The sequence below is a fragment of the Xenia sp. Carnegie-2017 genome, unplaced genomic scaffold, assembly GCF_021976095.1.
Source record: "Xenia sp. Carnegie-2017 unplaced genomic scaffold, XeniaSp_v1 HiC_scaffold_6, whole genome shotgun sequence".
NCBI classification, from domain to species: Eukaryota; Metazoa; Cnidaria; class Anthozoa; order Malacalcyonacea; family Xeniidae; genus Xenia; species Xenia sp. Carnegie-2017.
In genome coordinates, this window is record NW_025813526.1 from 19,135,152 (window position 1) to 19,207,240 (window position 72,089).

At 33.7% G+C, this 72,089-nt stretch overlaps 3 protein-coding genes, 7 long non-coding RNA genes and 2 pseudogenes across 10 annotated transcripts in view; 9 read left to right on the forward strand and 3 right to left on the reverse strand.

Annotated features, from left to right (window-relative positions):
• Nucleotides 1-11,796: 11,796 nt before the first annotated feature.
• Nucleotides 11,797-12,867, forward strand: LOC124458194. Its single transcript, XR_006953066.1, has 4 exons — nucleotides 11,797-11,838; nucleotides 12,308-12,425; nucleotides 12,658-12,741; nucleotides 12,812-12,867. It is a non-coding gene; the product is annotated as an uncharacterized LOC124458194 (long non-coding RNA).
• Nucleotides 12,868-13,697: 830 nt separating this feature from the next.
• On the forward strand, nucleotides 13,698-14,628 carry LOC124458088. The gene is made up of 5 exons (XR_006952999.1): nucleotides 13,698-13,743; nucleotides 13,835-13,906; nucleotides 13,985-14,063; nucleotides 14,145-14,252; nucleotides 14,330-14,628. It is a non-coding gene; the product is annotated as an uncharacterized LOC124458088 (long non-coding RNA).
• A 449-nt stretch (nucleotides 14,629-15,077) lies between these two features.
• On the forward strand, nucleotides 15,078-15,768 carry LOC124456734. Its single transcript, XR_006952423.1, has 4 exons — nucleotides 15,078-15,139; nucleotides 15,353-15,413; nucleotides 15,481-15,615; nucleotides 15,685-15,768. It is a non-coding gene; the product is annotated as an uncharacterized LOC124456734 (long non-coding RNA).
• On the forward strand, nucleotides 15,761-16,834 carry LOC124456753. The gene is made up of 2 exons (XR_006952446.1): nucleotides 15,761-15,944; nucleotides 16,540-16,834. It is a non-coding gene; the product is annotated as an uncharacterized LOC124456753 (long non-coding RNA).
• Nucleotides 16,835-22,698: 5,864 nt separating this feature from the next.
• Nucleotides 22,699-23,441, forward strand: LOC124456704 (annotated as a pseudogene).
• Nucleotides 23,442-24,001: 560 nt separating this feature from the next.
• On the forward strand, nucleotides 24,002-56,772 carry LOC124456688 (protein ADP-ribosylarginine hydrolase-like). The gene is made up of 2 exons (XM_047007058.1): nucleotides 24,002-24,757; nucleotides 56,213-56,772. Exons 1-2 carry the CDS (start codon nucleotides 24,232-24,234, stop codon nucleotides 56,770-56,772), a joined length of 1,086 nt encoding a protein of 361 aa, XP_046863014.1. The 5' UTR covers nucleotides 24,002-24,231.
• Nucleotides 26,674-27,111, reverse strand: LOC124456726. The gene is made up of 2 exons (XR_006952415.1): nucleotides 27,035-27,111; nucleotides 26,674-26,908 (listed from the first exon to the last, which is right to left on the reverse strand). It is a non-coding gene; the product is annotated as an uncharacterized LOC124456726 (long non-coding RNA).
• On the reverse strand, nucleotides 30,753-34,487 carry LOC124456737. The gene is made up of 2 exons (XR_006952426.1): nucleotides 34,169-34,487; nucleotides 30,753-30,956 (listed from the first exon to the last, which is right to left on the reverse strand). It is a non-coding gene; the product is annotated as an uncharacterized LOC124456737 (long non-coding RNA).
• Nucleotides 34,568-36,022, forward strand: LOC124456718. The gene is made up of 6 exons (XR_006952401.1): nucleotides 34,568-34,746; nucleotides 35,091-35,227; nucleotides 35,358-35,467; nucleotides 35,635-35,705; nucleotides 35,770-35,834; nucleotides 35,957-36,022. It is a non-coding gene; the product is annotated as an uncharacterized LOC124456718 (long non-coding RNA).
• On the forward strand, nucleotides 36,435-49,259 carry LOC124456683 (annotated as a pseudogene).
• LOC124456697 lies at nucleotides 41,575-43,146 on the reverse strand. The gene is made up of 4 exons (XM_047007071.1): nucleotides 43,010-43,146; nucleotides 42,502-42,841; nucleotides 42,023-42,190; nucleotides 41,575-41,914 (listed from the first exon to the last, which is right to left on the reverse strand). Exons 1-4 carry the CDS (start codon nucleotides 43,058-43,060, stop codon nucleotides 41,670-41,672), a joined length of 804 nt encoding a protein of 267 aa, XP_046863027.1. The 5' UTR covers nucleotides 43,061-43,146; the 3' UTR covers nucleotides 41,575-41,669.
• A 15,244-nt stretch (nucleotides 56,773-72,016) lies between the features above and the next one.
• LOC124457244 (glutathione hydrolase 1 proenzyme-like) overlaps nucleotides 72,017-72,089 on the forward strand; it is a gene marked incomplete at its 3' end in the record, with an annotated part of 1,520 nt that continues 1,447 nt past the window's right edge. Inside the window, exon 1 of the mRNA XM_047007525.1 lies at nucleotides 72,017-72,089. This exon is cut by the window's right edge and continues 8 nt beyond it. Within this exon, the coding sequence (XP_046863481.1) occupies nucleotides 72,076-72,089 (14 nt within the window).

Below are 72,089 nucleotides of genomic sequence, written 5' to 3' on the forward strand. Positions count from 1 at the left end.
GCAAATTGTTACGATCATAAATGGTGTTAAAAACTAATTTATATTTTTGAGGTTTTACACAAAAGAGGAAGATGAGAGGTTGTTGTCGTACACAAAACAACATCAAAGAAAAGTGTACGGCAACGACTTTTGGAAAAAAATGGCAGACGAAAATGTAATGCATTTACGATTATTTCGTAAAATGGGATCAGCACTTTGATATAATTTGTCGGATCTAAATTTTTCTAGATTATTGAAGAAAGATCATGGAAGAGTCTACGAAACAGATTCAACAATTATTTAAGTAAGTCAATTAATAAACACATGTTTCCTTTCAGTTGAGTAAATGTCAAAAAAGATATAACAATTACATGTGAAGAAGATAAATATTTGTTTTCTATGGACTATTGAAGCTTATGTTTGATTTTGATATCAAGAAACACACATTTAGGCTTTCTTTTTTGTCTATTTCTTGATTACAGAAAACACGACTGAAGATAAGCAGTCGACTCAACTTTTGAAAGAGCCATCATGTAAGTTTTTTATGATTTTAAGAGGTCAATTACATGGAGCAATTTCAAACCGAGCTTAGTTTTAGCCCTGTTTGTCGTGCTGAAATTTCAGCCAGGTCCTGTTACAATATCATATGAAAATAGCTTGAAAATGATAGATGAAACCACAGCTTAAAATATTCACGTATGCGTAATTTCCTACCTATTGTTTATGATGACGACAACAAATTAACGACAACTGTTCAAGTCAATTATTAACAAACTTTAACACAAATACAATCTAACTAGTTCATCCAATGATTTCTCTCAATCTCCAACCATCAACCAAAATGTATCCAAATTTTGGATACCTTATCAAGGCTTACAAGGAACAAAAATTATTTATAAATTTCTTAAAAAAAATTTGTAAATATCTCATCAAACCAGTTTAATTTATTATTATTTTTGAAACAAAAAAGTCGCTTTTTTTACTTCCAACAAAGACAAAACCTCACCACTGTCACGTTTCAATGTCGTATGACAAGTTACTTCCCCGGTTGTAACAAATCTTACATTGCTAAAACTGAGAGATGCCATAAAACACGACTTTATGAGCATACCACACAACATGAAACAAGCGCTATTGTACAGAAGTTCTTAGAAAACCAAAAAGGACTGAACATTACATATCACAACAACAGCACACTTGATCATAAAAAATTTTTTGAAAAACCTAATTCAAACATTACCTAACTCGTACTTAACAACTATAAAATATTTTCTTCGTTACTTACTTTAACAGAAACCGACTCTTACTAATGAAAGCAATCTTTATTAAATAACACAAAGCAAAACTTAATAATGGAATTAAAGCCAGCAAAGAGCTGTCACTATTTGCTTTCACTGCCTCAATCAACTAATCATTCCCATCCAACACACATTCCCGCCCTTCCGCTTAAATGACTTAACCTACATATAAGTAGAGCTTCTGTTGGCTTGTAAATATAGTCTGAATTTGTAACAATATCGAAATATTACTTTTCACATAAAATCCCTTTTTTCTTTCTCAAATATTGAGTTAAGCATGGGCCTTTTATTTGGAGTATGGTTCATATTATATTACCCAATCTTAAAACGTAATTAACTTTCATCACTGACCATTATATCTAATGATTACATTGTATTACTTTCAGTTTCAACTGCATTCAGCAGTACAAGAAATGATGTATTGGAAGAGGTAATTATTTATAAAATGATTTATCAATATAGAATGATTTATCAATATGATTTCTGCAATGCTGTACGTCTTGATAAATTTGTATATGCAATATCCACGACATCACACACATTATTAGTGTTTTCTGTCTGCTGCTTTTTGCAACTTGACTTTCGCATTTTGTCATAAAATTTTCGTAAAATAACTAAAAAACTCTGCTGCTTGAGTTCAAATTAGCAACGAGACTGAGAATTTAACAGTTTTACATGTATTGCGGCTATTGCTTGTGATAAATCACCATTGAGCGTCTGGACACAGCGAATGATGTTAGGAATTCATTGTAATCGAGGAGCAAATAGGATTTGGTTTCGTCTGTAAACAAGTTCTATGGTTTTGGTTTCCCATGTGTAGAATTGTTCTCTAAACACAAAAAAATCAAATGAATTGACTCAATGACTGGAGTTATTTTTTACTGGTGCATGTTTATTATTGCCTGTTATGTTTGTATAAATTATTTCCCAGTACAGCACTGATTTGTTACAAGTACCGCACTATATTCGTTATATATAACCGTACGTCTTGTTTCCCAAGTGCAGGAGTCACCATTGCACTGTGGTGATAGCCGGGAGGGCATGTTGTATATACACTTTGTATATACATATAGAGAAGTGTATAAAAAATTTTGTCTTTGCTGTGCCAAGGTTGCTTAAATTCGCGTGTATGTTTAGTCTGTGCGCGTCCGACTACTTCAGTTTCTGTCCAGTGAAATGTGCGGTTGTTTCCGTGGGTATGTTCTGCCGGTAGTGAGTTCGGACCTCGTCGTTTTATGGCGTTTTTGTGTGCTGGGAGTCTTTTTTTGATTTTCTTCAATGTTTGTCCTATGTATTGTTTTGAGCTGTCTTTACATAGTGTCATGTAGATCACGTCGGTTGTATTATGGATTGTTACAAGTATTAAATTTCAACAGCAATCATCCAACACAACACAAAATAAGCTGCGTTCGAACACTTTTTAACAGGATAAACAGTCATTGTAACACCGAAGAAGCCAAGAAATCCGAACGCACCTACTTACACTCCACATTTATTAAAAATATTTACGCTAGAAACTTTATAAACAAAACTATAAGCAAACTACAAGACAAAACACAAACCGACAAAAGCAACAAGAACACGGACGAAACAGTAAAAATCGTCACATTACCATACATAAACGGAACATCAAAATGACTGCCAGACTTCTTCGACCAAATATTATTAACTACGCCCTCAAACCTACACAAAAACTCAAATCATGTTTTACCAAACATAAAGACAAAACAACAATTCATTATACAACTGACGCGATCTACATGATACCATGTAAAGACGGTTCAAAGCAATACATAGGACAAACATCTAAGAAAATTGAAACAAGACTCACAGAACAGAATAACGTCATAAAACGACGGGATCCAAACTAACTACCGGCAGAGCATACCTATGGAAACAACCACACATTTCACTGGACAGTAACTGAAGTACTCGGACGCGCACGAACTAAACATGCTCGCGAATTTAAAGAAGCTTGGTACACTAAAGACAACGACACAATAAACAGACATATCGACATACGCATCCTATACTCACAACTAAAGAATGGATTACCAATTTTAAAACTTATATATATATATATATCTATATAGGAAGTTTTCATTTATTTGAATCTCCGTTATTACAGTGCTCGATGCTTAGAGCAGAGCATAAATATTGATAGAAGAAGAAAATACACAAAAACTACAATTTCATCCCAACAAGCCTGTTTCGTGATTTCTCACTCTTCAGATGATAATATTAAATAAATACAAAAGCACATGCTAACTATATATACATGAGGAAGTTAGGATAAAAATTAAGGTAGAATTACATAAAAAGCTAGGTGTACAATTACAAATTAGATAAAAGTGCCTTGTGTCCATGGCGACAAGAGGAGACAAGTTCGTTACGTTTGTTGAGTATATATATGTGTAAATATCCAAGGATTGCCTGTTAGACGGCATGACTGTTAGTGGAGCATTAATTTAATGGGGGACTCATGTATTCAGATGTGTTTGATTGATTTCTTTTAAAACTAAATTTCTTTAAAACAATCGGTTTCATGCAACAGAATATATGGGTAAACACCCAATACCCAAATTAGCGTTAAATAATGCGTCTATAAACAACTAGTCCATGATGTAATGCTAATTTTTCATTTAGATGTAAATTCTTATATAAAAAGCAAACTATGTTTCAATGATTTTGTTAAAGCGAGGATAGATATCAATTTTTTAAAATCATTTCTAAAAAAAGATTTGCATATACAGTGCATTGTCACATAAGTTAAGCAAGTTAGCCCCCCGTCATAGACATTATTCCTTCTTTCGGGGAATTCTTGTCGCCAAACTGGTAGTATGGTAAAAATTCCATTTTAATCATTTTCTTCATTTTTACGTAACAGGAAACAAAAATGGAAGTAGTTGATATGACCGAAACATATTGTGAATACGGTAAGTATAGCAGAAATGTTTACTTTATAGTTTTATATAGGGAAGTGTTGTTAGAGAGTAACACTAGGGCGTTTCTAGTATGTGCTAATTAAAGTCTTACTGTTTTTTCTGTTTCATTTGAACATCTGTTGTAATAAATTAAAATATAATAACATATTCCCTCATAAACTGTCTAAATCAAGTGTGCTTTAAATATTCGTTTATCTTTATTCTCAAGTCAACGTGTCTGAGTTATTTGTATATTTTTTCAGTGTTTTAGCTAACCAAGAAATTTTATCCTGCAATATAAATTGTTTTGTGTTCACTCAGTGCAGTAAGAAAAATCTACTAAACAAACAAAGAAATAAAAATGTTCTAAAATTTACATACCAGTACGGCAGTTCTAAAATTTGCCAGACTGAGCAGGCCACAGCTTTTTCTTGCTCACGCTTAGCGACTTTAAGGATTGAAAGTAATCAAGTTTTGTGAAAAATAAAAATCTAGAGTGCTCTAAAAGCATCTAATCATTCTATGTTAATGCTGACTTTTAATCCATCAGGATTCATTGTTTTATGCATTATGTGACTAAAATATTTTATTTAGGGCCCATTCACACTAACACTTTAAATCGATTCGAAATCAATTCGAGTCCGTATGAGGGCTAAAGTAAACACTTGTAAGTGATGCGGAAACAAATTCGACCCGAACTATTTTGGGCCACTTGAGAAGGTGGTCTCTAATCGGATTATTTTAGTCTGCATGATAATGTGAACATGCAACACGAAAAGAATCGGATCAATCTTGATCAATTACGTGTTTTTAGCTTTGTGACCAAACTTTTCATGCGATCACACATATCACGCGTTTCTTTCTGCTGTGTTTGCTTGCAGCAATATTTTACAATTCAAAAAGTAACGCGATGCGACGCTTTGCATTCTTTTGAAATTATTGCAGCATTTTTTGTATTACACTAAATCTTTTCGCTGATTTTTTACGTTCTTTTGGTATTCCCGTAAAAGTATGCGCATTGCAGTAATCTCCGCCATTTGTATTCGTGTTAAATATTGTTATTATCAAAGATTCAAAGATGGTTTTGGAAAGGCGCCAAATTTAATGTCGATCATGTGAAGCAAATGCAAATAGTAATTTTACAAAAAATATAGATGCTAAAGTATGTACCAACAATACCCTATAATTTCACTAAAATACCTGCTAATCCATATCTATCCTTTTAAGTTTCTTATGATACTATGTTATCAAGCGAAAAATAATGCGGATAAAACTTTAACTGTGAACACTTGTGTTTTTTCATTTTAAAAAGAATCGAATTCGAATCAACTAATTCGATTAGCAAACGAATTAAGTGCGAATTGCCATTAGTCCTAGGATGTGGGTTAGTAAAAATATGTTTTTTGTATATATCATTGAACTAAAGTACATGGAACGCAACCTCAAGCAAATAATTAAAGACATATCTTACGCCAGAAACGCGAGATTTTCCCCCAGACACGCGTGTTTAGTGTTTCGAGATACTCTCGCGGAGTATTACATGATTGACTATACACACGTGTTTGGAGTAAAATCCACGGCATGAAAAAATTATAATGGTTTTGTATTACAGGTAGTGCTCCCTGTATTTTAATTCAATGAGATATATTAATGTTGTTACCAGGTTTTTGTGATATTTTTTACATGTTTAATTTTTTTATTGTGTAACCAACATATATATTTTTGCGACAAATATTTGTATAAGGCAAATTACGGTAATCATACGTAAATCACAACAATTTTGATTAATGTGGCAAATTAACAAAGATCATTCATTAAGAATAATAATTTAACTAAGAATTAGTGTAATGTCCTAGATAAATGCTAGTCAAATAAAAGGACTTCATACAGCAAAACCATGGAATGTGTCACACAAACGTATGATTAATAGAGACATTGTTATGTATAGTAATATAAAAAATGTCGTGTGATGTTCTGATTTAACAAGTTACTCTTTGTTACCTAATCTTAAAAAATAATCAGTGACTATTTTGTTTAATGCGTATAACCCATTACTATCTATCATAATTCAGGAGGAAGCATTAAAATGGGAGGAGATGAAGAGGAGGTAATTTTTCTATTACTGATTTATCAAAGCAGCCTGCTTTCTATAGTAGAGAAATATAAGACGATTTAAATTTTTCAATCGCTCGATTTAACTTTTGCTATAATGTAGTTCTTGTTATGATTAAATCTATATACGTATATATATCACAAGTCTTTTCTATGTTGGTATACGAATCAGTCATTTTCTTCCATAAACTGATATAAAAGTTTCATGTATAATATCGTCATAAACTTTGTATATGGTTGCAAAGAGAAAACATTCCACTACATGATAAAAGCAAAAAATGTAGAACTTTTACACAAAAATCTGTTTATAAAGTAATAAGTGGAAAATATGTGCAATAAGTGTCATGAAATTATTATTGTGCGCGTAGTTTACTATATCCTTACAGTATCAATAAAAAATCGATCGTGCAATAGATAATGTTTTAATTTTTTGTTTGCTCATAATCGTGTCTACCTATTTTCTCAATATTGAAGTGAAACGTGAATAGTTTTATGTAGATTTGCACATGTTGTTGCATTAATTAAATTCCTTCTTTACGTAACAGGACATGGACCTTGACATGGACGATGACATGGACATTGCAAAATGTGATTGCGGTAAGTATTGTAAATATGTTCACTTTATAGTTGTAATAAGCAGAGTTGTATTGTAGAGTATTTTATTTATATTCAACGTTATAGTAATGTCATGTTTTCAACGTATATATCGTTTCTAGTAAAATGTTATAGTTTTACCGTCTTTTTTTCCATATAAGTTAATCACTCGTTGTAATGAATTCGAATACATTGATATATTCCGTCTTAAAATCTCTTATCAATTGTAATTTTTGAATATACATTTATGTTAACTCTCATGACTACGTCTCCGAGTTATTTGTACTCCTTTTAGTGTTGTAGCCACTGTTCTGATAATAGATTTTATATAGCTTCTATATGTACCAAAAGTAAAGCCTAATTATGTATGCGGAGTTCGTTTCTGTTTACCCATTTGAGATACAATTACTATAGAAATATATGGCTGATAACGTTTACAAACAAATATTTTAAAATATTCAAGACATTTCGCGACCTTGTTCTTATGTCAAAAATACGTCACAGATGAGACAAGTTGTGTAAATCAATTTGACATCAAAATAATCCCGATATGTGAGAAATACTTGCGTTCGTATTCATTTGAAAGTTGCTCGTCCAGGAAGACATGAATTTGACCCATCGTTGCCAAGATATGACAATTCACAGCTAGATTGCTAAGTTCAGAGGCAATTAAGATCTAGAATAATATTCAATGCTTAAAAATTGCAGTAAGAACATCTATTGTGTTGTAAGAAACATGTTTACCAAGCTTTTTTCCTTATCTAGTTTAGTTTTCAATTCTGTTTTTATATTATAAAGATAATATTATCACCACACTTTGCTTTAAAATTTGGATATGGCATTTATCAATGTGTAAATATGATAGTTATTGTAATAACATGTGCATAAATCGCATTTTTTTTAAAGATTTTCGCAACAGAAATTGCATTCAGTCGTAATAAACTGCTATCTGAAGTTGAAAACACTTTTCTATTTCATTTCATATATATACAACAAAACTGTTTGTATGAAAAAAATAATTCTGTTGAAAGATATATTACAAATATGAAGCAAGATGAAATTGTAATTGCACACAGTCTTTACACAGTTTCTAAATTTTAATGTGATAGCAATACCATACATGCAAGCCTAACTACGTTGTCAGAAGCTGCAAAAGAAAACAACCTGTCATTCTTGTTGATAAGGTTTTGGTTCAAAAAATTACGAAAGTGAAACCACTTTTGTGTCTTTAATTAAAAGACAGATTACTTTGGTTTAAACAAACGGCTATTCATATAAATTTATGCAATAAAACAGAAAGGTGTTTTTGAATTCTGATTGCAGTTCACCACATGGAAATACTATTCCTGACGCTACAGCTTTGTATAGACTGCAACTGATACATGTTAGATATTTCGTCATTAACAGCCATATAGCTATATTCGCTGATTAATACCTTATCTAAATACTATAGCAAGGTGTGTTGATGTTATTATCTTCATAAAATGAAAACAGAAATTTAAAACTTATAACAAAGTCGGGGAATGCTTAGTAATTTAATTGTTACTACACTAATAGTATGCTGCTCATAAAATCACGGCAAAAGTAACATAACACAATCTCTAGATTATAAAGAATGTTAAATAAATGAACATACCGCAATTATTGAGCATTGAAACTTATCCCAGATCATAACTGCCTTTGAAATTGGTTACCTAGCTGTGAAGTATCTTGCCTTGGCAACGGTGGGGTAAATTCTATTCTTGTACGAGCAATTTTCATTTGAACATAAATGCGGTATTTTACAGATATTCAGATAAATTTGTTGTCAAATTGATTTACATAACTTTTTTCACCAATGACGTATGTTTAAGATGACAGAAAAGGTCGCCAAATGCCCTAAATATTTAAAAATCCTTGTTTATAAACGTTATCCGCCATGCATTTGTATACATATATATTTTAAGCACAGAATTGTGACGTATGGAATGCACTGTTGGTACTGTGAATTATCCAAGATGATACAGATACAGAGATTATATTACAAAAATGAGATTATTCTCTATTGAACTATATAATACATGAAAGGCAGCCTGTAATATGAAAGCCTAATAATTTATTGACTCGAAGCCAAATATGACCAACAGAAAAGCGTGTCTGGAGGTCAAAGAACGTATATCACTCGCGCAAAAACAGACCGTAGAAGAGACTTACTAGTAATTAAGTTTATGCCGAATTATTTTTATGATTAAATTGATTTTGTTTAGAGAAAGAATTATAGTAGAAAAGTATTTTGGCATTAAACGTAACGGGGCTTGATCTTTATTCAGTCTATATGAAGCTTTCTATTGAATACGTTTTTTGAAATGGAAAATATTAACCATGAATACGGTAAAAAAGAGCAACATCATTCATTTGTTTGTATCTGAAACATTGCAGCAAGTACCAGTTTATTTCAAAAAAATTCAGTTAGATGTATTCAATAATTTACATGAGTTTCTCCTTGGAACACTTTAGGCTTTGTACGTAAACCTTTTAACAGAATCTATTAGATTTTGCACAAAATTGATGTTCGAAATAGGGTTGAAGGTATGTGTAATTTCAACAACGGTAATTTATCTGGAAATCATGAAAGGTTAAAAAAAATTTAGATGAAAACTTAAAAAATTAAACGCTTTGAAAGAATGTCCTTTGCTGCTTCATCAATTTATATAACATGTGAAGGGTATTATTTTATTTATCATGTAAAACAAAGTTTTGTGTAAGTTTGTAGCCACTGAAAATTGTGTTTTTCTGAAAGTAAATTTGTACGTACACGGAAACAACTAATAATAATTTAATAGTAAATCATTTTTAAAATTTGTTTTTGCCAAATAGAAACAAAAAAGTATTTGTGTTTTGGTTTCGAAGCTTTGCAGTTTATAGCTACAAGCTATTTTTTTGTACACTTCCATTGGACGTATGTTAACATTGCGTGGAAAGACTGAGCTCTACTGGCATCAAAATATCTGCTGGCGTAGCCTTCAATCTATTTAGTTTAACGGTTTGAATTTATCCTATCAAGTTTTATATAAAAGAGAAACAAACAGCAATCAAATTGAACATATATTTGAGTGATATAGATGAGGAATCGCGAATTTATTCACCGATAATTGTTTTCGCAAAATGGTCACTTCGTTTATTCATACGTTTTATTGCTAGAGATATTGTGCTCTTTTCATATATGCTTCTCGAATGGTTTACTATATCTGAACAAAGCATCCTACGGGCTGCTGAAATGTAGCGCTAAGAAAAAATTGAAGTAATTACATTTCTATTGTTGATTCAGCTATATCATGCAGTAAACATTAATATTAGTAATAAACTGTGTGTTTTTTAGTGTCCATTGCATAACTTTTTTTTTGAATTTGTTGGTAATGGATAATAAAATTTAGGGTTTAAATGGATAGTTAAAGTGTTATGTCATGTGATGGGTATTGTCTCTGTATGAGGGCTCAATGCGGATGTTTTTAATAATCATTCATTCAATAGAAATTAGATGAATATATATATTTGACATTTTATATGATGACTGCATTTTGGAACATAATGGAAGTAAAAGTAAAAAAATCTCATATTCATGCACATTATACTACTTAAAAAACCACTTTACTGCCTATTAAATAGTTCATGCATTATCATAATATGATACACAAAATGAAGTTGATCCAGCTAGATGTTAACATAACAGATAATTTTTAGCAATGAAATGATGAATTTGAACAAGTGACTATTTCACACAAATTCCCGTCATGTCAACGAATTCACACAAATTTATGCTAAAAATTATTGCTGTATGTTTCTTTTTCTAACAAAAAAATGATTGGATAAATTTTGAAACAGTCAGTTTGCAAACACTACAAAAAATTCATTTTCATAACATAATTTAATATATATATCTTTTACCCTCTTATTTCGCTACTTATAGATGTATATACGTATGTTTAATACGTTTATATTTCTGAAGTAATTTTTATATCTCGTGGGTAACCATTAAGGAATTTTGCATATATACTATACTATATCAAGTCTATTTTCAGATTAGTAGTTGTCGCTAGGGCAGTCCATTTGAAAAGCTGTTGTAATGAATTAAAATTATATTAACATATTCCCTCTTTAACTGTTCATATCAAGTGCGATTTGAATATACATTTATCTTTACACTCACGTCAATGTTTCTGAGTTATTCAGAGGCCGCGCAAGCTCTGCCTCTGCTATTTGTATGTTTTTCTAGTGTTTTAGCTATTTAAGCAGTTTTATCCTGCAACATAAATTGTTTTGTATTCACTAGTAAAAAAGAACAATTTACCATACACTAACAAACAATGAAAACATAAAATTTACATATCAGTACGGCAGTACTAAAACTTGCACTCTGACAAGGGCACAGAAAGTAACTACATTTTGTGAAAAATGAAAAACTATAGTGTTCTTAAAGCATTTAAACATTCTGTGTTTTATGGATGTGTTTGCTTGGGGCTTGGGTGAAAGCGCAAAAAATATTTATTGATATACAAGCAATTTAAAAATAGAAATGTGCATGTTTTTTGTTTATTGTGGCAAATTGCCAAAGATCTTTCATTAAAAAATAATAGTTTGACTAAGAATTAGTGTATTGTCCTTGTTAAATGTTATTCAAATTAAAGGGTATTAATTCATACAGCGACGGAATGGAATATGTCACACGAGCGTATGATGTAGAGAAACCATGTTTTGTATAGTAAAATATAACATTTCGTATGATGTAGAGATAAAACATTTCCGGCTGATGTTCTGATTTAACAAGTTACTGTTTGCTGCCTAATCTTAAAACCCTAATCACTGACGATTTTGTTCAATGCGTATAACTTATTACTTTCATTTTTAATTCAGGAGAAAGCAGTAATGTCAATAAACAAGATAGTGAGGAAGAGGTAATTATTTTAATTATGATTTATCAAAGCAGTTTTCTTTCCTTAATACAGAAATATCAGACGATGTAATGGGGGAGGTAGTTTGTCTTAAAGTATCTTTACTGTAGTCGAAATGAGCCACTACTATAAACATCACTTGTTAAGTGAGTTTGTATGGTAAAATGTTGTAAGTTACTATTGCAAAAGTAACTAGTTTCAAAAGCATTTTACGTACCTATACAAGTTCCGTTAACGGTAACTCGTAATATGTTTCTTAAACGTGTAACATTTACAGTAACTATTTACAGGTAATCATATTATTTCCAATATACGGTCAACAGTAACTCATTTTTGAGTTGAATATTTCGACAGTTAAATTAAAGCTTTGTTAAGGCGTATTGTCTGGGCGAAAGCGAGGTTTCACATATTATCATACATACCTTTGCTTTTATCAAGTTAACGATATAATAATTGAACGTTTCTGTTTTAGCAAACGATTGACTTGCAAAGTTGTTCGGAAATGACGGAAATGATCCAACGAAAGATCGTCAATACGGAGGCATTTCCTCATTTCCGATCTATTCTTCAACATTTTCTTCGTTTTCCAAGTATGTTGTCTATTTCATGTGGATCTTTTCGTAGTGGTGTAGCGTATGTTAAGTTTTGTTAACTTCAAGTGCCCCATTTTTTCTCCGCTCCACCACTGACCTTTTGTTGAATATTTTAACAAGAAGACAGTTGATACTTTGTTATATCTATCTGCCTTTGATGGTTTAGTAAGTGAAAGGAGCCTTTTTGAATTTCAAAGTTTACCTTTAACACTGTAAACTATTTATTTAGACGAAAATAGGGAAGCAAGAAAAATATGGGCTCTTGTGGATGGAGTAATCCAAAAGATGACAGTTATAAGTGCAGATGGCGAAGGTTTCAGAAATTGAAATGAAGATTTTCATTTTAATGGTAATCTTCGGTGCTAATGTGCCGTGTATTTTAGATGTGGAAGAATTGCGAAAAAGACTCGCTAAGCTTGACATAACAATTGACTAGCAGCACAAGAAAAGGTCTTTTTTTTTACTTTTTATTTTTTATTTTACACTATCTTGGTATGATTCCCATTATAAATCTTGTTTTTGGTTAAAGGACGGAGTAAAGAAAAGATGAATATGAATTAGATAAAATAATGAATTAGAACGTGAGACTGCAGAGAAGAATGAGGCATTTAAAAGAATTCAGGAGCTCGACAGCAAAGTCAGCAGTGCTGCCATTCTTGTAAAGCAATTGTCAATGTTTTATGATATCATATTTTTGTTTCATGTGGAGATTTTTTTATTTCCTAGCTTGAAGCTTACAAAAAAGTCTTGGAAAAACTTAAAGAGATTGTCGAAAAATCTGGTGGGAAAATTCCTGAAGATTGCAACGTTGAGCATTTTGTCAAGAATAGTACTGGTGCCCCACTAAAAATTCCTAATCTTGAAGAACATGCTGGTCCACCTCCCCCTTCTCCGTTAGCTGGATTACTTCTGGTGTCACCATCACCTACACCTTTTGGGGATGCAATACCAGGTGACATTTTTATTTGCGTACAATAATTTTGATTATTGTGATGTTCTGCACTGAACATCCATCATTTACTCTCTCTTGTTTTTCAAGGTCTATCACTTCCCCTTTGGACACTTATAAGCCCCTGGCATACCAGGTGCATTAAAAAAAGGAAAGGCAAATGTACCAAAGCCTTCGCAACATTTGAAAGCATTTAATTGGTCGAAACTGACTCATGTAATTGAAGTGTTATGTTATGTATTGACATTGTGAGCGATGTCATTCATTAAAATTTAATATTGTCATGCATGTCTCTTTATGTACAGAAATTTTCTTGTCTTGACCAAAATAAAAGGAACAGTTTGGACGGAAATCGACGACTCGAAGGTACCGATTTTTTGTTTCGTTTCGAATGTTTTTTAAAGCAATACTTTCTTGAAGGTGTTTCATTCAATTTATTTACTTTTTGCTTGATCAGATTCATGAAATAATGAATTTTAACGACTTTGATCGCATGTTCTCATCATATTAAAAATCTAAGAATGACCAGGTACATTTTGTGTTCGTTTTACACTTTTTTCAATGGTTTATATTCTTTGTTGAGAGCAATTTTGATTGTTCATTTCAGAAAGACGGTGGTGCAGAAGCTTGTGTGGCTCCGGAACAAAGGCAAAGAATTGTCATTCATAGATAGTAGGAAAGCCCAGGTTCGGTGATGCTATCAAATATGTTGAGTTGAGAAGTGGTTGTTGTATTAAAATTTGCATCGAGATCTTGTTTTTGTTTAGAACTGTCAAATTTTGTTATCAAAACTAAATAGTTCTAACAAACAGTTAGCGCGAGCTGTTCTCACCATGGATTGGTATGGCGAATTATCTGTAGAAATGCTCGAACAGGTAAAATTTCACTTCGAATTCTTACATGGGAATTGAACATTTTTACTAACGAATCTATCTTCATCCTTTTTGTTTAGCTCTTAAAGCTCATACCCCCTACAAAAGAAAAAAATCTGCTCGATGATCATAGTTAGAAGAAAGAACAGTTTGCCAAAGCAGACAGATTTTTATACGAAATGTCCAAGTATGTCGTATATGTGACGTGACTGCTTTAATTTCGTGTACCAAACGTACAAATCTTTTTTTTGCTTTTAGAATCAACCGTTACAAACAACGATTGGCAACTTATTTTTACGTCAAACGTTTCCCAGAACGAATGGGCGATATAAAAGCAAAATTTAAACGTAAAAGATCATAGATTTTCTGGGAGGAATTCCAATCTCTATACTTACATAAATAATAGCAAACGCAATTAGGATTTGTTTTAGACGCAGCACACTTTCAAAAAAATTATCTCCAATTATAAGGTAAGAGTAATATAATTAAAAAAAATACATCCGACATGTCACGCGGACATTCTCAAAGTACCTTTTGAAATCTTATCCGAACGTAGCAAGCCCGTGCACTCACACCCTAAATAGTAATTGGGACTCCATTGTTTTAAATGATGTCATTTTATTGTTTGAAGTAAATGTCTGTTGTACATGACTACCATACACCTTTATTTCAACAGCTGTGATAGAAGCATCTAAGCAAGTGTTCCGCAGTAGAAAATTTGGTGATTTACTTGAAGTTACCTTGGCCTTTGGAAATTATATGAATCGCGGCGCAAGAGGAAACGCTACAGGGTTTAAAATTGCCTGTATCAATAACGTCCTTTTCACAAAATGGAGTTCGAACAGCAAAATTAATCTTTAGATTACTTGGTCATGCTTTTGGAGAAAAAGGTTTGTGTGGAAGTATTTATAGATTCACTTTTAAAAATTAGCTTTTATGGTCTCCCTTGGGTTCTTGCAGTTTCCGGCCATACTGCAACTAGGGGAAGAAATGGGAGATGCTAGGACAGCTGCTAAAATCAGTTTAGGATAGAATGGGATCACAATTTATGGATTTTTATCATTGATATGAAAGATCTCTTGCTCCATCGAAATTTTTTCCAGTCTTGTAGAGTTAGAGAAAGACGGAAAGAATTTTAAAACAGAACTCAAAACAGTTGAAAAGGTTTATGATTTGTCGTTAAAAAAAGGGAAAGGTCTTTAACTTACAACTGCTTCATTATTTCTTACAGGAGTTTGATTATCAGTGTAAAAAGAAGGGTAAATTATCTGGTGATGATTTCCTTCAAGAAACTGTGACATTTTCCACAGCTGCACAAGCGTCGTTCAACGAACTTGATGATTCCTGGAAGGACATGAAAACAAGAGTGAGAATTTTGATTCATTTATATCTTCGGCCATGAAAAAGGACTCATTAAATATGTTTCTACTTTTAGTAAGAGAAATCTGTCCCGGCGTTTGGTGAACAACCGAAGACCATTACCTCGGAAAACTTCTTTGGCATTTTTTTACACATTCTTAGTATCTTTTGCCGTAAGTGTCTTTTTGTTGCTTTAGTTCTTTTCAACGCATGCGCAGTAGATATAAATTAAGAGTAAAATGACAGAACTGAAACTTCATTTCAGGAGGCGAACAATGAGAATGAAAAACAAAAAAGAAGAAACTAGAGAAGAAAAAGAAACTAGATGAAGCTCAGGTTAAAATCAATGTAATTGTCCTTTTATACATTGAAGAAGTAGCTACCATAACGATGTCAAGATAAACATGGGCTTCATTCCTGCGATAAAAGGGGGGAACCATATTCTTGTATTCTGTTATGCCACGCTGAGTTGTATTGAAAAGAACCTAGACAAGCATAGCAGAATAGATGAATATGGTCCACCGTTCTTAAGGAAGAATTGACGCCTATGAGAGTGGATGATTTTTTCATGTGTTTTCAAGCTATAGTCCCTTGCCATAGGTCTGACATACTGTATTTTGTGGCTTACAACCGACTAGTTGGTTTGATTCAATAATTACAACTGTTAATGAATAACTTTGAAAACATCACATCTTTATTACATGTTAGTAGACGTTGTGTTGGTACATGCAGATTTGTGCAGTCCTAAAAGACTGTTAATGTTGGTATTGACTTCCGTTTCAATATCTTATCGTTAAACATCACTGGTCATTTTGACTCTGAAAGACTGCACTAACTACACTAACTATATCTACAAATACATAAGGATACTCACGAGCTTAAACAATATGTTTCAATATTTTCATAAAAACATCGATTTTCTATTTTCCAGCAAAAGGAACGAGATCGCCAAAAGAAGGTGGCAAATAAAGTAGCGAGTTTCAAAAACGTAAACCGTACAAACGATTGCGAATCAAACAGGAGGGAGTTCAATGACTTTATATCGGCATTAAAATCTGGTGACGTATTTAGTGACGACGCAAGAAATACGGGGGGCATCGTAAGGTTAAAGCAAGTAGAGAAGTTTGCCGTAACATTTAGAATTACCACGTATAGTATCACTACACATTACAGAGTAATCTTTAATTAGTAATGCTGTGGAGAATAATACATCATTCACATTTTTACAGATTTTTATAGTAAAAAGGTTGTGTTTGAAATATTCCAATAGATTAATGTTTCAGTTAATCAGATTCGTGAGAGATTTCAGTCTTATTATTGAAATCCCCGTGTCAGCAGATTTCACATTTTAGATGTGTATATTGTTTAAGCTCTCGTGAAAAACAATGTCTGTCAATTACACCTTTAATACAACCAATCACAGACGAACAGCCAGCTTGCACAATGAGTTATTTTTATTTTATCGACTTTCTTCATCGAAGATGGCCATTAACTTAGATTTAAGAAATTGAACACATCTAGTTGGGGGTTGAAGTTAATCCATGTTTATACCGATGGTTATGGGATAAAAACTGACATGGTTTAAAGTAACTCTAATTAAGCAAGCATTAAAATTTAACAAAGGGTTAGGCAACTTATATGTCAATTAGTTCCAGTGGTTCCAGTACTTTGGAAAGAAGTCACAAAAAGCTTTGTAAAATAACGTCTCTTAAAAATGAATTATATATTCTCAAGATACAAGAAGAGTTCTCGATGCCGAAGACTACTGTTACAATTATTATAGAAAACACAAAATCACTCATTCAAGACACATTAAAAACGGTGGAAACAAAAGTAAAAGGCGATTAGGTAATGAAAATATTTCGTGTCAAAATGTGCCTGGGATGCAAGAGATTTTTAAAGAGAACCATGCAATAGCCAATCCATTTAAAAACTTGGAAATTAAAGCTCAACAACGACGTTTCTACCATAACAATTTTGGATTAAAGGTATTACATGTAATTAACGAGAACGCATAAACATATGGTAAAACAATGAAAAAGCTATTACTAGACGTCTTTGCTTTTTTTAAACAGGAAACACCCAGAGTTATTCTCCGTCAAAGAAAGTCTTCGAAAGAAGAAATGGTGTATTAAAGCAAATTCCAGTTAATGATCAGGCATATTATATACCACTTTTGGATAGTCTGCAACAGCTTCTAAATGACGACTTCATTTTAGCAGACGACTTCATTTGAAATGTGGTCTGTGGTCCATTTCGGATAATGATGCCTGGCAAAATTGCTTCTGAGCCAATCAAAGCGCGCAATTTTGCCGAAAGTGACGCTTGCCATGTAAGAAAAAATAATTTCTATAAACTGTTAAATACTAAAATTCGCAGATTCGGGTGATCTATTCTGGCATTTTAATTGGTCACTACTCAGGACTTACTTCGAGCTTTGGTGGTCGGACTACTAAAAAGGCTTTGACTTTCGTTTCCATGTGATTGGTTAAACTTACTTGACTTTAAGCGGGTGAAAGGGGGAAAGTCTCATGAAACACGTGTTACACGACAAATTCATTTTAAATGGGACACTTATTTAGACTGCGCATAAGAATGTAATGCTACGAAGAACGATAATACGGAGAATGTGAGGATTCTTTAATCATTTCTAATCAAGCAATATTCTAATACTTGCTCAGAAAGCTAAGGTTTATATCATTGCTTTTTGATGGCAACGATAATAAACGGATCATGTCAGCAGAGATATGACAGCTAAAAGTTACATACTTGCCTGTTATCGTTATAATTCACGGCTTTGAGGTACGAATTTTATTATTTTAGTTACAAATTTCCAGATGAAGCATTGCTTTTTCCACATTTCTTGTGATTACTTTATGTTGTTCTTTGCACGTAAATGCCGATCATTCTTTTTTTTAGTGCTCCCTCCATGGGCACAAGATAGTTTTTAGAATTTTGCATTATTTCAATGTTTCATAAAACTACGGAATTTATATGTGCCATAGCTCTAGCCTCCAACGTGCATAGGTTTTGCTGCGCATTAATGTTTTAGGTTGTTGAAGTGAGAGAAATTTGTTCATATTAATCAAACATAATCTGAAATATAAAGTTTAATTAAATTACAATTATTAGAAAGTCGCTACTCGGAGTATCATGCGCAAGCAATCTTCAGATGAAGTTTGAAATTGCTTGTTTAATTGCTTTGGCATGAGACTTCGAGTAAGAACATTTTAAGAATTGTCATTTATTTAGTCATATACGCTCAACTCTGATATTGAGCGCTTTTATTTGCTTCAAATAATTTAATTTACGTACATGAAAATTATTCTGAAATATAAATATATTGCTTCTTATGCAGAGCTGGTATTTATGTTTATAGATCTGATATTACATGAAACTGTGTATACCGTCCTGTTTCATTGGTGCTGGTAAGTTATCATAGTTTTATCCATGTTTTAAGGCAACTAACTTCCATTGAATTAGTTTTGAATTATTCTGAACATCCTGTATTTTTATGTGTTTTGCTCATCAGCAAGGTGAATATATTTAAAGTGACTTTAGGGAACTTTTACTTCTCTTTGCATTACATGAGAGTGTAGATTCAGGATTGACTGGGAAAGATTTGGTTAAAATGAACCAATTTTAAATTGCTTTGAGAAGAAGTAGTGTATGTGTATTATAGCTGTTTCTTCAGTTATTGGAAGAAATATTGCTGCTATTTCCTCAGATTGTGGAGAAATGTGTAATAACTTCCCTGGTTCATTTATAAACAAATTTAATTAATCCAACAGTTGATATTCATATTTTGTTGCGTAATGACAGGTGCAATAAACAGAATAACTTTAGGTACTCATTAGTTTCTTAAAATGCAAAGTTTATTGTCTTTATCAAAACCTGAAGGAGTTTGCATAATTTCCTTTTTTAATGTAGAAGAGGAAAAACCATTTACCAAAACTCAATTTAGACATTCTCTTTGAAGTATAGACAGTTTCTTGTGTGCCTGATGTTTCTCTTGCATCCATTTTAAAATGTGCTTATGCAACGTCTATTGAGTCTCTTAGAAGTTCTGAAGGGGTTTCAACCACAGTTAATATTCAAGCTATTCTTTGCACTTTAGGTATACTACCAATCAATTTATGTGAATATATGAGATCAAATTCAGTGCTGAGGAATGTTAAAACATACCTATAGACCAAAACTATTGTAGAAGAAGGATAAAGTGGCTTAGCTTTTTTCAAATTCATTCAGATATTACTCCTGACAAAGAACGAGTTATTGAGAAATTTGCTAAAGATAATATCTGTTTAAAATTTGCTTTATGTTTTATTGATACGATTGAAATGTTAATGCTAATAAATACAATGAGAAAATGAGATGAAATTAACAATCTAGAGGGTTTATCAAATCATTTTTGACATCAGTGGACATTTACAATTTGCATGATTTAGCTGTAGTTGTTCCCCGAGGAGACTTAAATGTTTGGGATTTGCTATTTTCTGTAGCTGAAGTATACGTTTTTATTTATATTGTATTAAATTGCATTTACTGCTCTATGAGGATTAATTACTTCGAAGTGATAATTCGTGCAAATTCGAAATTTCACAATGTACAATTGACGACACACCTAGTAAATCACCAATCATAACACAACACGTTTACAACACGCCTAGTCACTGAAGTCGAAATTATTCCACGGTGAAATGTCTATTGGAGTTCTTTGAAAAAATGTTCAGGTAAATTTGTTCTTTCAAGTTCTTTTGCATTGAGTAAGCAATGAATTGGGACACTGCATGTGATGTTCATTAATGCAAAGTGCAGTGTGGCCTTCCCATAAAGTTTCCGTCTTAGTAACTTTTGTTTCCTCTATGCTTGATTTTAGACATGGACATTCTTCTCTTAAACGACAATTAGTCATCAAATGAGATTGAGAAACAACGAACAAATATTGGTGTATTCACCATGATCGTAGACTCCACAATTAAAGAAAGTGGTTATTGTTCACAGCGGTTGAAGAGAATTGTGGCTGTTGTCGACCAGTTCCACGACGCTCATCTAAACATAAGAATAAAATACAATTCTGCATTCTAATGCCCTAAAGACCATCTCTAGAAAGAATGCAAACGCTAAACACTCTTCTGGAGCAATGCATCTATCAGCCTAACGCTTGTTTCCATGGAAACGTCAATATTATGACTTTTTCTAAAACATTTTCCTGGGAGTTTTCCTGCTAACATCACGACTGGTCAATCAATCGCGTCAACATAAAAGCGGTGATGTTTGTCAGGTAGCCTGAAAATTGGATACGATGGTTTCACCATCAACGTTCTGAATATTTAAAAATTATTTTGAGCTTTTTTGTGGCTGTCCTTGCTCAACATCCGATCGTTTCATCTTCACAATTGGCATAAGATTTGTCATTCATCGTAGTCTGTCGTCGAACTGCCAAGGATTCGTCGAAAATCGTAAGTGTAATAATAATAAACCTTTTATTTAGTTAGGCGTGTTAAAAGGTCAAATCTCTAATATAATTCGGGCAATGGCCACAACAAATCCTGGTGTTCAGTATATTCCACTGTAAAGCCTGTTTTCCACTAGCCACGTATTGTAACGTATCGTAGAGTAGCAAAACGTAACATGGCGCATGCGTGATTGTGCGTATTGACCATCAAATTCACAAGCACGCATGCGCCATGTTACATTTTGCTACGATACGTTACGATACGTGGCTAGTGGAAAGAAGCAGTGTGCGAATTAGTTCAGAAAAAACGATGTGCAATTTTTTTGACAAAAGTGTTTCTATATCAAATCGATATTACGTTAATTTAATACATAACAATAATTGCTAAATTAATATTTTTAAACGTGAACAAATTCTTATGATTTACAACAGTGTTTTTCATTATAACCGCTGATTTTTGCACATCGTTTGAAAAAGTGATGTGCAATTGTTCTCATTTTAGCTAAAGCGATGTGCAAATTGCACATTGCACACCGTTAATCCGCATACTGGAAAGAAAGCTTAAGACTATTTTTTAATGCAGGAATGCAAATAATTACATTTAAAGAAATTTACATCTGCATTTTCAAAAATAGTCTTGATTAAGAGGTAATAAAAGTGTCCATGAATGGATATGGTTCCACTTTACAATTATTGTTATTTAATATCGGAATTATGAAATTTGCTTGAAAAACAACAATGTTGGATTTTTTAAAAATATTCTTGTGTATAGGTACATGATAGGATACATTTTGTAAAAAGTTTAAACAAGTTCAAGTCCATCTGTACCATTTATTATCCAAACGTAACCACATTTAGAGCAATTCCTAAGTATTATTTTCAACAGGATCATTCTCTGATTCTTCAGATGCATTTGAGTTCTGTAGTTCAAGAATCTTATTAAAAATTTTCTGTTCAGTTTAACCTTCCTGGCGTAAAATCCAAAATATATAATGCAAAAAAGCATGCCAAATGTTATCACCAATCCTGTAAAGGAGCTTCGTCGACAACTATCATAGTATAAAGTGTCATTTACTGTATGATTTTTCGCAGCAGACTTTGAAAATGCTATTGGTTCCTCTTTTGAAATTTCTTCACTTGATGATGAAAAGTAATGCTTTTTAGGATAAACGTGTAGACGTATGAGTGGAGAAACAGTTCTGAAAAAGAAAAACTAGTTGAATGTTGAGTCTGGTAATCTAGCGAGTCCAAAAGATGCACAAGAATTCAAAAGATTGCATAAGCAGTACAACAGTTGCACATTTGCAACTTGTGGACATCTTGCCTACACATAAAAAATCTGCATTTAAGGACATATAAAGCACCCCAAAAATTTACTTTTTACAATTACAAATCGACATGTGCTTAGTTGCCTTAAAAAATGACGTTGTTAGCAAATATCTCGATGGAAATTTCAAATGCACTTTCATCGCTCCAACGAAAGTCGCCATTTTGTTAACTCATTTTAGAGCGCTTTCTTTTTCTTATTTTACATTTCTTTAGTAAATTTTCCCAATAATCGCGTGCCCGCGGTGCACGCTGGTTTTAGCACGTGTCTTTTTCTTCCTTCTTTCTTTTTTCGACGCTATCTTGAAGTGGTCAAGATGCTTAAACCAGTTTGTTCGAAGACTTTCACGACTCCTCGTCATCCTTTTGAGAAAGAACGCTTGGATCAAGAATTGAAGATAATTGGGGAGTATGGGTTAAGAAATAAGCGCAAAGTATGGTGTTAAGTACACTTGGGCTAAGATTCGCAAAGCTGCTCGAGAGTTGCTGACTCTAGACAAAAAAGCTCGCGTCGTTTGTTCGAAGGCAACGCGTTGCTACGTCGTCTTGTAGGTAACGGGGTTTTGGATGAAAGCCTCATGAAGCTCGATTATGTTTTAGTCCTTCGTATTGAAGACTTCTTGGAGCGACGTCTTCAAACTCAAGTTTTCAAATTGGGTCTGGCAAAATCTATCCATCATGCTAGAGTTCTTATTTTCCAGCGTCATAAAAGGTTGAATTGAAGTTTTGATGAGTTAAAAAGAATTTTAATTGCTGGAACTCTTTTAATGATGTTGGCCAAAGGCTCATCTCATTTCAATCGTCAATTCTTTGATTTCAGGGTTCGTAAACAGCTACCCAACGTACCTTCCTATATAGTACGTTTGGATTCGCAGAAACACATTGGTTTTAGTTGTAAATCACCATATGGTGGTGGTCGACCTGGTCGTGTAAAACGTAAGAACATGAAGAAAGGAGGTCAAGGTGGATCTGGTGGTGAAGATGAAGATAAGGACTGGTTGAGAAACGTCTGTCAATCACAGCGTGAATATTGAGCCATCCACACTCTCATATCTATTGGTACATTAAACAATCCAGTGTCTTCATTTTTTAGATTCATGGATTTCCCTACTTCAACCCCCACCCCCCTTGCATGCCCAAATTAGGCCATATTTTGTCAGATTCTTTCTCTCTTCTATATCACTCATACTTACCCCCTCTGCCCAGTTGTTTTTGATTTTAAGTTTAATTTTTATGTTCATTTAGGTCTCTCTTCATGTGAAAGCTGTCATGTGGAATATGTAATTCTTACGAGACATTGTAAATCAATCAACAAATTTTGATGCACAATTCAATGCGCTGTTGTTATTTTGTTGTGTATATTATGAGTGAAGGGAGAAATAATCTTAATGCAGTAGCAAATTTAAATTTTAGTGACATATTTATAACAATGGGATGTGCCATAAAATTATAAAACCTAAGGATTTGCCAAAAGCTGAAATTTTGTGAAGTTTGTACAAATTATTGTATGTGCAATGAAATTGTCAAGTTTGGATGAAATCCGTGTCGGATAATCCATGATATAATGAAGGAACTTTTAAATTTTAAACAATCTTTGTAAGAAGCAACATGTTAATCAGATTGACGATTATGGAATCGGGTAAAGATTAAGGATTACAAAATAACAGTCCCAGTCTCCCAACGCCCTCGTCTCAATCTAAACAATAATATGAAACAATATTAAAACAAAGCAAAGAAAAGATTTTACCTTTTATTAGTTGACTAAGTTGAAGGAAGCTTAGTACTTTCCACGTGTTTCAGAAAAATTCATTAAACTACGGTGAAGTAAACATATTAAAAATGGCTCTTGAAAATACGGTCCAATTATCCGAGAAATACGAAGCAGTTATGGTTCTCAGTGGAGTGGGAGATGATCTAGGTTATAAGAATGGTTTGTGGGAATTCTGTTACAGTGGTACTCAAATTCATGAAGAACTAGAAAAACTCGGAGGACTTGATAAAATTGACATTAAAGGATGGAGGGTTAGTGACGACACTGTACTACACATTGCTACAGCAGAAGCATTGGTTTCTGAATGGACAACAACGGAAGAGTTATTGAGCATTATGGCTACAAAGTACAAGAAGACATGTGCTGAGGATATGTGGGAAAGAGCTCCTGGGCAGACCACAACAAAGGCATGTTTCATGTTACAACCTCTTGAGGAAAAAGGTTACATTATACCATTTAATGAACGAGGTGGCGGATGTGGTGCAGCTATGAGATCCATGTGTATAGGTTTGATGTTTCCTTGTGAAGATCAAATTGAAATGTTAATTGAAATTGCTGTTGAAAGTGGAAGGATGACTCATAATCACCCCACAGGTATTCACCTTTCATAATAAAGCAACGATTTCAGATCATGTATCAATTATCAAGTCACTAATGTCTAGTGTTTTGTCTATCAACAAGTGTTGCTTTGTATAAAGTTTGCTAGGTTTTCCTGTTATCTGCATTTCTTTCCATTTTAACAAACCTTTATAGTAATTTAGCTTTTCTATCCTTTTGCTTTTCTTAGATGTTTTATCTTCAACTCTTCCTTTGATTACTTACTTGAACAAGCCATTACCATGAATGTTTCATATCCTTTTATCTAATATCAATTTATAAATGAAATAAAAGAAGGTTGACCTTAGGTTTGCATAAGTCTATGCAATCCATCATTTTCTAGAACCACATTTCAAATGCCTCCATCCTTCTAACATTGCTCACTTTAAATGACCATATCTTTGATCCATCCCTTTTATCGCTTTTCCAAATTTCTGTCTTCTAAAAGCTGTTTGAATTGCCATTGCTGTTTTGCTTTAATATCTTCACTACTACAGCCATTGAATCCATGATTCATATCAAAATGCTGCCATTATGTAAATAGGGTCATCATAATGTAAGTGACCTAAAATTAGCAATCTTTAAAGATAATGATTTTAATTATAGGTTATCTATACAGAAAATACATCCAAAAAAATGGGGAGCAGGACTTTTAAGTATTTTACCCAAAGTTTGGGAATACATTGAGAAGGTTGGTCGTGATGTAGAAGAAAACAAGAAATCTTGGGGCTACTTTAAAAATGGTTGGGAGTCATATCTTGAACTACGGGGATTAACAATGGAACTTTTGAACCAAAGTTTCCAGTGACATATAACATACCTGAAGGTGATGCTTTTTATAAATCTGTCAGTTATGCAGGTTGGGGTCCAGTGGTCATGATGCACCAATGATTGCTTACGATGCTTTGATGATGGCAAAAGATTCCTTGTTTCAATTGTGCTCTTGTTCTATGTTTCATGGCGGGGATAGTGACAGCACAGGAATATTGGCTGCAGCTTGATGGGGTGGTATGTATGGTATGAAAGGTGTAACCCTTGGAAATTATAGGAACCTGGAATATGGTCATAGGCTTATGGAGCTGGGTAAAAAATTACTGAATGTATCAAAGAATATGAAAAACTAACAGGATAGTATTTATTTAACAAAATTTATGTCATAAAATTCTGTCATCCGAATATACTTTAGTATGTTTGTAAATCATACAATAAAAATTACTACTTGGTTTAACATAAAAGCAATTTTCTTTAGAAATAAAGTCTAAAGAAGAATGTCAGATTCAGGGCATGGGCAGTTCTAAGTTCTACTTAGGATGATTCCCGGCTGTAGAGTTTCATAATACATTACACGTAGATTGTTTAAAAGACTTAGCAACATCAATCTGACTAGTTCCTGACGTTTTTTTTTTCGAATTTCTTTAGCTTTTTCGTGAAGCTCTATAGCTTTGTCGTAGTTTACAGTTTTTTTAAACACATTAGCAAGATTGTTGAAAGACGCAGCGACATCAACATGATTTGGACCTAACGATTGTTTTTTAATTTCCAGAGCTTTTTCGTAAAACTCAATAGCTTTGTCGTAGTTTCCAGTTTCTTCAAACACCACACCAAGATTGTTTAAAGACCTAGCGACATCAATATGATTTGGACCTAACGATTTTTTTCGAATTCCGAGAGCTTTTTCGTAAAACTCAATAGCTTTGTCGTAGTTTCCAGTTTCATGTAAAACCGTACCAAGACTGTTTAAAGATCTAGCGACATCAACATGATTTGGACCTAACGATTGTTTCTGAATTTCTAGAGCTTTTTCGTGAAGCTCTAGAGCTATGTCGTAGTTTCCAGTTTTAGAATACACAGTACCAAGATTGTTTAAAGACGTAGCGACATCAACATGATTTGGACCTAACGATTGTTTTCGAATTCCGAGAGCTTTTTCGTAAAACTCAATAGCTTTGTCGTAGTTTCCAGTTTCATGTAAAACCGTACCAAGACTGTTTAAAGACCTAGCGACATGAACATGATTTGGACCTAACGATTGTTTTTGAATTTCTAGAGCTTTTTCGTGAAGCTCTAGAGCTATGTCGTAGTTTCCAGTTTTAGAATACACAGTACCAAGATTGTTTAAAGACCTAGCGACATCAACATGATTTGGACCTAACGATTGTTTTTGAATTCCGAGAGCTTTTTCGTAAAACTCAATAGCTTTGACGTAGTTTCCAGTTTCATGTAAAACCATACCAAGACTGTTTAAAGACCAAGCAACATCTACATGATTTGTACCTAACGATTGTTTTTGAATTTCTAGAGCTTTTTCGTGAAGCTCTATAGCTTTGTAGTAATTTCCAGTTTTTTGAAACACAATACCAAGATTGTTTATAGACTTAGCAACATCATGATTTGGACCTAACGATTGTTTTTCAATTTCTATAGCTTTTTCGTAAAACTCAATAGCTTTATCATAGTTTCCAGTTTCATGTAAAACCGTAGCAAGACTGTTTAAAGACCTAGCGACATCAACATGATTTGGACCTAACGATTGCTTTTGAATTTCTAGATCTTTTTCGTGAAGCTCTAGAGCTTTGTCGTAGTTTCCAGTTTTAGAATACACAGTACCAAGATTGTTTAAAGACGTAGCGACATCAACATGATTTGGACCTAACGATTGTTTTCGAATTCCGAGAGCTTTTTCGTAAAACTCAATAGCTTTGTCGTAGTTTCCAGTTTCTTCAAACACCACACCAAGAATTGTTTAAAGACCTAGCGACATCAATATGATTTGGACCTAACGATTGTTTTTGAATTTCTAGAGCTTTTTCGTGAAGCTCTAGAGCTTTGTCGTAGTTTCCAGTTTTAGAATACACAGTACTAAGATTGTTTAAAGATGTAGCGACATCAACATGATTTGGACCTAACGATTTTTTCGAATTCCAGAGCTTTTCGTAAAACTCTATAGCTTTGTCGTAGTTTCCAGTTTCATGTAAAACCATTACCAAGATTGTTTAAAGACTAGCGACATCAACATGATTTGGACCTAACGATTGTTTTGAATTTCCAGAGCTTTTCGTGAAGCTCTATAGCTTTGTCGTAGTTTCCAGTTTTAGAATACACAGTACCAAGATTGTTTAAAGACGTAGCGACATCAACATGATTTGGACCTAACGATTTTTTCGAATTCCAGAGCTTTTCGTAAAACTCAATAGCTTTGTCGTAGTTTCCAGTTTCATGTAAAACCGTACCAAGACTGTTTAAAGACCTAGCGACATCAACATGATTTGGACCTAACGATTGTTTTGAATTTCTAGAGCTTTTTCGTGAAGCTCTAGAGCTTTGTCGTAGTTTCCAGTTTTAGAATACACAGTACCAAGATTGTTTAAAGACCTAGCGACATCAACATGATTTGGACCTAACGATTGTTTTGAATTTCCAGAGCTTTTCGTAAAACTCTATAGCTTTGTCGTAGTTTCCAGTTTCATGTAAAACACACCAAGATTGTTTAAAGACCAAGCGACATCAACATGATTTGGACCTAACGATTGTTTTGAATTTCCAGAGCTTTTCGTGAACTCTATAGCTTTGTAGTAATTTCCAGTTTTTTGAAACACAATACCAAGATTGTTTATAGACTTAGCAACATCATCATGATTTGGACCTAACGATTGTTTTTCAATTTCTATAGCTTTTTCGTAAAACTCAATAGCTTTGTCGTAGTTTCCAGTTTCATATAAAACCAGACCAAGATTGTTTAAAGACCAAGCAACATCTAAATGATTCGTACCTAACGATTGTTTTTGAATTTCCAGAGCTTTTTCGTAAAACTCTATAGCTTTGTCGTAGTTTCCAGTATAATAATACACAATACCAAGATTGTTTAAAGACGCAGCGGCATAAACATGATTTGGACCTAACGATTGTTTTCGAATTTCCAGAGATTTTTTGTGAAACTCTATAGCTTTGTCGTAGTTTCCAGTTTCATTATACACATTACCAAGATTGTTTAAAGACCTAGCGACATCAACATGATTTGGACCTAACGATTGTTTTTCAATTTCTAGAGCTTTTTCGTGAAGGTCTATAGCTTTGTAGTAATTTCCAGTTTTTTGAAACACATTACCAAGATTGTTTAAAGACGCAGCAACATCATCATGACTTGGACCTAACGATTGTTTTCGAATTTCCAGGGCTTTTTCATGAAACTCTATAGCTTTGTCGTAGTTTCCAGTATCACCATACACATTACCAAGATTGTTTAAAGACCTAGCGACATCAACATGATTTGGACCTAACGATTGTTTTGAATTTCCAGAGCTTTTTCATGATTTTTAGCTTTGCTATACTTCCCAGTGTCATAGTATAAAAGACCGAGGATATTAAAATACCAAGCTTTATCATAACTAGATTCTTCTGATTTAAATTTATCCAATAGTTCAAGAGCAAGATCGTATTTTCCAAAATGTCTTAATCTGTCAACAAAATATTGGAAAACTTGTAAAGTGTTCATGTTGATTTTTGTCTTGTTGGTCTTTAATAATTGAACAATTTTTCAAGATGTGGCATTAATTTGATTTCGTCGTCTCTCTCTTTAAACATGTAAAGTGCTTTAGATATTTGATCAACGTTAGTTTCCATTTCATGTTCTTCATTTGAATGTTCAGATTGATAAACAATAATTGCTTTGTGAACAATGCGATGTAGACTAATGTCATTATTTTCTGAATGCAAGAACAATGAGCAGTCCTTTAAACAAAGACATATATCTTCCTTTGAGTGTTTGGGATCTATTTTTGAACATAAAAACAATAATGTCTCGTGGTATAGGATCAAACGATATCACGGAAAAAAAGTTAATAACATTTGCCAATATTGAGGATTCTTCAGCATTTTGTCTGACAGCTAAAAGTGAAGCTTGTAACATACTTCTAGGATATACCGAGTTAAATTTAACAAAAGTGGCGTCCATGTTTTCTTGTTCTTCTGAAAATATTTTCTTTAAATATTGTTTCCAAGTAAATGAGCAGTTTGCTTTGTTTACACGACTGACATAACAACCAGCGGCAGCCAAAGCCAGCGGTTGACGATCTAATGCGTGGGATACTTCATTCAACAATTGATCATCAGTATTATCATCTTTAGTGTAATATTCCAACAGTTGACAACATTCTTTATCATTCATTCCACTTCTGATAGAAATATGTTTGTTAAACTCATCGTCTTGAGGTACGGCATCTGTGTTCTGGATAGTTACTATGATTTGTCCATTTATCCACATGGGATCACCAACTTGGGGGAGTAATGAAGAAATTTTGCTGAGCTGTGCCACGTTGTCTACAATGATCAACCAATTTTGCCAGAATTTTAATCGTGTGGATACTAACGATCGCAAATTCTTCACTTTGTCTGCGATGGAACAATTTTCATCTTCAAATTTTTAATCATATACTTGTCACAGTTTAAACGGTATCCAAGTTCACAGTAAGTTTTAAAAGAGATTCCTCATTTTTCCATCGAGAGTCATTACAAACGAAGTTCTATTTTTCCAATCACACGATATTTTTCACAAACCTGTCTTGCAAGTTGTGATTTACCACTGCCAGGATTACCAGTGATGTAAAAATATGTCAGTTTATCATTGTTATCATTCCTTAATTTTTCAAGATCTTTTATAATTTTATCTCGTAATTCAGTGCGTTCAACGAAAAATGATTAGGTTTTGAAGGAAGAACTTGAAATAAATTAAAACTGTTTCGATGATTTTTATTTTATTGATTTCATCGAGAGAAAATTTCAAATCTTGAAATGATTTTTCAATGATGTTGACTATATCATCAAAATCATCATCTGAGCATTCCTTTCATACCAATGTGCGTACTTGTTTCTTTCACAACGAAGTGCATGAACAGCATCCTTTGTTTTTGTCAAGGTGCTTTCCAATTGAATTTGAAAAAATTATTGCATCAAATAATATCGTACAGTCCCACTTACTGGTATCTCCATCTTGATATTTTTGTCGAGTTTTTTGGTCTAACTTTCTTCTTGATTCTAAATTGTAAAATTTGTTACCACTGTTGTGTGTATCATCCCATTCTCCATAAGTTGATTTGTAACGAGAGTTCCATTGTTTAATGAAAAACTGAGCAAGTTCCTTTTGCACCACGTTAATTATTTGCTGAATGTAAGACAGATTTCTTATTCCTGACGATTCCATCTGTACAAAAATTTGGTATATATCTACAATATAAAAATCAAGCAAATAAAAAAATATTATACAACCCTTATTCGGTTCCACTGATTTAACTTCACCAAAAATCGTCTTAAAATTACAAAAGAACCTAAAAACTAATAATGACAGAGAGCATGTATGCTACAGCTTTTAACAACTGCAGTATTCTGTCAAACAACTTTTAGAAAAATTAAAAAAACGTGATATTTTACCTTAAAGTTTAAGTTACAAAACAGACATAAGAATATATTCTTCAATAATTTGCATAGACATTTGTGAATGTCATGCCTCTGTATCTAAGAATATGTTATAATGTTGTAGCTAATGGCCTTTTTTAAATTTACTAAGATTTATGTTTATTTAATTTCATTGACTCTAACGCATTAATTGTAACTTGATTTTATAAATATATATGTTTTACAACATGTTGTAACACAAGATCTTGTTTTTCTTTGGCTATGTACGACAATTGATTGGCAATGGTAAAATTCTTTATCAATTTTAAGACCATGAACTACTATTTTGATTAAATTTCAATATGAAATGAGAATTTTTAATCTATGTTGATAAACTAACGCGTTTTGAGGGGATCATTAACGTAAACTCGAATGTTGAATATTGCGTATTGGTCGTGACTTTTTTAGAACGTGTATCTACAAATACGATAAAAGTTTTCAGATATAATTTCTATGAGATTTTACAAAGACCTTTTAGTTCGCAAAATATTATAGATCAGAATGTTCGTAATTTATAACACGTCTCTATGGTACGCACCGACTGAAAAGAAAACTAAGAGATAGCAGATTCTAACAGTTTCGATAAGGGAGAAATTAAAGATAGTTTCTTGTGATTGTGTGCTGCTGCGAACAGCATTGGCTATGTATAAAAAAGCATCATTTTGCGACGTTTTCGAGAATCATAAAAAATGAAATAACTTTTTTATATTTGCAAGTGTTAAACATTATGGACAACGATGTTAACGAGGAAGTTTTATTCTGAAAGACAAGAAGAGAGGCTGTGAAACGTCATAATGAGGATAAAAGGAAAAAAGGAAGACAAATATTTACAAAAGGAGCTGGCATTCAGAGGATATAACAAATCAAGCTTTAGTTTGAATAAGGACAACTATAGAGAGCTTCTAAAGTCATATGGAAATTTTTGTTTTGTCTTTGTTTTGAATGCCAGAAGTGACGTAAGAAACGGCTGTTGCACAGTTTGTGTTTTCACTGATGTATCACGTGATGTCCAGAATTATTTCATTGCCTAACTGTATTGATGAAGTTATAAAAATGTTCAATATCAGATTGATGAGGAAATCACAGAATTTCAGTTTTTTAATTATTTAATACGACGAAACTTTGCATAAATAAACCTTAGCATCAACAAAAGACATTTGCAAAGCTAGAAAGATTATCTAAAGGCTGCAAAGTCTGGAACTATAAGATTTAAAAAGAAATCTTTGATAGGGTACCTAACTTTAAGGTTTTAGCAATGAAGATATTCCTTCTCTCAGTGGTCTATTGTTTTTTTCTACCACTAGGAGGTGTGATTACAATCTCAAGTTAACCTCAACTTTGAACTCAGTATTTTACTTCACAGTAACTTAGTAGAAACTTCTTTGCAACTTCCTAATCACAAACACTGACTCCAGCATTTAGCATATATCGAATTTCACGATCCCTTCGCCTTTTTTATTCTGATGTATCTGTAGACGGCGTCTTGTTCGTCACTCTTAACAATTCAACTTCTTTATTTTCGTTGCGTTGGTTTTAAAAATTGCTTCATGTTTGTGTTGATTTTTGTTGCAATATATAAACATGACGAATTTTTTCAGTGTTGCAGGACCGTCAACATTTCTGCACATGCACAGTTTATTGTAAATTACTCCTTAAGTATTGTCGTTTACTAGAAATGCTGTTGTTATTATGATTATTTCTGAACATTTTTTTTTAAATTCATGAATTTTATAAACAAAACTCATATTTCATTACGGGGACATTTTTTTTGGTCAACCACTGTAGATGTGTTGTATCACTATGTGTGACAACACGTCAAAAATAACATCATTTCTTTCAAGCGTTGCCAAACAGAAGACATGATTGGTGGTATAATAACTAAAAGACTCTCAAAAGTTTAATATCAAAACTTTGCAAAGCTATTGGGAGTAGTTGAAGTCAAAGAACAATGATAATTTTTAATTTTGTGTTATGAAGATTTGTTAGTTTTGTTAATATGACTATTAAGTGAGAGTGTTAAAAGGAATTAATAAGTTGTAATATTCATATCTTATGACACGTGACACGAATGACGTCACATATGCATGCTTCCTTTTACACACATGTGCAGAATTGTTTGATTGCCTAGCTGTACTTATAAGGTTATCAAGTTGATAGGAAATCAGAGATCTTCAGTATTGTATTATTTAATGCTATGAATTTGCACATATCAACATTAGCGTCAACAGCTAAGCATCGACGAAAGACAATTGTAACGCCACAAAGATAAGGAAAATTCTTTGGCTCCATTTAAAATGCGGACTTGCAAAATTGAACAAGCGATGCTATAGTTTATGACAAAGATAAACCCACTTCCTGATCAATATTTCTACTTCTAAAACGACTTAAATATCTAAACTATTCAATGATGAATTTGCATGTATCACCTTAGCGTCAACTGCTCGACGAAAGATAATTGCAACGTTACAAAACGACTAAATGTTTAAAAAAATCCGACTAAATATTTAAAATATCAATGATGGCATGCATGAATCCATTTGCAATTTCAAACTTAATTTTCCTCCTGATTCATAAATGTCACGTCATACTATCACAAGTATAATGAAATAACACATATTTTAAAAATATACCGTCTGGACCCAAAGATGAATATAATTGCATGCTAGCAAGCAATTTGAATTTCTTGGCAAACAAACACATCACGATAAACAGGCCTTCCTTTCGATGGCAGTAATTATTTTTCGTAAGTAAATTGTTTGTATTTGCAACTTCGTTTGATTGGTATACAATTACAGGATTACAAATTGCTACGAGTATCTATGATGTATATTTCATAGTACTAAGGTGTGACTAATATTTAGTAAAAATATATTAATTAAATATGACAAACATTTTGTATTTAAGGTCACATTTATACATCGTAAACACACATGATAATTCTTTATCTTTTGTCTTACAAACCTTTTGCTGGTCGACGGTTGGGACTTTGAACATTCAATCTTTCAGATAAATTCAACGTTCTGAAGAGTTAAGCGTCAAATGTCTGCGTCGCTTGAGTGGATACGGGGCAAATAATTTTGGGCCTTTATTGTTATGTAAAACAAAGACACAGAATAGATTACCTTATCTATTCTGCGACGACAGTATCACTGTTCAATATACGTTGAAATTTGATAAAAAATAGGACAACTTCTTCTTACAAAGTTTCATTTTATCGTTAGAAACTACAATATTTAAGCAGCTTTGAGGCAATCGTTTGCTTTCTCATTAAAACAATGCCGAAAATGATTTCCGAAAAATTGGTATTAATTGTCGTCGGGTCGTCGGTATGGTCGTCGGTCACAAACAATGATGACGTTTCTACCTTTGACTGATGGAAACATGCAAACTAGTCAATATTCAATATGGCGTTTGAACGAATTCATTTTATTCCTCCTGTCATTGAAGATAACCCAAACGGCTGGGGTCCTACCTCTGTTTCAGATGCATTTAAAGGAATACCTTATCAACCATTCTCTAAAGGAGATAAACTTGGCAAGGTAAAATATTTTATATTTTATAAGAAATTCCTTGCCATCAATGTCTTCAACTCTGACCTTTAGTTGTTCTTGTATTTTTGTGTCACCTGGTGAAATTTATAATCATATTTTACTAGCTATTATTGTAAAACATTGTTATGTAGTCATCATTAAAAACAACTCTACACTTTTAAGAGGATGAAATATTATTTTTTGTATTGACTGTATGAATATAGGTGTTTTCATTTTATGTTGGGCTCTGATTGGTCAAGCACAGCCTATCAAGATCGTCGATACCAAAATTTGTAATCTGTCCAGACTTCACTATTTTCATGCAATTTAATCATATTGTTTTACTTCCATAGATAAATACTTAAATCAATTTGGTGGTGGTAATCAATATGCATATTATCACGAAGAAGATGAATCAACTTTCCATCTTGTTGACACAAGTCGACCACAAAAGCCTGTTTACATGCGCAATAGGAACAAATTCAATCAGGTACAATAGAAAAGTTTTACATACATTTAAGTCTCAAAATAAAATCACTTCTTTATTATATTTGTAAATTTGTTCATCTAAATTACTCCTTTTCATATGAACAACATTAACATAAATTTTTTATTTTTAGAGGAATAATCAACGTGATAAACTAGATCAAGCATGACTTTGGTCTAGCTTAAACGAGCAATCACTGGAGAAATATCTTCATAGCTTCATTGGGCATAAACAATTGCTTTTGTAAGTTTGATTTAAGTAACATTTAAGAAAGAAAGATCAATCTTGGCTTGATAAGCTATATGATTATCATAACCAATGTATAATGCGATATAGTAATGGAGTTTTCTTTTAACAGTAAGCTGTTTATGTCAGAATAATTATACGATGTGTAATTGATTTAATTTCAGTCAGTATTATGAGCAGGATGCATTGTTATTGGATGATGAACAATCTAGTATGTTACCAATGATGGCTGCTGGTAAGAATAAACTTGTTTATATTTCTATAATGGATTTTTTATCATTCCGTGTTTCTTCTTTAAGGCTTAAGTTCAATTCTTTTTGCAATTGACATTGACAAAGCTGAGTTTAACTCTATTACTGTACAGGTATACTGGAATGCTATTGATATTGTTTAAAAATTAGTCTTTGCAAATAGAAATGGATAGTAAAAAAGTGGAAGCTATAAATGTACTTTTCTTTAACTACTTGAATTTAATTTAATTTTTAGATTCCAGGAAATATCAGCCAAGCAGTTTCTCGTCCAACATCAATATGGGCTGTACCATCACCAATGTATGCGACGTTAGGAGCTCCTGGTGAAGTTTGTTAAATACAACATTTTAAGAAAATAAAGATTTGATCGGAATTTCATTTTTCTCCCCTGATCAAAAATATCCCTTTTATCCCTAATTATCCCTACCATTCATCTCATATATCACTAATCTTATCATTCCTTAACCACACATGTCATTTATTCCTTGTAATCCCCCAACCATGTGTTCTCCTTAACCTTTATTATCCCATAATTACATGTCTTCATTTATTCCTAAACTATACCTGTTATTTATTCATCCCTTATCATCCCTTAACCGCGCGTCCTCATTTATTCTTTATCATACTTGAACAATGCGTAGTCATTTATCCCCACGCGTCTTCATTAATTTTTAACTTTTATCTTTCTTTTGTGTTTCAGGAAAAGAAAAGAAAAAAACGTAAAAAAAAGAAAGCAAACATTGCTCAAATTGAAAATGTTGAATTCAAAGAGACGGAAGAAGGAACTTCTACTGTCAGTTCTCATGGTAGTTCTTCCACGACAACGACTGCTGACGATAGTGCCACGAGCTTTACCCGAGCGGCATACGACATATTACAACGTAATACTGATTCTCAGGTACATGCTCGTGGTAACCATGCTTCCACTAAAAGGCCTCACGATTTTCTTGAAATGCCAAAGAACTCTCAGTTGGCTTATTGTTCGATTTCTGAGAATTCAACTCTTTCTTCCACAATGGCGAAATCCAACGTTGAGAACAAGAAGAATGAAACAGATGAACAAGTGGCTCGATTAACAAAGAAAAGCCAGGAAGTTCTGCATCTTAAAAACGAGTTTAAAACTGCGAGTGATTTGAAAAAAAAATCATTCTTTGACAACATCTTTGCAATCAGGGCGTTACACTGACTCCTCGCTCTTGTCGGAGGAAGAAGTGTGTGAGCCTCTTGTTGATATGAACAGCGGTATATCTCTAATTCCCGTAGTTTGCCCCGATGACGATAAAGGAGTTAGGGGTCTAGCTATGTCAGGTGAAAATGAGCGATTTACTGTTGCACCAGAGACGTCGCGACATTTAGTTCATTCAATAAATGATTCTCCCGTTTCAAGGTTAGAAGATACTTCATTATTTTATCGAGAAGAATGTCTAACGAGTTCACCATTTTAACTGAGGTGGTAATTTATGTTGTTTTCAGTATTTACACTGATGAAGACGTCGAGAATGATGCAAGTTTAGCAATTGGAGCAACTGTTGCAGCGATATGTGCCACACGTGATGGTAGCATAGAAATTAATGATTACTCAGGATTGTCATTGGTCAGAACCATGGGTGATGGTTGTATGAATGTTAGTTAATTATGAAATGCTTTTATATTTTTTATGGGGGGGAGGGGAGGGTAGAAAGCCATTTGTAAATATCTTTGTTATATTTAGTTCGTTATATTTGGTATGTTTTCGTTCTTTAGCCATCAAAGGAATATCCATCAGGCAAAGAAATGACTTCAGGTTTGTGAGTTTTTTCTCTTCATGTATTTAAATGTTTTTATTTCTTATATCTTTTGAAAAAATGTTTTCGGAACGGGAGAGGCACTTTTGCCTCAGGTTCTCAAACTATAAATGGCCTATTAGCAGGTAGAGTTAGTTTTAAATATAGAAAAGTTTAGTGTAATTGGATTTTACTGTTTGTATCATAGTTGCTTTGCTTGTTTGTAGACATCCGTCAAATTTCATCATGTGAACTGAATATTTGTATGTGTGAATAATTATAATTTCATGAATATCAATAAATACGTGGTTTTTTATTGTTAAAGAGGAATTAAAACAGGCGATTGTATCGATGATGTTAAGAAAAGATGAAGTTGAAGAACGTAACAGGTTGTATTATCGTCCTTCGTTTAATATTAACATTCCACTCGAATATACACTATTTTGCCCTGATCATCTTTCCTGTAGATCATTACAACAACATTTGGAAAAAGAGATGATGAAGTCAGCTGCTCTTCGTCTTCAATTAGAAGATTTAAAAAGAGATATGTCGTCGAAAAATGAAGAAAATTGCGTCGCTCTTAACGGCTTAAAAAGGTTAGGACATTGAGAACTCTGCATTACAGTTAATCAAAGATGTCTGTTGACCTGTTCGTTTTTGCTCTTTAGTGAAAATGATTTGCTCAAACACCAACTAAAGAAATACGTGGGTGCTGTTCAATCGTTGAAAAGAAATGACATTATGGAAGAAGGTTTACTGGACGGATAGTTTATCTTTAAAATAGATGTAGAAGTCTAAGATATTCGATAATCTTTTGTGTAGCTCCAGAAAATGAAAGACTTTCTTCTATCATTCTTTCTCCGGAATCTGACGTCGACGAAGTGAGGTATTTACAGTAAATTTGTAGCAAATGTGAATCAAAGGCGTTGAATTTCGTTTCTTTTTCTTGTAGAAAGGAAGAAAAAAAAGATTTTGAGCGGAAGTTGATCCAAGTAAGATTTCCATTAAACCATAAAACTTTTACAAAACGAAACATTTGTCTTAAAAGGTTTTCAGGTATCATATTTTGCATGAAGATAAGCCGAAATTTATTTGATAGAAAACTCTTTTATACGATGAACACGCTGACTTTAAGAAATATCTAATACAAGAAAATATTTTGACTTATGAAAACTGAGGATCAATTACTGAAATGAAATCTTGATATATGTTTAAAAAACACTCGCCACTCTGACTGATTTCGCGTTTCTTGTTCATCCCCGGGGAATTTCATGGTGATGGCCTCATGGCGTAATAGTCCGTAATCTGTGACCGATTTTCTTTCATTCCTGTTGGACACCTCAAGGAAGGTCGTGAAAATTTCAAGACAGAACGACTTTTACATGCTTAATACAATTTTACTTATTGTCATCTCCAAAAAGCTGCAGTTTTTTTGCTACATCACATTGAAATTTTAAAATTTGTAGCTCATTACAATTCCGAAATCCGCCATTATTCCCAAGAAACTTCATGTAATTTATATTTTGTGTGCTCGTGCCAGACCTATAACAGAGCTATTCCACTCGGTTAAATTGACAACCTGAGTAAGATTCTTAAAAAAAATAACGATTTGACACGTGCATTAGGTTAGATTTAAGAAATTTTCGTTAAGATGATATTTTGAAAGTTGTAAGAGTATTGTGCAAGACAAGGCGCCCTTTTTCTAAAGGTGCATTGTCACGCAGTTGCGACTGCTAGCGAGTAAGGATAGGGACGATTTTCTTCCAATTTTTAGACTTGTAGACATTTTAGCTATTTCATATGCTTTTCATTACTGGAAAATTTTATTGCATTGTTAAAAAAAACAGAAAAAAAAGAAATTCATTCTTCAGTTGGTGAGCTTCTGGTATTATTTCATATGCTACCCTCGATACAGTCGACAGAGTAGTCTGAAGCTGCGCACAGATTAAACGCAACGCTAGTCGTCATTCAAGGGCGGTGACAAGCGCGCTTTTCTAAAGGTCTGCCTCGAATTCGTCGTCCATGTCATCGTCTAAAAACTCCTCTTCCTCAACATCGTTGTCATCAATATCGACATTCGTGCATGCAGTACAAGAGCATACATCTGTGCACTTCACTCCTGCTTTATTACATGAGCAACGTTGTGAGTTGCAGCCAGTCTTACATCCACAATTAACATTATCAAGTAGGGAATCCGGCGCTGGGGGAATGGTCATCCATACGATTTGCAGTTTCCCGTCAATTGTTTTCCACCCATTTTCATCCGGAGGAGGAATATCCATTTGAGGTTGTAAACAGGAACGCCAAATCGCCGCTTGGTAGTTTGACCGACGAATATGTTGCAGCAAACTGTCACAAGTTGGTGGTAGTTGCTCATCTGAACATTTTCCTGCCTTGAACAATGAGAGCCGACATTTGTTGACGTCCTCAGAATCCTTGTCACCGTACAATAAACAAACAAATCTATTTAGTTGAAACACAAGTTCTTCTGACGGGGGAAATGCACTTCCTAAGGAACTAAATGAGTTCAAATATTTGTGGTTACGTAGAAGAATGTTCCACGCTGTCTTTTTGCCCTTTCCATAAAAGAACTGGTGGTGTCACATCCTTAAAAGAAAATTTTGAAAATATTGATTACAGTATACTATTCTTTCACTTATTATCATCGTAACAAAAGAAAACTAATGGCAGCATTGGTGTTATAGAATTACCAGTAAAGGCATGGAAACCTAGCAAGCTTTGACTAAGATTTTCATCACTTTCTTCTACAATAGTTTGTATAGAAATCAAGCGGAAGTTATTTCCTGTTCCAGTCATGAAGCATATTTCTTTGTTAATAATTCGTTGCATGGCGATCGACAACACAAAAACGTCTGTATCTTGGCTTTTGATTATGATTCTTTCGTTGGTTTCTTTAGCATGATTTGCATGTAGTAAGAGCCGAGTGTCAGCTTCCTCGTGATTACACTCCAATTCATACATTTCATTGCATTCCACTTTATCCTCATCTGATCTAGCTCGAGTAATGCAATAGCATTTATCCTTCGACGTTACATACAACGATGACAGATGTCCGAGACAAGATGATACGTAATTGCCCCAGTGTTCACAAAGAAACTGGATCAAAGACTCTTTGTTTTCGCCCAGAGCAAGAAACTTTTTCCACTGCTTTGGAACATGTTGGTTTTTGTCGAATACACGAATTTTCTGAATTCCAGTGTTTTCGGATCTTCTGTTCCTTTCCGATTCCTTGATACTTGTGGGAAGGTATCTATCCGCAACAAAGTCAACTCTTGTTGCCTTCCAGTCTTTGGCCAACTTTAATACGTTATTAAAAATAGCATCGCAGAATTCTCCAAACGTTTTCCATTTGCTCTTCATTGTTTGGATAAGAGCCATGGCATCGACAATGAGTGCATTGTTATCACAGTGTTCTCCATTAAACTTGCACGTGAGGTGGTCACCTATACAGTAAACATAGTAAGAAATTCCTGCATGAATAAGAACCCAATTTGAGGTGTATTGGATTCTGGGGATTCTTTGTAAATCCTACCTATCGAGATAATAACGAAACCTACCGAAGTCCAACACTAATAAAGCTAACAAAGAGAAACGTTATTTGTACCTTCAAAAATTTCAAATAACTTGGATTTGGTTGTTTTAACAAGACTTCCAGAAGTGGTTGCCAAGGAAAGCGGGTACGTGCCAAGACTGTACGACAAAACATTTGCAATGTCAATTTCACGGGTCTTAGCTATCATCAATAGCCGAGCGAATAGGTCTCTGTTCATTTTTAAATTGATTTCTTTCCCTTTGCTGGTTGACACAATTGACCGTTTCTGGCACAAAGATCTGAAATCTTGTTACGGGTGAACTTTGCAAAATGTCCGGTTTTGTACTCAAAAGATTATCTCGTGCAAATTTAATAAACTGCTCCTCCCTATTTTTCTGCCCCAGGAGTTTATCTGCAATCTCATCTTCCACCACCAAGCCACTTGCCAAACCAACCAAATTTTCTTCCTCAACATCAAACGGATTGTTCATGCTCAACACTGCAGACATTACATTCTTCACTAATTTTTCATTAAGTGCACACTTAGTTCTGTCAAGATCTTTGCGGCTCCTGTAAAAATACCGTGCGATACAATTCATGACAATTCGTGTATAGTTAGAGAAACTGCTAATCTACCTTGGAGTAATGTTAGAACCATCCATACTCTTGCATTTGTTAGCAATTGCGGCTCTTTCTGATTGGGCTAACAACCATCTGTGGACCGCCGACCGATTTAATGAAAAACCAATAATGCCTCCCTTGGTTTTGGAGTCACGATTTACGGTTTGTTCAATCATCTGGTCACAAGAAACTGCGGAGAATCCGTGACAATCTTGGCGTTGGACTGCGAAAGTTGTGGATAAATCGGGAACAATCTCTTTAGAATGTAGAAAACAGTCGAAATGAAAATCTTAGAATCGAACTGTCTATTCTTTTATTTGTAGCTGTTAATTGGGATGCACAAATTTCATTAGATTATACCAACCAGGATGTGTATTTTCCAATGCTGTCATTTCCAGCCAATAAGCAGTCCCGTATCTGGCATAGTTTATACGATCGCAAATAAAAAACCATGGCAGCATACATCTGAACAACGCTAAATGAAGGTTCCAATCGACTTCTCGAGTTGCCCGAATGAAGTGCAGCAGGATTTCTAAAAATGTTAAAAAACATTAAAGTGAGGCAGCAAAATATGAAAAAAATGTGAGGGTCTCATGCTGCATGACAGGTCTTTTTGTATACATACAGTACTACTACATGAACAATGTTGTAAGAGTAACAAACTGCACAAGGCCTTTTATTAAAGAAGCCAACAACTTTCGGCATAGTACAACGTGTGGTCTCCAAACATCAAAACCAATGCAAGTCATAAATTATTTTAGAGGAAAATGTCTTACATTTGCGCAGCACGTTAATGTATGATGTAAGGTTTGCACGAAGGACAAGCTGGTATATAGTACATACCAGTCATTTTTATGTACATGCTCCAGAATGCAAAGGTTTTAGACTTTATGGATGATTTCTCAACAAACTGCTCATAGTTCCTCACGAGTTGCTCCATTTGCTGACTTTCGATACAGTCGATGAGCTTGCCGTTCGCAAAACAATCAGCCACGTTTTGAATGGATGTTGCAACACTCTCTTTTTGCTGATTATCGATTGAATCCAAGTATGCATCGAATCGAAGACGTTGCAAGGCTTCATACACCAATTTATGACACATAATTGATCGGTTGTAGTGCTTTCCGGACAAGACACCTCTTATTGATCCAACGCTGATAATTCCCGATTCAATGAGCACATCCTACAAGGAAATTGAGTACAATAATGTGACTTGGAAACCCAATGTTAAATAAGACAAACATGGCCTCTTGCTGTTAAGCAAAATACATTCTAAAATGTAAAATTTTATTGTTAAAAAATACTCGTTCACTTGAAAATAGCGAGTTTCTAAGAAAATCTAGGCAATTACCTTCAAACCAACATCTTCGAAGAGTTTTGATATAGCAGAAAGGTAGCTCATGCTGGCATGAAACTCTCCTAGTCTAACAACAAATCGGTCATAAAAAAGCTGTTCTTTCCACCTAATATGTTGTATTTTAGCATAAACTGCTTCATCAAAACAAGGACAGCTTGTTGCAAACGTAATTTTCAATTATTGTTATGGCAGACTTTAGCACTTCATTTAGAGTTGAGTATTCTGTTGGGGAGGCATCCACTATTGGAAGATAACCAACTCTTGACACATTAGGTATGGTATCTTTTTGCAGTATAGTGTTGAATCCGGACCATCCCGGCCAGAGGTTGTCTTCATCAGTAGTAAAATATTTTATCATGCAGTACGCAAGGTTCAGTTTTCGACATTTGAGAGTGAAGTCATTGCTCTCCAAAGGCTGCATAACTGACTTGTCTAGGGTAGATCCATCAAATGTAGGAGTTTTCTTTGTAGCAATACCATAAGGTGCAATAGCTACTAGAGGTGCTACTACTGTACGTTGGTTTTTCTTAATTGGTACTTGGCATTCTCTTGTACGGCATGCAAGCTTGGGAAACGTTTCCGGCACAACTTTTTGGATGATGATACCTGTTTTAAAGAAGAACATGTCAGATTATCAAAAAGCTTCTAGAATAAAAAAGCTTTGCATAATTTGAAACTGTTCTAATTTCGACTGGCAATATGACTGACATACCATTTGTCACATGTGTTTGTCTTGTAGCATCTTCTTGGAAATCGATATTATCATACACAAGGGTGATATGCTTTCCCTCTACAAAATCTTTAGGGATGGTATTCAAACTATTAATCGTCAATTGGGCAATAGCTGATTCATAAGCCATCGTTGATGGTAAAGATACACAATGACCAAGACCATTAAGTAGTGTAATTAAGCTGGAGCAACCAGACATTTGTCGAACTGCCATGGCTAATGACAAAGATTTTGGAGTCTGCACTTTCCCACTGCTGAAGACATATATCAAATCTTGGCAGATAGAAAATACCTTGAGAGCTTGCTTTTCCTGTATTTGAACATAACCAGCGCGTTCTGGCTCATCAGAAAAGCCAAGCAGCCATGCAATAAAGTTAAATACCATTGGTGACACTAATTTTTTTCACGCTCTCCAAAGTAATATCAGAAGCTAGTGGAGGCCATGTATCATACCAGGATACTGGATTCGTGGATTCAAATTCCTTTCTTAATGCCAATGCAACATTATAAATTTCATGCAACGTAGTGCCTGCCCTGTATACTGCATCTGGCAAGAACTGTTCAGGTTCCTCACCATCATCAGAAGTTTCTGTTGACACTTCATCAGCGAAGGAATATTCTCTACTATTGAACTTGGTTGAATGCAACCTGAGTAAACCATCTCACTTTTGTTACGCTGTTTAGGGTTTGAAATATTTGTTGTGGAAACCGTTGTTTCGTTCGTTGCTTTAATCGACTTGTCTTGTAATTTGTTGCATCTACATTTTCAACACATGCAACAAATTTAACAAACTTTTCTTTAACCTTTGCCATGTAGAAAATACTTTCTTATTGTATTATGTGCACTTTAACGAACTGTTCTCAAAAAGCATTAAACCCTTCATTGTATAAGGGTTTCTGAGTGGATTCTTCACATTCAGCAGGGTCAACTTTATGGTGTTTGAGGAATGAGGTGTATTTTTGATAACATCCGTGATGATACTTCACTTCTAAAGCAACCAAGTCTTTTCCTCTAATGTGTAGCAAAATACTTTCATCACCCTTAATTTCTGCTGCTTTCCTAAGTCGACCACCATCTAGCGTTCTTGCCGTATATAGTGGATCCCGTTTCCGCTTCTTACTTATCTTAATAAAAATTGTGTGAAAAGTGACGCAGAATTAGCATGAAAAAAATATTCCACATTATGGTTTAAATTCACAGCAGTGGTGGCACCAAGAATTCTCCGACAGAGGGGCTTAGGTCCTCGATGGCGGGTCTGAGTTACTTGGCTTGTGGAACAATGCGTTTTCCATGCAAATCTTTTTTTCAGAGAAAACTTCAAAAAATTATTACAAATCCTTGCTTTAATGTATTCAGTTTTGGCTGATTTGAAATTTAAGTAGTAGAGGTTTTTTGCATTTTTTTACAAAATATTCCCTATCCAAATTCGAAAGTCGAGTTGCAAAAAACAACTTCTGCCCCCAGCTCCATACTCTAGTGCCACCCGTGCGTGATTTACAGCTACGTTTACCTACCCTGTCAGTGTAGTATGAATGCTCCTTCTTGCAAATGACACAGGTTGGAGGTAACACGTGCTGGCTCTTTGCCTTAATTCTTTCACCAGTGAATGATTTTGATCGCAGCATTATCTTTTCTGGAGATGGTCCTTCCTGCTGTACAGACGTAGAAGGCTCTGTATCGGTTGACGTTTTTGCACTCTTTTCAGAGCGTCGTTGTGCTCGATGTATTAAAGTTTTATTCGTAAATGCCGAATAACAACGTGAATGGTAAAAGTAACGCTCGTAACTTCCCAAGTTATCCTCTAACTCCTCGATAGGAATCACATTCGTGGTTTTCAAGGCTACGTCTTTCTGTCGTCCATCAAGTTGTAGCCATTGCTTTCTGCATTCCAGGAACCGTTTAAACGATGTTGGTGTAAAATTCCTCAGTGTTCCGCCGTCATCTTCGCAATGAATCAAACACGAATGCCTTTCTTCCATGTTTGTTGAGTTCGAGTTACTCGCCATATCTCTTTCTTAGTATACTTTATATCTCAAGTAACAACCACGAGAGAACTTAATGATGTAACTGATTTTTATTATTTTACACACCAGTATTTATACTCTTTATTACAAACAACAAATATTATTATTGGCCGGAGTAGTTCCTCTGTTTAAGCTATATATGGTACATAAGGAAATTTAACTAACGTCAATAACTGTTCCTTGGCTCTTAGCCGTGTGGGAACGGATACATTGGTAAACCAAACTACGCACATACTATTTCCTTAACATGTTTTTGTGGTTTATGAGCATGACTCAACAATATTTATTATCAAAACATTGGCAGTATTTTCATGTATGATTTTTAAACGAATCAAACACGAATGCCTTTCTTCCATGTTTGTTGAGTTCGAGTTACTCGCCATATCTCTTTCTTAGTATACTTTATATCTCAGTAACCACCACGAGTGAACTTAATGATGGAACTGATTTTTATTATTTTACAGAGCAGTATTTATACTCTTTATTACAAACAACAAATATTATTATTGGTCGGAGTAGTTCCTCTATATAACCTTGAGTTCTTAAAACTGACAAGATTTAGGTCTAAAACAGGCTTCTCCTATGTTGATACATAAGTGCAAAGCTGACAGTTTAGGTTTGCTCCCAAAATTTTCGACAGAATTCTTCATTTAAAACTTACATTTCACTTTGACTTTATTAAGAATATCGCTTTTTTGCCATCTTTCAAGATGGCGCCCTTTAATAAATTTGCCTCACCATGACAACGGCAGTTAGATCAAAGAGTTCCGCACCAAACAAAATGGCGACATTCAAAATTGAAGGAGCGAGGAATTTTGAAATTCAACCGCAAAATACTAAAAAACTGCAGCTTTTTAGAAGTGACAATAAAAAGAATATCAAACAGCAAGTGACTTTCTATCTATTTTGAAAATTTTGCGACCTTCCTTGAGGTGTCCAACGAAACTCGTTTTTAAAGCATATTTTTGAGGCACAGATCACGGACTATAAGTTATGATGAAATGTTGTTTATCATGTTTAAAGGTCGCTGATATGCATGGCAAACTTATTGAACTCAACGAAAGACTAGAAAAAATGTTGAACGCTCGTGAATATCAGCTAAGAATATAAAAAGAAGAGCTTGTCAATCTTAGAGGACCGGTATGTTCAGTAAAGACCCGTGTGTTCATTATAGTACAATAGATGTACAATATTGATCGATATGTACAATATGAACTGTTTGGTATGAATATGAAAAGCAGTAAATACTCTTTTCATTTTCTAAATATTTCTTAATAAAACTACGTATCTTCGTATGTTCTAGCTTCCTCAGGACAATAATCAAGATGAATGTTTATATTTGACGGAGTTTGGTCCAAATTTCATGTCTGTCAATACTCGTCCTTTAATTAACATTTGGATTCCATCTGTTTTTGTACAAGGAAAGTCTCCAAACATTCATCATTCTTATCAGGTATAAATTTTTCCATATATTTATCTCTAAAAAAAGTAAATAACTCTTCCGATGTGATGTTGATGGTTATCTGGACTAGGTTAGGGATAACTAGGGACTATATTTCAAGATTTATGATCTATATTTGGTATTTTCCTCATTTCAAATACATCACCCTTGAGAAAAGTGTTTGTGGTCATCGTATTTAAAAGATCATGTCGTAGTTTAAATTTACTGCTCAAATATTTCACTTTTCATATGTATATGTTTAGTGTTGAGAAAAATCACAAAACTACAGATTCATCCCGACAAGCCTGTTTCGTGATTGCTCACTCTTCAGGGAACTTTCCTTTAATCACGAAACAGGCTTGTCGTGATGAATCTGTAGTTTTGTGATTTTTTCTCAACACCACTTAACATATTTACGCTCTGCTCTCGGGCATCGAGCACTGTTTTATACGGAGAATCATCAAACATAAACTTCCTATATATAGGTATAGCATCTGCTCAGTGGTCCAGTTATTGTCGTCAATAAAGAATTTAACATTGTTTACTTCACCAGGTTTATATCCGTATCAAAGACGATGAATGGAATGTTTACAAACGATACTCGGATTTTTATGCCCTACATAAGAAGGTTTTTGATAAACATCATTACTTTAATTTTTTTAATCATATTGTTTTGCCGTAATGTACAATCCCTTCCTTTTCCTTTTTATGCACAGACAAGCAAGCAGTTTAAACCTGTTGCACAATTCACGTTTCCCGTGAAGAAAATTATTGGAAATCGTGACGTCAATTTTGTGGAAACACGTCGAAAACAATTGGAAAATTACTTGAGAAAATTGATCAATTATAGTCTGGGTGCTGTTCCAGAGTTAGGTGAAAATCCTTGCAAGAGTTCTTTGTTCAAATACTTTCCATTTTTCATGTGAGTAAACACGTGATCTTTTTCATGTGAGTAAACACGTGATCTTTTTCATGTGAGTAAACACGTGATCTTTTTCATGTGAGTAAACACGTGATCTTTTTCATATGAGTAAACACGTGATCTTTTTCATGTGAGTAAGCACGTGAACATGTTTGAGTGTAATTTATTGTTCAATATACAGAATATTAAACGATTTTTTAGTGTTAATGTTTGTAAGGCAAGAATAGACAGAAAAAATTGAAAGTCAAAACAAGAACAAAAAGCAATCAAGCGCATGCGCTGATTGATCTATAGCTGTGTTTTCATTAGCTTGTGCAAACCGATGTGAGCCCAACAATTCAAATCAATCAAAGAGAATTCGCAAATCAATCATGAATACATTTTAGAGGAAAAATTAAAACGTTTGTTTTAAATTTGTCTGTTTCGCATTATTGATATTTTTTTAAAAGCATTTTTTCCTGTTTGCACTAGCTTATGCAAACCTCGGAGACGTTTGTGAGAACTCTTGAGCATGTGCAACACTCTACCTTCGGTTTTGGGCTTGCACTGATCTGTTCTCGAGTTCTCTCAAAGGTCTCCTCGTTTTGCACAAGCCCGTGCAAACACAATAAAAATCTTTTATTTCGTAATAATACAACACAAAGAACTCAAACTTTGGCTTGTTTTAGAAAGAAAATGAAAATGCTACTACCTATTATTTCATGAATAGTTTATCAATTTTTCTCTAAACTTTCAGCAAATATTTTACAGGCAAACTTCAACGGTATCATCTGTTTCAACAACGACAACGACAAAACAAACTGTTCCTCCTACACATAATGGTTAAAAGGTAAAACTTGTAAGATGTCTGTCGAAAAAAACAGTGCATATAAATTGTATAAGTTATATTGTATATATATAACATACGTATAGTTCAGTATATATAAATATAATATGTCTACAAAGTAGAAGAATTTCCTGATGCATCAACTTCAAGGACTCTTTATTGTATGTGTTATATACAGATATAATTTGTCAGTATTTGCTACTATATAATAGTACATCATACTGGGTTTTAACAAGTTAAAACATAATATTTAACTTGAAATGAAAACAATCGTATATTAAATACATCACACGAAACGTACTATGCTATTAAATGTTGTGCTATCTCAGCACGATTTGATTAATTTACATATCCCGCGTCACCCAGCTCTTGCTGACGAATGTTTATACCACTTGACACGTGACCAATTTTGATCAATACGTCATGTGACTTTTTGGCGATCTTTCCCGCGCTATGTGTAAAGAGATTTCTTGCTGAAACAATCTTTATCGTAAGTATTACGTAAAATATTTCATTTGTAAGTTTCCAAGTATTACAGTGAGTAATATAACCTTTTTATTTCAAAGTAGCGTAAAGCATACAGTCGTTATTGTAAGTATTGTTCAAAATTTCTAAGAATAGGATTTACTACTTCCTACATGTATGTATTGTAATATGAAGATGTCTTCAGCTAAAGACGAAACGTTATTGTTGATAAAATTATATACCCATGGCCATATTAAAAGTTTTATGATGGGCAATTATATTTATACTAAGAATTCGCTTTCCGCCTTGCAAATCCATTTTCACAGTCTTTTATAACATCACAACAAGTTAAACCTGTTGAATACATGATTCTTTTTTTGAAGCTGTTGCAAAAAGTCGTTTCCAAACTCGAAAAAACGAAGATGGTCGTTGAAGTGATGCGTTTTTTGTACAAAAATTTATATCAGTTTTACCCTAAAATATCAGCTACTTCTTTCTCAGTCAAACTTTATACTTCATTCCTCATTCATTTTTCGAAGCTGTCGGGAAAAGTCTTTCAAGAAGTCAGAAAAGATGTTGATGAAGAAACATGGCATTGCCGAAGTTTTTGTTGTACATGGTGGGTTTTTTACCTGAGGTTTGACAATTGCTGGTTTATCAAAGATCTTTACGTTAAATACATGATTATTTTTAGCTAAGCTCTTTGAAACAATCGTTAAAGAAGTCAGAAAAGACGTTAACGAAATAACGACCGTTACAGAATGGCATTGCGGAAATTTTCGTTTCACAAAGTCGGGTTTCTCTTGGCGAATTGTTGCCTCCAATGTTAGCTGCTTTTATGCCCATCGTTTGTATCTTTACTGTTTACTGAAATAACTGCCGAAAGTTTGTGTAAGAACATGTTACATGTTACATGTTCATCCCCTGAATCCCGGCTATCGGGCTCATATAAATAGTCCCTAAATCTAAAGGTAAGTTTGCTAATTAAAAGAGATCAAATGTTAATGCTAATAAATACAATAAGAAAATGAGATGGAGATAACAATCTAGATGTTTATCAAATCATTTTTGACATCAGTGGACCTTCAGAATTTGCATGATTCAGCTGTAGTTGTTCCCCAAAGAGACTTAAATGTTTGGGATTTGCTATTTGCTGTAGCTGAAGTATACGTTTTTATTTATATTGTATTAAATTGCATTTACCGCTCTATGGGGATTAATTACTTCTAAGTGATGAATCATGCAAATTCTAAATTTCACAATGTATAATTGACGACACACCTGGTAAATGACCATCAGAACACAACACGTTTACAACACACCTAGTCACTGACCAATCAGAATACAACACGTTCGTAAAACTTGGGCCATAGTCTAAGACTAAGAACGTGCCATTTGAACGTGAAAGTCTGTAGTTGCACGAAGAATAGTTAGCCGAAGTCGAAATTATTCCACGGTGAAATATCTCTTGGAGTGCTTTGAAAAAATGTTCAGGTAAATGTCTTGTTTCAAGTTTTTTTGCATTGAGTAAACATTGAATTGGGACACTGCATGTGATGTTCATTAATGCAAAGTGCAGTGTGGCCTTCTCATAAAGTTTCCGTCTTAGTAACTTTTGTTTCCTCTATGCTTGATTTTAGGTATGGACATTCTTCTCTTAAACGACAATTAGTCATCAAATGAGATTGAGAAGCAACAAACAAATGTTGGTGTATTCACCATGATCGTAGACTCCACAATTAAAGAAAGTGGTTATTGTTCACAGCGGTTGAAGAGAATTGTGGCTGTTGTCGACCAGTTCCTCGACGCTCATCTAAACATAAGAACAAAATACAATTCTGTAATTTGGTTGAAATTCTTCTTCCCTTGAACTACATTACTAGTGAATAAAATGCTCAATGTAAGTATGTTATCAATGTTTTTCATTTATGGAAGTATAGTGTGAACTGACATTGGCTTCAATTGTCCTATGTAGAAACCTTCTGATCAAGAATGGACAATATACGTACTTTAATGAAGATCTCTGAACGATGATCAAAAGTTGGCAGTGTAGTTTAACGAAGACCTCTGAAAAATGATCAAAAATGGACAATATACTTTGATGAAATTGAAAAATTCGTGACTTTTAATGCCCTAAAGACCATCTCTACAAAGAATGCAAACGCTAAACACTATTCTGGAGCAAAGCATCCATCAGCCTAACGCCTGTTTCCATGGAAAAGTCAATATTATGACCTTTTCTAAAACATTTTCCTGGGAGTTTTCCTGCTAACATCACGACTGGTCAATCAATCGCAATGATGGAGAAAACCACGCCGCTATCAAATGCCCAAATTTCAACATTATTTAATTGAAAATTTTGTAATAAAACATGGAACTTCTTTAACATGAAAATAAACCTAAAATCCTAATATTCCGACTGGCTGTCGATATTTCCGATTTAATGCCGTAGACGACATGCACAGTTGCAAGAAATGGCCAATCTTGTTTCTGTGCTTGCCGTCGTCGACATAAAAGTGGTGATGTTTGTCAGGTAGCCTGAAAATTGGATACGATGGTTTCACCATCAACGTTCTGAATTTTTCAAAAAATTATTTCGGGCTTTTTTGTGGCTGTCCTTGCTCAACATCCGATCGTTTCATCTTCACAATTGGCATGAGATTTGTCATTCATCGTAGTCTGTCGTTGAACTGCCAAGGATTCGTCGAAAACCGTAAGTGTAATAATAATAAACCTTTTATTTAGTTAGGCCTGTTAACAGGTCAAATTTCTAATATAATTCGGGCAATAGCCACAACCAATCCTGGTGTTCAGTATATTCCACTGTAAGGCTATTTTTTTAATGCAGGAATGCAAATATATATATTTAATAATTTCTAATTAGCAGCAATTTTAAAAAACACTTGAGAAAAACGACGATTTTTTTGAGAGCAAACATGTTTCGACATTATCAGAATGCCATCTTCAGTGCAGAATGATTAGTGTTAAGTAATATGATACATAATATGATATGAGTAAATTAATTACAATGAGTATTAAGTATTAATAACTATAACGTAAGTTCTAAAAATAAGTATTAAGAATTTATAACAAAAGTATTATTATAAAGTAAATATAGTGTTGTAGTGGTGAACTTGGATATTTAAATCGGGATTAGTTTTATTAATGTGTAGAGCTTCCTTGATTTTGAGTGAGAAAGTGGATTGATCAGTGTCGATGATTTTAAAACAGGAAGGTGAGAATTTGTTTTTACATGAAGGAGAGGCTTGAAGATGTTTGTAGATAGTGGAGTTTTTGTCTGTGTGAGTATGTTCCTTTATCCTGGTAGATAATTGGCGAGATATATATTTAAAGAAATTTCTATCTGCATTTTCAAAAATAGTCTTGATTAAGAGGTAATAAAAGTGTTCTTTTGGTTAAAATAATCCAATAGTGTTTATCGGTGCTGCTTTAATTCTTTTTAAAATTTGTGTCTTAGTAAGCGTGAATTTGTATGAACTATTTTAAGTCTGTGACTGGCATGCAATAATTGTGATGTTCTATATAATTTACCTTCGAAAAACCTCTGTGTGAATATACTGCTTTAAGGAGCTACGCATGATCGCAGCGGTTGTTGCCTCGCAGAAGGATAGGAAGGACCATAGCTTAGAATCGGAAATGCAAGTGAAGTTTGGCCCAAGGAAGGCAACTTCAACTTGGGTTTAGTGGGTACAAATGGTACCTTAGCGTAGAGGATGCAAATAGCATCTGTAAGAAGACCTTTGAAGACTGGATCAAGCGAGCAAGGCCTATTGAAGACCAAGGGATTGTCGTGGTTTTGGTGGAAAGAAAAATATCTCTCCCCTAGTACGGTAAGAGCATGCAGTCGTTGTAGTTGGCCAATTTCATGAACGGCTTTCTACATTGACTATTAAGGCACTTCTGCATGGATCCCCTATAATGCATGAGTAGTTCAACCCACCCCGGTTGGAGGTCGCCCGTAGGTGCAACATGCACTAGGTTAAGTTAAGTTAAGGGCATGATGGGTTACCTCCTTCAAGGGGCATTCCTTTTCAGGGCGGAATTCCGGTGCCATGCGCAGGTAGGAAGTTTAGATAGCTTAGGCATGCGATGTAGTTGCAGCGAGTAGTTGCTACGCTTAGATAATGAGAATGGAGTTAGAACCTTTATAAATATAAAGGACGAACTCCACTATCAAGAAAAAATGACTAAATTTTTCAAAATCGTTCGAAGAAAACTTTAATCTTGTCATTCATTTTCAAATTGACAAATTGAAACTCAAATAGTCTTCAGTTTGTCAAGACATTTACAGTTTAGGAGCGGCGTGGCAATTACTGTAAATGTAAAAATGGATATGTTGTTTTCTTATTAAGAAAACTTCATTCCTCGGAATTTCGATGCGGCAAGCCACAGCAAAAACAGGCATAAAAAAATGTTTAGTACACCAGGTCTAAGTATGCGGAATGGCTTCATATTAACCAAACTAACACGAAACATAGTTTTAATAAAAGCACATTGTTTGTTTTCTTTGATGGTTACCATGAAGACAAACCGCAGACGTTGTCACATATGATACAAAATAGTTACACGATGGTTTCCATGTTCACCATTCGCGTTGCTATGTAGTCATCTATGTGATAATTGTCAAACTAAAACATAACTTAAATCAAGCGCTGCCGGTTGTTTGGTTAAACCATCCACGGTCCCTCGGTAACCAAACTTAACGTGTGCTTCTTCAAGTGTTCTAAATTGTTTCAAAAAATATTAAATTTCGTCTGTCTGCTTAAAATATTTTGAAGTACATTTATCTAATCCATGTCATGCAGCAAGCGCTTGCTCCAACTTTAAGCGTTAGTGGCACTGGCGCGCAAAGCACTGAATGAAACAGTGCAAAATAGGGAATGCTAAGGTGGCGCTAGGTGCGACTGATTCGGATGTGGATTAGATAAGAAAAACGCACGTTAAAAGAAATTCACATCCAAATTACACAATTTTCTCGTCCAAAGTAGAAAATTGTCGAGTTCGCTGATCGGTTTACGTGCGGTAAAACTAAAATGTGGCGGTTTGTACGTAAGTTGTATGTACGTTAAAAATGGCGAATTATATCCATAACTAAAATACTTGAAAGATTTTTGGACTTGAAGGTGTATTTTGAGAAATTGACGGTTTTTTCATTGCTTTGGTATTTGCATCGTTGCAAAGGTAAGTAAAGATTTTTTCTTCTGACAGTCCCCCGGGGCGCGGAACTTCGGCTGAAATCCCTAATGGTTTTTTCCTCTTCAGTATTCTCCAAATTCTCGTGCCGTTGTGTTCGGTTTTGGTTTATACCGTTCAGGTTTTTCCATTAGGGATATTTTATTTCGGTTAAGTCATCAAAAAAAAACAGTGACTTGGTGTGGGACTAAACTTGTACTACTTGTCATATACAACCATGGAACAAAAATAAATGCAATTTGAAGGCTATGGATGCTTAGCTAAGCGAACCTAGGGTCTATCAGCTAAAATTTACGGCCATCTTCACTTTCGTTAAAAAAACAGCGACATGTTAAAGAAATTCTGCATTTTAGAACAGTTTGGGTGATTTCAGTTTAATCATTTTTTATATTTATTTACTTAACACTTATTGTAAATGTGAAAGTTAAACTTGCATGTATTTGGGGCGTAAAGTTGGATATTTAAGCATTTTAATGCTAAACCGGCATAATAAAAAAGCTGATTATTGTTTATTGTTTGTAACTTTAAATTGTGAAGTGTAATTGAACGACAAAGCTCTTGACCTGTTTTTGTCTATTACGATCAAGCAATAACTTACCAAATTTGAGCTTCAAAAATTCTACAAAGATCAAATTTTGGAAATATAAAATATTCAAATATGTTCAATAGCCAAAATCATCTGAACTTTCCATTAAAAAAAAACAGCCCAACTGTGGGGTATCTTCAAAAAGCGGAAAATTTAGTCTTTGGGTTCGATTCCCAATACACTGTTTTTTAGTACATGTTACGACCTCTTGAGGAAAAAGGTTACATTATACCATTTAATGAACTAGGTGGCGGATGTGGTGCAGCTATGAGATCCATGTGTATAGGTTTGATGTTTCCTTGTGAAGATCAAATTGAAATGTTAATTGAAATTGCTGTTGAAAGTGGGAGGATGACTCATAATCACCCCACAGGTATTCACCTTTCATAATAAAGCAACGATTTCACATCAAGTACAATTATCAAGTCAATAATGTCTAGTGTTTTGTCTATCAACAAGTGTTTCTTCGTATAAAGTTTGCTAGGTTTTCCTGTTATCTGCATTGCTTTTCATTTTAACAAACCTTTATAGTAATTTATCTTTTCAATCCTTTTGCTTTTCTTAGATGTTTTATCTTCAACTCTTCCTTGGATTACTTACTTGATCAAGCATTACCATGAATGTTTCATTTCCTTTTATCAAATATCAATTTATAAATGAAATAAAAGAAGGTTGACATTAGGTTTGCATAAGTCTATGCAATCCATCATTTTCTAAAACCACATCTCAAATGCCTCCATCCTTCTAACATTGCTCACTTTAAATGACCATATCTTTGACCCATCCCTTCTATTGCTTTTCCACTTTTCCAAATTTCTGTCTTCCAAAAGCTGTATGAATTGCCATTGCTGTTTTTCTTTAATATCTTCACTACTACAGCCGTTGAATCCATGAACCATATCAAAATGCTTCTATTATGTAAATATGGTCATCATAATGTAAGTGACCTAAAATTAGCAATCTTTAAAGATAATGATTTTAATTATAGGTTATCTAGGGGCTGTTACTGTAGCTTTATTTACAGCCTATGCTATACAGAAGATGGCTCCAAAAAAATGGGGAGCAGGACTTTTAAGTGTTTTACCCAAAGTTTGGGAATACATTGAGAAGGTTGGTCGTGATGTAGAAGAAAACAAGAAATCTTGGGGCTACTTTAAAAATAGTTGGGAGTCATATCTTGAACTACGGGGATTAACAAATGGAACCAGTGAACCAAAGTTTCCAGTGACATATAACATACCTGAACGTGATGCTTTTTATAAATCTGTCAGTTATGCAGGTTGGGGTGGGTCCAGTGGTCATGATGCACCAATGATTGCTTACGATGCTTTGATGATGGCAAAAGATTCCTGGTTTCAATTGTGTTCTTGTTCTATGTTTCATGGTGGAGATAGTGACAGCACAGGAATATTGGCTGCAGCATGGTGGGGTGGTATGTATGGTATGAAAGGTGTACCCCTTGGAAATTATAGGAACCTGGAATATGGTCATAGGCTTATGGAGCTGGGTAAAAAATTATTGAATGTATCAAAGAATATGAAAAACTAACAGGATAGTATTTATTTAACAAACATTTGTCATCCCAATATACTTAATATGTTTGTAAATCATACAATAAAAATTACTACTTGGTTATAACTTAAAAGCAAATTTCTTTAGAAATAAAGTCTAAAGAAGAATGTCATATTCAAGGCATGTGCAGTTCTAAGTTCTACTTAGGATGATTCCTGGCTGTAAAGTAAGTTTATTGACTAGATATCAGTGAAACTATATATAGACAAGCATCATTACTACTTTAGGTTCATTTTACCTCACAAAATGCAAATTGCTAACGTTTTATTCACTACCAAAAGTACCTTCTGAGGGAAAGGGGAGCTGACTTGGCAGGTGGAAGCCTTGCTCCTACGGTCTATGTGTTAAAAATAGGCTTAACATAATTTAGAAGGCACAATTTTCTTTGAAACACGTAGCTACCAAAGTGTAACTGTAAAGCTTTGTCATATTCCAGAGTTTCATAATACAACACACCTAGATTTTTTAAAAGACTAAACGACATCAACATGATTTGGACCTAACGATTGTTTTTGAATTTTCGAAGCTTTTTCATGAAATTCTGTAGCTTTATCGTAGTTTCCAGTTTGATAAAACACCAAACCAAGATTGTTTAAAGACATAGCGACATCAGCATGACTTGGGCCTAACGATTGTTTTCGAATTTCCTGAGCTTTTTCATCATACTCTATAGCTTTGTCGTAACTTCCAGTTTTAGCAACCACATTACCAAGATTGTGTAAAGACGTAGCAACATCAATATGATTTGGACTTAACGATTGTTTTCGAATTTCTAGAGCTTTTTCGTAAAACTCTATAGGTTTGTCGTATTTTTAGTTTTTTTAAACAATAAACCAAGATTGTTTAAAGACGCAGCTACATCAACATGATTTGGACCTTACGATTGTTTTCGAATTTCCAGAGCTTTTTCATGAAACTCTTTAGCTTTGTTGTAGTTTCCAGTTTCATAAAACACCAAACCAAGATTGTTTAAAGACCTCGCGACATGATCATGATTTGGACCTAACGATTGTTTTCGAATTTCTAGAGCTTTTTCGTAAAACTCTATAGCTTTGTCGTAGTTTTCAGTTTCATGTAACACCGTACCAAGATTGTTTAAAGACGCAGCGACATCAACATGATTTGGACCTAACGATTGTTTTCGAATTTCCAGAGCTTTTTTATAATACTCTATAGCTTTGTCGTAGTTTCCAGTTTTAGCAAACACATTACCAAGATTGTTTAAAGACGCAGCGACATCAACATGATTTGGACCTAACGATTGTTTTCGAATTTCTAGAGCTTTTTCGTAAAACTCTATAGCTTTGTCGTATTTTTTAGTTTTTTTAAACAATAAACCAAGATTGTTTAAAGACGCAGCTACATCAAAATGATTTGGACGTAACGATTGTTTTCGAATTTCCAGAGCTTTTTCATAAAATTCTGTAGCTTTGTCGTAGTTCCCAGTTTCACATAACACCATACCAAGATTGTTTAAAGACATAGCGACATCAACATGATTTGCACCTAACGATTCTTTTCGAATTTCTAGAGCTTTTTTATAATACTCTATAGCTTTGTCGTAGTTTTCAGTTTCATGTAACACCGTACCAAGATTGTTTAAAGACGCAGCGACATCAACATGATTTGGATCTAACGATTGTTTTCGAATTTCCAGAGCTTTTTTATAATACTCTATAGCTTTGTCGTAACTTCCAGTTTTAGCAAACACATTACCAAGATTGTTTAAAGACGCAGCGACATCAACATGATTTGGACCTAACGATTGTTTTCGAATTTCTAGAGCTTTTTCATGAAACTCTATAGCTTTGTCGTAGTTTCCAGTATCATTATACACAATACCAAGATTGTTTAAAGACCCAGCGAAATCAACATGATTTGGACCTAACGATTGTTTTCGAATTTCCAGAGCTTTTTCACAATACACTATAGCTTTGTCGTAGTTTCCAGTTTCATATAGCACATTACCAAGATTGTCTAAAGACGTAGCAATATCAACATGATTTTGATCTAACGATTGTTTTTTAATTTCCAGAGATTTTTCATGAAAATCTATAGCTTTTTTGTTGTTTCCAGTAACATTAAACACAATAGCAAGATTGTTTAAAGACCTAGCGACATCAACATGATTTGGACCTAACGATTGTTTTCGAATTTCCAGAGCTTTTTCGTAAAGCTCTATAGCTTTGTCGTAGTTTCCAGTTTCATATAACACCTTACCAAGATTGTGTAAAGACGTAGCGACATCAACATGATTTGGACCTAACGATTGTTTTCAAGATTGGCATTAATTTAAAGCAAGATATTTACCAAAATGTAACTTGTTCTTTAAATATTTAGTTCAAAGTCATGTTTTTCCATTGTTGGTCTTGTAAATGAACAATTGTTTCAATTGAACAATTTTTCAAGATGTGGCATTAATTTGATTTCGTCGTCTCTCTCTTTAAACATGTAAAGTGCTTTAGATATTTGATCAACGTTAGTTTCCATTTCATGTTCTTCATTTGAATGTTCAAATTGATAAACAATAATTGCTTTGTGAACAATGCGATGTAGACTAATGTCATTATTTTCTGAATGCAAGAACAATGAGCAGTCCTTTAAACAAAGACATATATCTTCGTTTGAGTGTTTTGGATCTATTTTTTGAACATAAAAAACAATAATGTCTCGTGGTATAGGATCAAACGATACCACGGAAAATAAGTTAATAACATTTGCCCATATTGAGGATTCTTCAGCATTTTGTCTGACAGCTAAAAGTGAAGTTTGTAACATACTTCTAGGATATTCCGAGTTAAATTTAACAAAAGGGGCGTCCATGTGTTCTTGTTCATCTGAAGATATTTTCTTTAAATATTGTCTCCAAGTAAATGAGCAGTTTGCTTTGTTTGACTGACATAATAACCAGCAAGCCAAAGCCATCGATCTAATTGATCATCATCATTTTCAATAGTGTAATGCTTCAACAGTTGAAAACATTCCCTATCATTCATTCCACTTCTGATAGAAATATGTTTGTTAAACTCATCGTCTTGAGGTACGGCATCTGTGTTCTGGATAGTTACTATGATTTGTCCATTTATCCACATAGTATCACCTACTTGGGGGAGTAATGAAGAAATTTTGCTGAGCTGTGCCACGTTGTCTACAATGATCAACCAATTTTGCCAGAATTTTAATCGTGTGGATACTAACGATCGCAAATTCTTCACTTTGTCTGTGATAGAACAATTTTCATCTTTAAAATTTTTAATCATATACTTGTCACAGTTTAAACGGTATCCAAGTTCACAGTAAGTTTTAAAAGAGATTCCTCATTTTTCCATCGAGAGTCATTACAAACGAAGTTCTATTTTTCCAATCACACGATATTTTTCACAAACCTGTCTTGCAAGTTGTGATTTACCACTGCCAGGATTACCAGTGATGTAAAATATGTCAGTTTATCATTGTTATCATTCCTTAATTTTTCAAGATCTTTTATAATTTTATCTCGTAATTCAGTGCGTTTAACAAAAAAATGATTAGATTTTGAAGGAAGAACTTGGAACGAATTAAAACAGTTTCGATGATTTTTTATTTTATTGATTTCATCGAGAGAAAATTTCAAATCTTGAAATGATTTTTCAATGATGTTGACTATATCATCAAAATCATCATCTGAGCATTCTTTTTCATACCAATGTGCGTACTTGTTTCTTTCAAAACGAAGTGCATGAAGAGCATCCTTTGTTTTTTTGTCAAGATGGTTTCCAATTGAATTTGAAAAAATTATTGCATCAAATAATATCGTACAGTCCCACTTACTTGTATCTCCATCTTGATATTTTTGTCGAGTTTTTTGGTCCAACTTTCTTCTTGATTCTAAATTTTAAAATTTTTTACCACTGTTGTGTGTATCTTCCCATTCTCCATGTGTTGATTTATAACGAGAGTTCCATTCTTTGATGAAAAATTGAGCAAGTTCCGTTTGTACCACATTAATTACTCTTCTGATGTAAAATAGATTTCTGTTTTCTCTTGATTCCATCTAAAAAAATTATTGTATCAACAAGACAAGAAAAATCAAGCAATTTCAAAAATTTAATATACAAGATAAATGTATTAGTTATCATGAAAGTCGAGAGTTTTTTACATTTGATGAAATCAAATACATTTACTCATACATACATTTATTTATTTATTCATTTATTTAATCAACTTCGCCTGCATTAAGCTATAAATGCAAATGAACATAAGTAACTATTAAATGACAGGATACATGTAACAGCTCTTGTCAATTAAAGCAGTCTTAAGCCTTTAGAGACCGTTGTTGCTCACAGGCAAAATCACCAAACGTGACGTGTACGAACTTTTAAAAAGGCCTGGCTCCTAAAGGGTTAATCCAAACAAATGCCTTAAACATTAACAACAACACGATATTTACAGGATAGTTCGCATTTTTTATCGTCATAAACAGCAAATAGCTACTCTTTTTAATGATTGTTTAAAACGTTGTAATAGCCTTTCTTGAATAGAATAAGGTTGACAATGAAGCATTCTAGAGTCTAATGCACGTGTTTAAATATGACTTAGGATATTTTTTTGTTTTGCAACCATTTGCAACAAAGGATAGACGATTTGGATAGCACCCAATCGTATTTTTGTGGCTACGAAGATTGACAGTTTAATGGTCAAAATTCTTCATCAATTTTAAGACCATGAACTCTTAATATCAGGCAAAGGTTAATGTAGTCAGTGTACCACTTTCATTGAATTTTACTTGAAATGTAAGTTAATAAATGCTGATAAAATAATGCCTTTTTTGTGAGGGGGGGAGGGGAGGGTTAGTTATGAATCAGCCGCAGAATTTTTCTTTTTGAAGGTGCTGAAATTTTTTAGGGCAACTACTTTAAATACTCTCAAAGATTTCTTCGTTTTAGCTACAGTTTTATTGCATTTCAAAATACAATTGCACCTCTAATCTGAAGATAAAAGAGCAGGATGTATTAATTGTTTCTCACCTTTTACAAAGGTTTTTCCGTTGCACAAAATGCTAAAAAGCAGAATGTCGCAAGCCATGCAAATTGCACGCTAAGGCTTGTAATGAGAGGCAGGGGATTCTGATCAACTTGATAAGGGATAAAAGATTGTTTACATGTGTGTTTGTGAAGACAAAAATCAGTAGTTAACTGCATGGTCATACTCCTTGCTGTTTCGTACAAATCCTAAACTTGGACAAATATTGAATGTATAAACAAGCATCATTTTTCTGACGATTTCAAGAAACATAAAATGAAATTTTGTTTTTTAATTTTATAGAATGTTGAACTTGATGAACAGGGATTTTTACCATTGTGTTGAAGTTATTTTTAAGAACAAAAAGAGACACGACATAATGAGGATAAAAGCCTAATAAGAAAAAAATGTAAATATAAATGAAGGTTGTCTAACATTTGTCTAAAAAAGAGCTGGCATTCAGTGGACATGATGAATCAAGATTTAGTTTGAATCAACACAGTTATAGAAATTTTCCAAAGTCATTTGTAAAATTGTTTTCTGTTTTTGACTTGCATGCAAGCAACCACTTTAGCACGAAAGAACTGATGCAGCTTCTGTTTTCATTATTGTATCACCTGGATTCCTGAATAAGTTGAGTGTCTTTATTGATGAAGCTATTAGATTGATAAGAAAACAGGGGATTCTCAGTTTCTTTTTAATTAATGCGATGATACTTTGCATATATTAACCACAAAACAACTTATTGATTTATTAAATCGTTTTTAACATTTCAGCATTGATTACATTGCCAAAGGATTTTTACGGCGAGGCTTTTTATGCAGATTTTTCATAAATATAGATGTATCATGTACTTAATGAAACATGGAGAACTTTCATGATTTGGTTTTGAGGAAATTTATTTAAAGAGCGTAGGGGCTTAATTTCCAGTGCAGATGATTGAAAAGAGTTGTTGTAGGAATGTGTTTTTTTTACCTCTGGTAATTTTATCCTAAAACTATCATATTTCATGAGAAATATTATCATCATATTTTTATCATTCTCTTCATCTTACATTCACATCATATCCTGCTTTAAAATATCAATAACAAGATGATATTATTGGATATGATTATATTTATGGAACACCAAATTTTATTAATTCATAATTTTCTGCCTTAAATACATGTGAGGAAACATATGGGCAATTGTATTATGAGTTTGAAATGAGTGAGATGAGATGTACAATAGAGTAACTGTATAAGAACGAAATGATCGAAAAGTTTCTTAGTCTAACCAAACTTCTTTTCTTTCTTTCCACAGGTGTGAAAGACAAACTTCTAGCACATTATGCTTTGAACTGATCGCTTGAACTTGGGGATGAAACTTGTTATAGAAATATGAAAGTGTATGAATTGAATCATTTTTTCGCTGACAATTAAAAAAAATCTATATTTCTGAACTATTAGTACCATTACAAAACGCAAAAAACTCCTTTTTACCAACCTAAATTAAACATCTTAGCAGATTTTGTTGCGAGAACAGAAGAAAACAAAAGACTTTGCAACTTAACAGAGACTTACAAAATTAGAATATAAGCAGGGCTACATCACCATTCCCCAGATCAACACCTCAAAGTTAGTACAAAAACTTCTTTAACAGGAATTTTACAAGTCCATCAAAACTTATCACCTTTAGATTTATTATATCAGCCAATAGGGAGCCGTTTCGCTCAATTTTGCAATAGTTGGGAAAAAATTTAAAATGACATTTAGTTCTTGGAGTCAGTAAAAGGATACAAAATAGAGTTCACCCATTACTCGAACCAATCTAGCATACCAAAAATGCACGTGTTTCCTTTGCAGAATCAAGTTTAATAGATCTCAAGGTGTAAGCACAATACTAAAAGAATGCTACCAAAACAAAACAAGTATACAAATCAGTTTGTAAAATCCTTGTTCACTGTACCCAAAAACTGCGTTAACAAAGACTAGTAATAAATCTAAAAAAATTGAACAAGTGTACAGAATATCAACACTTGAAAGACATACCAATGTTAAAGGACCTCCTAAAATTAGGATAGTTTCTCAAAAAAGTAGATTTAAAAGATGCATAACCTTCAAAGCCAATTTGGACTGCGACAAGATGAACAATCAAGCAATTGTACAAAAATGAAATAATAGAGAAAGTTTCCTATGCCCAACAAATTTTTTTTCCATTGCATGACAAGTTTGTAAAGAAGTGCCTGGTATCATAAGCTTTGCACAAAGCCGTCTATAACAAGTTCTCAATGATGTCAGATATTGTGTTTTTAGTATAAAGTCTAAAAGATTGTTTGCAATAAATGGTATTTTTCAGGCACTTCAAAAAAGTACATTTCTAAAGTAGTAGCATTATACTAAAAGTCAAAGACTCGAAGCGCCTTGTGTCATGCTTTGCGAATGCTGTATTTGTTTGCTGTACTAGATGCCCTTGTTGCCTTGACGATTTCGTTTAGCTGAGCAAAGCAATTAAATCAATGAAATTCTTTGTTAGATTCAAACTAAACAATGTCCTGTTTCTATGCTGATTTTGTAAGAATTAGCCATGAAATTAGCAGGAAACGCAGTAAAATTGTCGAATAGCCAAAATGACAATAACTCATTCATAGAGATAGACAAGGAATTTGTTAAAAAACTCAAAAATAGCTTTTATGTCGATGATCTAGTGTCGGGTGAACATTGCAAGAAGAAAGGAATGAGGTTCTATGAGTCAGCAAGTGAGCGATTGGCTTCTGGAGGATTTAGGCTTAGAAAGTGGCTAAGTAATGATGAGAATGTTTTGAAAGAAATAGAAAAGAGAGAAAGAAGAATTTTAGAAGAAAGAAGGGCAGAATTTAGTAATTCGAAAGTGGTTGATGAACAAACTGATGCTAGAGCATCAATTGGGGAAAATAGTATCATTGGAAGTTTTGAGAAAGTATTTGGATTGGGATGGGAGTGTAAGCTGGATTGCTTTGTATTTAGCCTCTGGAAATCGGCTGAAAAGCAAAGGCATTCATCCCAAGTAAACGAAATATACTAAGTATACTTGCAGGATTATTCAATCCTTTAGGTATTATAAGTCCAGTTGTAGTTTGTGCTAAGTTATTGTTTCATGAGCTGTGTAAGGAGAAAGCTGAATGAGATAATGAGCTGGAAGGTGACAAGAAAAACGTTGGGAGAGATGGATAGAAGATTTAGAGAGAGTCAGGTGTTTAGTTGTGGTGAAATGTGTGTATGGTAATTTACTTGGTAAGGTAAAGTGTTACTTGCATGGGTACGCAGATGCCAGCCAAAAGGCATACTATGCGGTCGTATATTTTGTGACAGAGCTAAACGGTGCCTACCACGTAGAGTTTCTTACGTCGAAAACAAGTATAGCGCCAAGGACTAGAAGTAATGTCAGCTGGAATATTAGCACAGTTGATGGACACAGTGAAGTTGGCCTTAGAAGGTCACGTTCAATTTAATGGTAAATAGACTGGTTGGACAGTATGACTGCATTGTGCTGGATCGGTAATAGGGGAGAATGGAAACAGTTTGTGCGCCATAGAGTTAACGAGATTTTAAGATTGAGCAGGAAGGATGACTGGAAACATTGTCCGGGTGTAGACAACCCTGGGGATTAGGTTCAAGTGGAGTTACGATATCACAATTAAAGGAAAGTGAACTTTGGTGGAAGGGAATGAATTGGTTGTCAGGTCCCCATTGTGATTGGCAAATGCCAAAAGAGGTTAAAACTACAGAGGAAAGTCTTGCAGAAGTCGGGAAGACAGTATTGGCTAACACACAGGTAAAAGATAAAGATTGTGTGACAAAATTTGGTAATATAAAGAGACTAATAAGGGTCATAGCTATCATTGGGCGATTTGTAGACAATTTGAAGGCAAGAGTTAAACTCGGGACAAAGAGGACTAAAACATTGGAAGTGTCAGATTTAGAGCTAGAAGCTAGAGAACCAATTTTATAGCCTAAGGATCATCACTTAACCGAATTAATTATTAAAGATTGCCACAGGAAGGTTCATCATAGTGGTGTAAGAACGACCTTTGTTCAGCTACGAGGCAAATATTAGGAAACAAAGTAGACAGATCGTGAAGAAGGTGTTAGGAAATTGCAGGATTTATAGAAGACATCAAGGAGAGGCTTATAAAACACCAGTGCAAGCAGATTTAGCAGATTTTAGAGTTCCGTATTCACCACCCTTTTCTAAAGTAGGAGTAAATTTTGCTGGTCCATTGTTTGCAAAAAAGGTGGAAAGATGGTAAAAGTATACATTAAGGATCGATTTTCGAAACTGTGAATGGATCTTTTTCCTTCATTAATGAAAAATTCCATACATGTATATTATTGCAAAAGTCAGTTCTTATTTTAAAAATCCTTTGTTAATAAATAAACCATTGTAAATTACGAATACATGTCAAACATCAATTGCACGCAATTATATTTACTTATGATCAATAAAGAAACTGGATAAAACAGTAAAGGTTACAATGAAAGTAAACCTTAAAACTGTTAAACATGATCAAAAGTATACTTTTAAAAGCTCACTGTGTTGCATGAATGAACATTTCCTAAAAATAGATTCGGTTGCGTCTTTCTCTGTGTAAACACATTGTTCCTGTGTTCAACATTTGCTTATATTATAAATGTTCTTACTTTTAAAATGAAAGGTTTGCTTAATACAATTAACAGCATTTTGTTAGACACACAGCGACTAGTCAAAAGTGGCCTCGGCAAAAAATGGAGGTGATGCATGATTGGACATGCTTTCCCCTCTACATAAATTTTTACAGATCCCCCATTTATCCATAGACAAGTATAGTTTACATAGAATAATTCAGCGTGCTACATGTAGGAAATGTTCTCATGTTATTCTGCCACCCCATACTTTTGAGCAGATTTTACTGTCCTTTACCATGCAGCTTATTATCAATAGTTAGAAAGTTGGTGTATCATCTTAAATATGATTTCTATTGAATGTTTAGTCGTACATTATCGAGTTGCTTCAGTATCAAAGTTGTTATGTAAAGTTAGTAATATAGTTTCAGAATCTCGCTTTACTTTCGAAAAGGCGCCTACGTTTTAGAAATGAGACTTTATACTTGACGACCGTGTAGACAAAATTATGTTTGCTATAGTTCTTTACATGTCACATACTTTACAAAGATAAGAGATTTAATATAAAGAACGCGACCACATACATACATATCAGTTTAAAAATAGTGATCATAATTCATACCTTATTGTAACATCAATCTTTTATCCATGTAAGTTTTGTTACATAAACACATTTAAATAGTGAACGAAGATGAAGAGTGAGTCAGGATCTCTTTCAACAAACAGTATTATAAAACATTAATGACGCCTATGTAGAACATTCTAGTTATATAACTAAGTATACATCACTGACTAAAAACAATTTTTATAGAAATAAAAATACATAAATAAGAACCTCATGCAGAGTACATAATAACATTGAGATTAGTCAAATTCCAAAGGACTACTGCTAAATCTTATAAAGTATCACAAGTTTTAACTAAGGAATAGAGAATCATCTATCTAAGACAAGATTTGAATGCCAATGCTTTTTCCTTCATTAATGAAAAATTCCATACATTTATATTATTGCAATAGTCAGTTCTTATTATAAAAAACCTTTGTTATTAAATAAACCATTGTAATTTACGAATACGTGGCAAACATCAATTGCACGCAATTATAATTACTTATGATCAATAAAGAAACTGTGGATACAACAGTAAAGGTTGCAATGAAAGTAAACCTTAAAACTGTTTAACATGATTAAAAATATAATTCTAAAAGCTCACTGTGTTGTATGAATCAACATTTCCCAAACATAGATTCGGTTGCGTTCTTTTCTGTGTAAACACATTCTTCCTGTGTTCAACATTTGCTTATATTACAAATGTCCTTACTTTTAAAATGAATGGTTTGCTTAATACAATTAACAACATTTTGTTAGACACACAGCGATTAGTCAAAAGTGGCGTCGGCAAAAAATGGAGGTGATGCATGATTGGACATGCTATCCCCCCTACATAAATTTTCACAGATTCCCATTTTTTCCATAGACAAGTATGCTATTTCACCTCTCCCATACCTTTGAAAGGATTTGCTTTCCTTTACCATGCAGCTTATTGTCAATAGTTAGAAAGTTGGTATATCAATTTAGATATGATTTCTCATGCATGTTTAGTCATACTTTATCTAGATGCTGCTTTAGCTAATTTGTTATATGCTTAGTGTAGTTCTAAAATATCGCTTAATTTTTCTAAAATTACTTTCGTTTTAGAAATAAGACGACCGTGTGAACAAAATTATGCTTGCTTTAGTTCTTTACATGTCACATACTCAACAAACGGATGAGAGATTTAATATAAACAACGCGACCACAATATTATAAAACATTAATGACATCTCTGTAGAACATTCAAGTTCAATAGCTAGGTGTACATCACTGACTAAAAGTAATTGCTATTGAAATAAAAATACATAAGTAAGAGCCTTATGCAGAGTACATAATAACATAGAAATGAGTCAAATTCCAAAGGACTACTGCTAAATAATATAAAGTTTAACAAGTTTTAACTCAGGAATAAAGGAATCATCTTTCTAAAATAGGATTTGAATGTGAATGATTAAAACACAATTTTTGAGACTTTAAATCGATTTTTTCACGTCACTAATCAAAAATTCCATACGTGTATATTATTGCAAAAGTCAGTTCAAATTATAAAAAGACCTTTGTTATTGAATAATCCATTGTAAATTATCAATACATTTTAATTATCAACTGCACGCAATTGTAAATACTTATGAATAATGAAAAACGCTATACATATAACAGTAAAGGATGCAATAAAAGTAAACTTTAACACTGTTAAACTAACATATGATCTATAGTATAGTTTTGAAAGCTCTGTGTTGCATGAATCAACAATTCACAAAAAATAGATTCGGTCGCGTTCTTCACGTTTGTAATTGATCATGCGGCGTGCATAAATTAAACATTTGTTCCTTTTTTAAAACTTGACGTTACTAATGTTACTAACATCCATCTTATTGTTGCTAATGCGTAAACCTAAGTTAGCATTGGTTGGTAACAAAGTGTTGCACAACGAGTCTACGATAAAGACACACTATGTTTCACCAATACCAATTTAAAGTCTTATCTCTAACGATAGAGTCTCACGTTTTGAAACGTCCTCCATGTTTGCTAAATTTCAACATGCTACGGTCGTTTACTGCATAAAAACAACAGCTTCCATTACTTAAATTTATAAAAGGTTATTTTATGCTTGAGCAGAAGCACAACACAAACAAAAATACACGAACGCAACCAGAAGTAAACTATTTTGAGTTTTCTCGATAAATTCCTTAGCATTTCTGATTCAAGTAGTGCTCCAATAAAATTCTAGCTTAACATTTTCACCCGACGGTTTATTGATAAGTTGATAACGATATTTTTTCGCGACGCTTTTGTGGCAAATCCTGGTTTTTCGAATATTGTGTAGGATTGTTTATTGAATATGTCCTGAAAAATTTGGCTATGTCTGTGAATATGGAAAGCCATATTATTGAGACTAGACAAACTGGAGAGAAGAGAAAGAATGTTTCTGATAAAAATAATAAAAGCAAATTTAAGTTTCAAAAGTTGACAAGTTAATTTTTTGTGGTTCCTAAATCTACGGATATGCAGAAGCAAAGCTGAAGTTAAAAAAAAGTTTTACAAAATTTCTCTTTAGAATTTGGGCATTTGCTAAACCTCAAGGCCACATTTTTTTGTTTTTCCATTTTACTTGTTTTGCCCACCAAGTAAATATTCTTCAAAAAAAGCACTGGCTTTTTCGCTGGATACGTGTGGACGATAAGCGTAACCGCAAAAAAACATTTGCGGATACGAACGAATCCGGATACGTGTGGACGGGGCCTAAGATGCCTTGATCATTGTCCACCAAGAATTCTTTTCATTGATTCGTAATGATTCTTCATAAGACACAAAGAAGTTCTTTGTCATCTATTTTTGCTTCCTCTACATTCAACTTCATTGTAACCAATGAATCAGATGTGAATTTGTGGATCACCTGGAATCATACCAAGTATGGATTTGGTGAGATGCGACAATAATAATGATATAATCATAAGCTATTGTTGAACAAAAATTTCAAGGTAGGAGCAAATCTTAGCACATTGTTCAACACACTTCTTTTATCTTGGTTTTGAAGTAGTAACCTGTTTACTATGATAATAAATACTTCACTTACAGAAGTGTTAAGTAGTAATTTAAAACTGTTTGCATAAATCCAACTTTCCAAACCCATTATAGTTGTCTACACTATACAGTCAGTCTAATTGAGCAGGCAAGCAGTTTAATAATTATTTTTATTATACGGCATATACCATAGTTCTCAATAACTTTGCATGGCACTGCATTCAATTTCAACACAACTCTGTTGTAAACTTTTCCTTCATCTTTAAAAAATATGAACATATTCTGCCCCATTTTTGGGAGGTAAACTTGCTTCAAATCACGAGAGTTTAGCTTGATCATGATACAAGGTGGATGCAAAACTCGATAAAAATTGGCTGCTTCACCTCGTCTGGCGAGCGATAAAGTGAAGAACAAACAAGACTGGACCAAAATAACTTTAAATTAAAACTTAGTAGTAGAAACACTCTTCAAATATCGTGTTAAAAACAAAATAGTAAAACTAATACTGTGCTAGTTACCGGAGTCATGAAATGTTTCCTTTCTGTCGCTATTTCAGCGTCCGCAAACCACGGAAGTTTCCAGATTGTTTAATATATAAAATTTTAAAAAACTGTAAGTTGTCTCTATAATAACTGCAAACTGTGTGCAGAGCACTTTGAAGAGTGTATGTTTCTAATATTTGAAAAATCACGATTAAAAGTCCTGGCTAAGCTTACATTATTTAATATTCCAAATCAACCACGTGCTGTAGGCCAGAAACGAAGGGCAATTCACAAGGAAGAAATAGTTAATTGTCAATTAGGTATTTCACTATATTATGGAATTAAATTAAGCAGTTTTTACTAAGAGACACTCAGATTTAGGCACAAAAAGACGTATAACAGAGGCAGAGGTGTCAAGTGTTGTAGTACATGATGTACCAACTGTTTCGGTGGAAGATGAACCACATTCACATAATGAAAAAGGTATATGACACATGCAGTCAAGATGATCTCAACCAAACAATTTAAATTTGTTTAGTTATTTGATATCTTGAATTTTAACAGATGGAAAAGACACAGAAATGAAAGATTTCTGCTGCGAAACACCTTCTTCACTTTCAAATGACACACCTAGAAAAAAATCAAAGGAGAATGCTGAAAGTAAAGCAGCAAGTAATTGCAAGGCTTAATACAAAAGTTAGAAAATTTGCAAAAAAGGACACATCAACCAATCAGTCAATTTATGCTGAATGGAAAAAAATACCAAATCTACTGGCTAATTTCATAGTATTGCAACTGAAGTTACATTCAACAAAAAAACATGGAAGAATGTACTCACCAGAAATGAAGTGCTTAGCAGTTTCATTATATCATGCTAGTGACAAAGCGTATAGCCTCCTCGCCAAGCTGTTTATTCTGCCAAACAAAGTCTTTAATTAGACGGTTTGGAATTTCACGAATTCCAATAGCAGCTGGTATTCCTCAGGCAATCTTAAATCTGTTGAAAAAAAAGTGTGTTACATGAATGATATGGAAAAGCTGTGCACTCTTTTTGTTGATGAGATATCATTAAAAACACACCTTTACAACAACATCACAGAAGATAAGATTGTTGGAGTAGAGGACTTTGGTGGATATCGAACAAACAAATGGGCAACATCAGGTCTTGTATTCATGCTGCGAAGCATATCTGGAGGTTGGAAGCAACCTTTGGGGTATGTACTTGTTAAAGAATCTTGTCCAGTTGATGTTTTGAAAGATTTCATCAAAGAAGTCATTCGCAAGCTTGATTTGATTGGGTTGAACATTTGTGTGGTAATATCAGATATGGGGTCAAACTTCTACAGTATGTCACAAAAATTGAATGTCACCAACGAGAAGCCATAGTTTTTGCACAATGGGAGAAAAATATTTCTAATGTTTGATCCTCCACATCTGCTCAAGTGCACAAGAAATAATCTCATAAACAGCACCTTTCAATTTGGAAAATATTCAGTTGCTGGAAGGACATTGAAAATTTTTATGAGAGAGATAAATCTCTATCAATTAGAGCAGCTCCTTAATGATACTTAACAT

What these genes read in the sequence shown, in the direction of transcription:
- LOC124456688 (XM_047007058.1), top strand. Translation starts at nt 24,232, where the DNA reads ATGGCTCTTGAAAATACGGTCCAATTATCCGAGAAATACGAAGCAGTT. An exon ending in GACTCATAATCACCCCACAG is followed by an intron (nt 24,758 to 56,212) that starts GTATTCACCTTT and finishes TTTTAATTATAG; the next exon opens with GTTATCTAGGGGCTGTTACT.
- LOC124456697 (XM_047007071.1), bottom strand. Translation starts at nt 43,060, where the DNA reads ATGAGCTACCTTTCTGCTATATCAAAACTCTTCGAAGATGTTGGTTTG. An exon ending in TCGAAGATGTTGGTTTGAAG is followed by an intron (nt 42,842 to 43,009) that starts GTAATTGCCTAG and finishes ATTTCCTTGTAG; the next exon opens with GATGTGCTCATTGAATCGGG. An exon ending in ATTGGAAAATACACATCCTG is followed by an intron (nt 41,915 to 42,022) that starts GTTGGTATAATC and finishes TACATTCTAAAG; the next exon opens with AGATTGTTCCCGATTTATCC.